This window comes from Oncorhynchus clarkii, chromosome 10, assembly GCF_045791955.1.
Source record: "Oncorhynchus clarkii lewisi isolate Uvic-CL-2024 chromosome 10, UVic_Ocla_1.0, whole genome shotgun sequence".
In the NCBI taxonomy this organism is placed as follows: domain Eukaryota; kingdom Metazoa; phylum Chordata; class Actinopteri; order Salmoniformes; family Salmonidae; genus Oncorhynchus; species Oncorhynchus clarkii.
Genome location: NC_092156.1, coordinates 32244977 through 32315849, shown reverse-complemented (window position 1 = coordinate 32315849; position 70873 = coordinate 32244977). Strand labels below are relative to the sequence as shown.

General features: G+C 40.7%; 1 protein-coding gene across 2 annotated transcripts; it reads left to right on the top strand.

The window, feature by feature from the left end:
- The first annotated feature begins 25266 nt into the window (after positions 1–25266).
- On the top strand, positions 25267–55227 carry LOC139419501 (protein Wnt-11-like). Of its 2 annotated transcripts, XM_071169458.1 has the most exons (6): positions 25267–25473; positions 27756–27951; positions 30438–30682; positions 33441–33718; positions 36643–36935; positions 52017–55227. In XM_071169458.1, the coding sequence occupies exons 2-6, from the start codon at positions 27869–27871 to the stop codon at positions 52189–52191; spliced, it is 1074 nt and encodes a 357-aa protein (XP_071025559.1). In that variant the 5' UTR covers positions 25267–25473; positions 27756–27868; the 3' UTR covers positions 52192–55227. The 2 variants fall into 2 exon arrangements, with proteins under 2 accessions (XP_071025559.1, XP_071025560.1); XM_071169459.1 differs by lacking the exon at positions 27756–27951 and having other exon boundaries at positions 25294–25473.
- Positions 55228–70873: the final 15646 nt, after the last annotated feature.

Sequence of the window (70873 nt, the reverse complement as noted above, 5' to 3'; positions counted from 1 at the left end):
CTGAAGGTACCACGTTCATTTGTACAAACAATAGTACGCAAGTATAAACACCATGGGACCGTGCAGCCGTCATACCGCCCAGGAAGGAGACGCGTTCTGTCTCCTAGAGATGAACGTACTTTGGTGCGATAAGTGCAAATCAATCCCAGAACAACAGCAAAGGACCTTGTGAAGATGCTGGAGGAAACAGCACTAAAGTATCTATATCCATAGTAAAGCGAGTCCTATATCGACATAACCTGAAAGGCTGCTCAGCAAGGAAGAAGCCCCTGCTCCAAAACAGCCATAAAAAGCCAGACTACGGTTTGCAAATGCACATGGGGACAAAGACTGTACTTTTTGGAGAAATGTCCTCTGGTTTGATGAAACAAAAATAGAACTGTTTGTCCATAATGACCATCGTTATGTTTGGAGGAAAAAGGAGGATGCTTGCAAGCCGGAGAACACCATCCCAACCGTGAAGGACAGGGGTGGCAGAATCATGTTGTGGGGGTGCTTTGCTGCAGGAAGGACTGGTGCACTTCACAAAATAGATGGCTTCATGAGGAATGAAAATGATGTGGATATATTGAAGCAACATTTCAAGACATCAGTCAGGAAGTTCAATGGCTTAAGGACAACAAAGTCAAGGTATTGGAGTGGCCATCACAAAGCCCTGACCTCAATCCTATAGAAACTGTGTGTGCAGAACTGAAAAAGCGTGTGCGAGCAAGGAGGCCTACAAACCTGACTCAGTTACACCAGCTCTGTCAGGAGGAATGGGCCAAAATTCACCCAACTTATTGTGGGAAGCTTGTGGTCGGATACCCAAAACAGTTGACCCAGGTTAAACAATTTAAAGGCAATGCTACCAAATATTAATTGAGTGTATGTAAATTTATGACCCACTGGGAATGTGATGAAAGAAATAAAAGCTGAAATAAATCAATCTCTCTACTATTATTCTGACATTTCTTAAAATAAAGTAGTGATCCTAACTGACCTAAAATAGAATTTTTACTAGGATTAAATGTCAGAAATTGTGAAAAACTGAGTTTAAAATACTTGGCTAAGGTGTATGTAAACTTACGACTTCAACTGTATGTCTCAGTTGTTGAATCTTGTTATGTTCATACACATTTTTACACGTTAAGTTTGCTGAAAATAAACGCAGTTGACAGTGAGAGGACATTTCTTTTTTTGCTGAGTTTATGATATGCACTTATGGTTTAGTTACTTTAAGTAAGGAGCTTGGTCGGGGGGGATGGGTGGGAGTATACCGCAACAGTCTCACAATCCAAAGGTTGTGTGTTCACGTAGAAGGTAACTAGTGTTTAGTTAACCCTTCCCCTAACCCTTTTTCTAACCTTAACCTAATTCTCCTTTTACGTACATTTTCCTAACCTTTGTCGTTTTAGTTCGCCTAACCTCTTACATAAAATCAATTTTCCCAAAATGTTTAGGCAATGAGCAAATTTCAGGTCTGCTGAGCACAAACTTGGTTGTGAAAATTCTGTACAACTTCCGGCACGCGTTTACTGTGAACACTGAGGCTTCACCTGTTTTAAGTTGCAGTTTTAACAGTGGCCAAGTAAGCTGCTGTGGCTATGTGATCATAATGTAGGCCTACCAGAGTGCCCTACCAACAATGGAGAAAAATGCATCCCATAACATTTTAACATGGAAATAGCTGTTCTATTATTCAGACTACAGTATCAGCCAATGTGTGGTGTTCAATGCCGACATTCCATCAGACTTTTGAGAAAAGGGCTTTACATTAACCTGTTTATCCACTTGTCCTTCAGACAAGGTGATTGAAAATGTCTGATGCAAGAAACTACTTTACAAAATAAAATTCATTATTATTCCCATACCATTATTACAAAGAATCAGACAAATTATGCTACTCTCTGCCTATTGGCTATTCAAGACAGTCTCAAAATACAACACTGACCCTTTAAGACATAATAAAGCACTTTACCTAACTCGCTTTTCAAATATGGCTAGAAATGCACACATTTTGTACTCTTGTTGGAAGCTCCACCATTGTTGACTAGAAATGAGCTATAACTGGCCTAATAACTCACCAACTAGCAATGACTCGTAACAAAGATGCACACACATGTCTACATGCAGCTCTCACTTTGATCTCAGAACCACATCTACTTTGACTGCTCATACTGTGTAGCCTGAACACAGTCCAGTGGAGCTGTGCTCCCACGCATGCTGCAGCTTAGATGTAAAAATGTACCTACAAATTGCCCTAGTAGTAGTGTACTACAAGCAGGGGCGCAACTTTCACTGGCGACCCCAGTTGTATCGTTGCAATGTGATACAAAAAGTGGCAACGGTGTGCTTAAGGGCCATGCGGATGCCTCCATGTGGTCAGGCAGGATGTTTGGAGTTTTCAGCCTGCTGCATTTACAATCACTGGCTAGACCAGCACCGGAGAGTTGAGCATAGTTCAGTCTGTATGTGTTGCGTTCTTTCACCTAGTTGTAAACGCAAGCAGAGCAGAAACTGGCTACTTTTTAGTTGACTGATGTAATTGTTGTTTAACAGAACAAAAATAAACTAGTGTTTATTCGCGGTGTTGAGAGAGTATTGTAACTGACATGTAACGTTAGCTAATGTTTAATCCCCTGTCGACTGAGGTGAATGAATAAACTACGCTAGATACCACAGCCAGGTCAGCTCTAGCAGCCTGGTCAGCTCTAGCCTCTAGTTATATGTCAGATAAAGATATGAGGTGTCTATTATTACTATCTAATAGCTGTTGTTTGTACGGAAATGTTTTGTAGCCTTTGTTTTGTCAGTTTCAGAAGTAAATTAACTTGGCTAGCTTTTGCCAGTTGATGTACCATTAGAGAGAGCTGGCCAAAAGTTAGCTAATGTTAGCTATTCCTTTCTTGCTTCAACCAGACTAGACCTGAATCAAACGATGAAACCACGGGCCACTGGATTGAATATTGATATTCTGACATTTTATCAGTGCAATGTGAGTTTTAGTCAGTGTGGCAATGTAACGTTATTGATCTGTCAGTTTCCCTAGCTAATTCCTTACTTTTCACACTGGCACAGTATTAAACAGCTCTAACATTACAAGCGCCACTGTCATGGTGCACACCAGAGGTCTGCGCAGGACCTATTTCTTCATGCTGCTCCCACCTTCGTCCGACTCCAACCCGCTACCGCTACTGCAAGAACTGGTCCCAAACCCAACTGCTTTTAGGCTATGTGACGTAGGTCACTTGCCAGCCATGGTCCCAGCAATTGTGCGTCCAATAGGCAATATAAAATGCACAAAAATAACAAATCTGTTCAATAACCACAGATTCTCACATGGTCCCTATATTGTATTACTGGGCTATATCAGCCAATATGCTAGATTTACTGTACCAGTCAAAAGTTTGGGCACACCTACTCATTCCAGGGGTTTTCTTTATTTTTACTATTTTTTACATTGTAGAATAATAGTGAAGACGTCAAAACTATGAAATAACACACATTGAATCATATAGTAACTAAAACAGTGTTAAACAAATCACCCGTTGCCTTGATGACTGCTTTGCACACTCTTGGCATTCTCTCAACCAGTTTCATGAGGTAGTCACCTGGAATGCATTTCAAATAACAGGTGTGCCTTGATAAAAGTGAATTTATGGAATTTCTTTCTTTCCTTAATGCGTTTGAGCCAATCAGTTGTGTTGTTACAAGGTTGGTGTACCGAAGATAGCCCTATTTGGTAAAAGACCAAGTCCATATTATGGCAAGAACAGCTCAAATAAGCAAAGATAAATGACAGTCCATCATTACTTTAAGACATGAAGGTCAGTCAATCTGTAAGATTTCAAGAACTTTGAAAGTTTCTTCAGGTGCAGTCGCAAAAAACATTGAGTGCTATGATGAAACTGGCTCTCATGAGGACCGCCACAGGAATGGAAGACCCAGAGTTACCTCTGCTGCAGAGGATAAGTTCATTAGCGTTAACTGCACCTCAGATTGCAGCCCAAATAAATGCTTCACAGAGTTCAAGTAACAGACACATCTCAACGTCAACTGTTCAGAGGAGACTGCGTGAATCAGGCCTTCATGGTCGAATTGCTGCAAAGAAACCACCACTAAAGGACACCAATAATAATAAGAGACTTGCTTGGGCCAAGAAGCACCGGTGGAAATCTGTCCTTTGGTCTGATAAGTCCAAATTTTTGATTTTTTGTTCCAACCCCTGTGTCTTTGTGAGACGCAGAGTAGGTGAATGGATGATCTCCACGTGTGGTTCCCACCTTCAAGCATGTAGGAGGAGGTGTGATGGTGTGGGGGTGCATTGCTGGTGACACAGTCAATGATTTATTTAGAATTCAAGGCACTCTAAACCAGCATGGCTACCATAGAATTCTGCAGCGATACGCAATCCCATCTGGTTGGCGCTTAATGCGACTGTAATTTGTATTTCAAAGGATCATATCCCCTTCCACCTTACCGGCCACCCTAGACCCACTTCAGTTTGCATACCGCCCCAACAGGTCCACAGATGACGCAATCGCCATCACACTGCACACTGCCCTATCCCATCTGGACAAAAGGTTGCTGTTCATTGACTCCAGGCTGTGTAAGGGCTATTTGACAGTTGCATCAGATGACCTGGCCTCCACAATCACCCGACCTCAACCCAATTAAAAATACATTTAAAAAATGTACCCCCTTTATTTCTCCCCAATTTTGTGGGATCCAATGGAGTGTCCCGGATTTACATACAGAATAATACAAAATGCTCTGAGACCAGGTTGGGCCACCAGGGTTGGGGTAATTTCCATTTCAATTCAGTCAATTCAAGATGTAAACCGAACATTATAATTAGAACATGAGAAAATTAGAATTTAAGTGTACTTCCTGAATTGAAAAAGATTTGACCCCAACCCTGGTGGCCACATCAAGGATAGGATAATGGTCCCGGCTGTAGACTGTAATCCCGGAGTCAAACAATTCTCCTGGCTTGTCGGTGACGACCCACAGCACAGCAGAGACAGAGACGGATCTGTTTAATCAGCAGCTGACTGAGGGCATGGAGATGTTCCTTTCACACTGAGCTGAGCACCAATAACCAACTCTTTGTCGGGGAGGGTTCTGCTGTTACAGCTCACAGGAAGAATACATTTCCCTTGTAGTCAGGAGCACCACTTTGGTTTTAGAAGTGGAGTGGGATATAACCTGTCGGGGGATCTGGGCGTTCTCCCCAGATTTTTTTGGGGCATCTAAAGCAAATTTCCTGCATTTTTACACAAGCCAAAATATGCCGTCTCCATTTAGAACAAAAAGCAAGTAGAAATGCCCAGTCATCAAGCTAGGTAAGAGATTGTTATTAAATATGTTTAAGTGTTTAGTAAGACTGAACTAGATCAAAGGTAATTCAATAATTAAATTCAAAAATTGTGTTGCACCTTTAATCAATAGCCTAACAAATGAACAACTCTTGAAAAAATACAAAGACTTTTGATTGTCTTTATTAAGACCTAAGTGCTCTATGTCAAATTTCAGCCAGACCGACCAGCCAGCCCAAGCCGTCTGCACATTTACACCTTTCATATTTTTAATTCCCAATGGAAAGGTTTGGAAACAAAAAACTAAACCAAAGAAACCCACATACACCTCAAATATACATTAACACAGAAACAGCACATCCTCCATATACAGTTAATATCATAGGACTAATGGTACTGTAGAGCTCTGTTTTACTTTCACACAATACAGCTGGGTCACCCCTTCCTGTCCCTAGGGGTCCACCACCCTGTAGCGCCACAAAACAACACACCCCACTCAGCTTTAGGATCTTAGTGAAACATTCATTACTGGTTTCGGGTGTGTTAGTCCAAGGCCAGAGTGACAACCCACAGGACGGCAGACCTCCAGGGCCAGGACTGATCAGCCCAGCCACTAGAGATTGCCTAAATAGGTCAAACTCAAATCAAATCTCATTTGTCACATACACATGTATGTGTAGCAGATGTTAATGCGACTGTAGCGAATTGCTTGTGCTTCTAGTTCCGACAGTGCAGTAATATCTAACAAGTAATCTAACAATTCCCCAACAACTACCTAATACACACACATCTAAAGGGGGGAATGAGAATATGTACATGCAAGTATATGGATGAGCTATGGCCGAGCGGCATAGGCAAAGTGTAATAGCTGGCATAAAGTACAGTATATACATGTGATATGATTAATGTAAAATATGTAAACATTATTCAAGTGGCATTATTTAGAGTGCATTGTATAAAGTCACTGGTGATCCATTTATTAAAATGGCCAGTAATTGGGTCTCAATGTAGGCAGTAGCCTCTCTGAGTTAGTGATTGCTGTTTAGCAGTTGAATGGCCTTGAGATAGAAGCTGTTTTCCAGTCTCTCGGGTCCCAGCTTTGATGCACCTGTACTTACCTTGCCTTCTGGATTGTAACGGTGTGAACAGGCAGTGGCTCGGGTGGTTGATGTCCTTGATGATCTTTTTGGCCTGCCTGTGACATCGGGTACTGTAGGTGTCATGGAAGGTAGGTGATGCGGTGATGCATTGTGCAGACCGCACCACCCTCTGGAGAGCCTTGCGGTTGAGGGTGGTGCAGTTGCCGTACCAGGCTGTGATACAGCCTCACAGGATGCTCTCGATTGTGCATCTGTAAAAGTTTGTCAGGGTTTTGGGTGTCAAGACAAATTTCTTCAGCCTCCTGAGGTTGAAGAGGCTATGTTGTGCCTTTTTCACCACATTGTCTGTGTGAGTGGACCGTTTCAGTTTGTCTGTGATATGTACACCGAGGAACTTAAAAAGTTCCACCTTCTCCGCTGCTGTCCTTCCGATGTGGATAGGGGGGTGCTCTCTATGCTGTTTCCTGAAGTCCACGATCATCTCCTTTGTTTTGTTGACGTTAAGTGAGAGGTTGTTTTCCTGACATCACACTCCGAGTGTCCTCACCTCCTTCCTGTAGGCTGTCTCGTCATTGTTGGTAATCAAGTCCACTACTGTTGTGTCGTCTGCAAACTTGATGATTGAGTTGAAGGCGTGCATGGCCACGCAGTCGTGGGTGAACAAGTAGTACAGGAGAGGGCTGAGCACGCACCCTTGTGGGGCCCCAGTGTTGAGGGTCAGTGAAGTGGAGTTGTTGTTTCCTACGTTCACCACCTGGGGACGGCCCGTCAGGATGTCCAGGACCCAATTGCACAGGGTGGCGTTGAGACCCAGGGCCTCGAGCTTGATGATGAACTTGGAGGGTACTATGGTGTTGACTGCTGAGCTGTAGTCAATGAACAGCATTCTTACATAGGTATTCCTTTTGTCCAGATGGGATAGGGCAGTGTGCAGTGTGATTGCGATTGGGTCATCTGTGGACCTGTTGGGGCGGTATGCAAACTGAAGTGGGTCTAGGGTGGCCGGTAAGGTGGAGGGGATATGATCCTTGACTAGTCTTTCAAAGCACTTCATGATGACAGAAGGGAGTGCTACGGGGCGGTAGTCATTTAGTTCAGTTATCTTTGCCTTCTTGGGTACAGGAACAATAGCAGCCATCTTGAAGCATGTGGGGACAACAGACTGGGATAGGGATTTATTGAATATGTCCGTAAACACACCAGCCAGCTGGTCTGTGCATGCTTTGAGGACGCGGCTAGGGATGCCGTCTGGGCCAGCAGCCTTGTGAGGGTTAACATGTTTAAATGTTTTTTACTCACGTCAGCCAAGGAGAAGAGGGGGGAGGGGGCAGTCCTTGTTAGCGAGCCGCGACGGTGGCACCGTATTATCCTCAAAGTGGTTAAAGAAGGTGTTTAGTTTGTCTGGAAATGTGACGTCAGTGTCCATGATGTGGCTGGATTTCTTTTTGTAGTCCGTGATTTCCTGTAGACACTGCCACATATGTCTCGTGTCTGAGCCATTGATTTGCGACCACCCTGTACTGGCATTTCGCTTGTTTGATTACCTAGTGGAGGGAATAGCTATACTGTTTATATTCAGACATATTCCCAGATCTCTTTCCATGGTTAAATGCGGTGGATCGCGCTTTCAGTTTTGCGGGAATGCCGCAATCCATCCACGGTTTCTGGTTAGTGTAGGTTTTAATTGTCACAGTGGGTACAACATCTCCAATGCACTTCTTTATAAACACACTCACCGAGTCAGTGTGGCTTCCGATTGGTCGGACCAGCGTTGAATGGTTCTCGTCACTGGTACATCCTGTTTGAGTTTCTGCCTATAAGACGGGTGGTGCAAGATGGCGTCGTGGTCGGATTTGCCGAAGGGAGGGCGGGGGAGGGCTTTGTATGCATCGTGGATGTTAGAGTATAAGTGGTCGAGGGTATTACTCATGCGCATAGCGTAATCAATATACTGGTAGAATTTAGGTAGTCTTGTTCTCAAATGTGCTTTCTTAAAATCCCCAGCTACAATAAATGCAGCCTCAGGATGTATGGTTTCCAGTTAGCATATAGTCCAACGAGGTTCATTGATGGCCATCTTGATGTCTGCTTGAGGGGGAATGTACACAGCTGTGACTATAACTGACGAGAATTCTCTTGGTAGGTAAAATGGCCGGCACTTGATTGTAAGGAATTCTAGATTGGGTGAGCAGAAGGACTTGAGTTCCTGTATGTTGTTATGATTACACCATGAGTCGTTAATCATAATGCATACACCCCCGCCCTTCCTTTTCCCAGAGATGTGTTTATCTCTGTCGGCGCGATGCATGGAGAAGCCCGGGGTCTGAACCGATTCCAACAACATATCCCGAGAGAGCCGTGAAACAGAGAATGTTAAAAGGTACCTACTCTGACGTGGGCATGTTTTCAATACAGACTAATTTTAGTCGTACTGTATTCCATTTAAGGTATCCAGACCTTATGAAAGTTGCCCAGTATACCCTTAATCTTGTAATAAATCAAATCTAGTGATACATAACTTGACATTGTGGGAGGATAACCAACCTTCAATTCATGGCAATGCATTTCTTAGCCGCTATAAATGCTTGGTTACACAGTCTCCAGTATCAACATTTCCAAGAAAACAAAAACAGGGATAAGGGAGAATCTGTAGACATGCTGAGATAAAAGAACATACTCTTTGCCAGAATTAAGCCAGCCTTCACAAGACCATAACATATGCAAATATGTCCCCTTTTGTGTTTTACACCTCCAGCAGAGGAATGACATTTCTGAGTGCATGTTATTCAGTTTCACTGGCATATAGTATTGCAGTAATTTATGTCTGAGATGATATGAACATGACCGGGCATTCAAACATATCTGTATCCATTCATCATCATCAATAGCTTCTACCAGGTCTTCATCACATTTTTATTTGACATATTTTGTGTCATCGGGAAAATAATCTATCAACGCTTGATACAATTTGGAAATCAACTTTGGAGGTTAGTCAGACTGCCTTAAAGTTGCATATGGCTTGTCCAGTGTTTGCTGCACAGAGAGAATAAAGTGTTGTATTTGCAAAAATTCACCTCACCTCCACACAGACTGGTCTTCCCTGGCTGCCTGACCCTGCTGAGATCCATGTCACCAACTGAACCTCCTAAAATGAGGCATGAAAAAAAATGTCCTTGGTTTACATGTATACATGATATTATCCAAGAATATAATCAGTGGTTCAATAATTGAAATGACCATTATTCCCAGATCCCAGACTGTAGCTTGAAGCTTAAGCTGCTGTCCCATAGCTACTGTAGGTCTACCCATCAATTCAAGATGGAACTTTGTATCATTCACTGATATTGTTAATGTAGGTCTACTGCAAAACTCACCTGAGCTCCATAGACTGGTCTTCCCTGGCTGTCTGACCCTGCTGGGACCCCTGTCACCATCTGTTTTAGCTGAGACATGAGCATAGTGTTGTGTACTGACTGCACTAGAGGGCTGCATTCCCTCGGGCATGACTGCGGAGGTTCCGACAGAGATCACTGCTGCATGGTCGGCATTTTACATCTGCGGCTGTCAGTCAGACGACTTTGGGATGAAAATATTTTTCTTGTCCCACAGATTATTTGGAAATGGTCCTCTTTCTGCTTTGTATGCGTTAGCCTACCTATTGTTAGCTAGGCTAGGGGTTAGGATTAAGGTTATGGTTAAGTTTAGGAGTTAGGTAAAAGGGTTAAGTTTAGGGGAAGGGTTAGCTAAAAGGGTTAGGGGAAGGGTTAGCTAACATGCTAAGTAGCTAAAAAGTAGTAAGTAGTTGAAAAGTTGCTAATTATCTAACATGCTGAAGTTGACAATGATGAGATTCAAACTCGCAACCTTTGGGTTGCTAGACATGCATGTTATGCAATCACCCTAATCAACCATGTTACTTTTGTTTTTGCCTTAAGTAACCATCTGTCTCGTGTAACCATACCAAATATGAATCGGATTTCCATTTACTATGTTACATCTAGTCGATGAGACCAGGCTGGAACTTAGCTCTACTCAGTCCCATAACCTCTTGGTATACCTCTCAACCCCTGTCATGCAGAAATAAAGGTGGACCTCATTTCAGGTCTGTTGTACTCCTCTCTTGATCTCTAATGTTGAATCTTTATGGTTGGTTGTTTTTGAGGCCCCTTGCTATACCAAGCGAGAAATGCCTTCCCCAATCAAAACAAGGAATTGCCATAATTGAACTTCTACGCTGGTTTCCTGTTGGAAGTCAAGGTTCTGCACTGATGTAAGACCTGTGGCACTAATCATGTCCATACACTGCTAGTATTTAACCTCACTCTGGAGAGGAATGCAGACGGGCTAAACTAGATTTTATTTCAAGGTTTCTTTTGCAGGGAAGAAATGGCAGCCTGACCAGAATTCAGAACCACCGACAAATAGACCATTTGGTTTGAGTTATTGCAACGCAAAGTCTGCCGATCAAACCCAGAAACACGTTTTTATGCACTCGACAGACATACTGTTGAAATTATATCTCTGTGACATGCATAGGAATACCATTGATTAACCTGTTGCTTCAAAATCTGTGTGCAGTGCTAATATTTCCTAAACCCAAATCTTTCCTAAAGCCAGGGCAGGCATCAGCAATGGGTCACTGATTGCTCTTGTACGGAGGTTGGCCCAGTAAAAATCTGCCCCTTTACCAGCAGAGGGCAAGGAGTATTACCTTGTGATTTGAAGTGATTAGGTTACTGCTTTGGTAACCCCTTTTTCTACTGCTGCTCCACTTTCAGAATGAAGCATTACCCATTTATAAAGAGTGCTCCAGTACACTGATACCACTCCACCCATTCTAAGAAGGAGAATAAGAAACATACAGTGCCTTGCGAAAGTATTCGGCCCCCTTGAACTTTGCGACCTTTTGCCACATTTCAGGCTTCAAACATAAAGATATAAAACTGTGAAGAATCAACAACAAGTGGGACACAATCATGAAGTGGAACGACATTTATTGGATATTTCAAACTTTTTTAACAAATCAAAAACTGAAAAATTGGGCGTGCAAAATTATTCCGCCCCCTTAAGTTAATACTTTGTAGCGCCACCTTTTGCTGCGATTACAGCTGTAAGTCGCTTGGGGTATGTCTCTATCAGTTTTGCACATCGAGAGACTGAAATTTCCCATTCCTCCTTGCAAAACAGCTCGAGCTCAGTGAGGTTGGATGGAGAGCATTTGTGAACAGCAGTTTTCAGTTATTTCCACAGATTCTCGATTGGATTCAGGTCTGGACTTTGACTTGGCCATTCTAACACCTGGATATGTTTATTTTTGAACCATTCCATTGTAGATTTTGCTTTATGTTTTGGATCATTGTCTTGTTGGAAGACAAATCTCAGTCCCAGTCTCAGGTCTTTTGCAGACTCCATCAGGTTTTCTTCCAGAATGGTCCTGTATTTGGCTCCATCCATCTTCCCATCAATTTGAACCATCTTCCCTGTCCCTGCTGAAGAAAAGCAGGCCCAAACCATGATGCTGCCACCACAATGTTTGACAGGGGTGATGGTGTGTTCAGGGTGATGAGCTGTGTTGCTTTTACGCCAAACATAACGTTTTGCATTGTTGCCAAAAAGTTCAATTTTGGTTTCATCTGACCAGAGCACCTTCTTCCACATGTTTGGTGTGTCTCCCAGGTGGCTTGTGGCAAACTTTAAACAACACTTTTTATGGATATCTTTAAGAAATGGCTTTCTTCTTGCCACTCTTCCATAAAGGCCAGATTTGTGCAATATACGACTGATTGTTGTCCTATGGACAGAGTCTCCCACCTCAGCTGTAGATCTCTGCAGTTCATCCAGAGTGATCATGGGCCTCTTGGCTGCATCTCTGATCAGTCTTCTCCTTGTATGAGCTGAAAGTTTAGAGGGACGGCCAGGTCTTGGTAGATTTGCAGTGGTCTGATACTCCTTCCATTTCAATATTATCGCTTGCACAGTGCGCCTTGGGATGTTTAAAGCTTGGGAAATCTTTTTGTATCCAAATCCGGCTTTAAACTTCTTCACAACAGTATCTCGGACCTGCCTGGTGTGTTCCTTGTTCTTCATGATGCTCTCTGCGCTTTTAACGGACCTCTGAGACTATCACAGTGCAGGTGCATTTATACGGAGACTTGATTACACACAGGTGGATTGTATTTATCATCATTAGTCATTTAGGTCAACATTGGATCATTCAGAGATCCTCACTGAACTTCTGGAGAGAGTTTGCTGCACTGAAAGTAAAGGGGCTGAATAATTTTGCACGCCCAATTTTTCCGTTTTTGATTTGTTAAATTTTTTTGAAATATCCAATAAATGTCGTTCCACTTCATGATTGTGTCCCACTTGTTGTTGATTCTTCACAAAAAAATACAGTTTTATATCTTTATGTCTGAAGCCTGAAATGTGGCAAAAGGTTGCAAAGTTTAAGGCGGCCGAATACTTTCGCAAGGCACTGTATGTATCTTTCTGATGCACAATTTATCTATTGTGCTGCCCAGAGGCCTATGGTCCTGTGGTGGCAGCACTTGCCCTTGTTGGCCCCTCCATCTTTCTCTGGGTCAGTGTTCCTGAGAGTTGTTAGCAGAGTGAATTTGATCTGTGAAGGGAAGCACCATGCAAAACCCTGCATAGGTCATCACCTCACCCAGGTGATTTATCTCCATCCTGCCACTGCCCTTATCACCTGCTCTCCCTTTTCCTCCTCTTTCAGTAACACTTTGTCAGACATAATAATATTACGCTCTCATATGATGGTGGGCCTGCAGAAGCCAACACTGCCCTTTCTTTGAGTGTGCATGTGGCGAAAAAAAGGCTTTTGATTTTCCTAACCTTGTGCCATAAAGAAAATGTTGATTTGTTTTGTTCAGTATTTGAATTCTCATTATTCTTTTTTTTAATGATTTATTTGTTTTATAGTCCACCTGAGGTAAATTCAATTAATTGGACATGATTTGGAAAGGCACACACATGTCTATATAAGGTCGCACAGTTGACAGTACATGTCAGAGCAAAAACCAAGCCATGAAGTTGAAGCAATTATAGAGCTCCAAGACAGACTTGTGTTGGGGCACAGATCTGGGGAAGGGTTCAGAAAAATGTTGGCTGCATTGAAGGACCCCAAGAACACAGTAGAATTCATCACTCTTAAATGGAAGAAGTTTGGAACCACCGAGACTCTTCCTAGAGCTGGCCGCTCAGTCAAACTGAGCAATCGGGGTAGAAGGGACTTGGTCAGGGAGGTGACCAAGAACCCCATGGGCACTCTGACAGAGCTCCAGAGTTCCTCTGTGGAGATGGGAGAACCTTCCAGAAGTACAACCATCTCTGCAGCACTCCACCAATCAGGCCTTTATGGTAGAGTGGCCAGACGGAAACCATGACAGCCCACTTAGAGTTTGTCAAAAGGCACCTAAAGGACTAACAGACCACGATAAACAAGATTCTCTGATCTGAGGAAACCAAGATTAAACTATTTGGCCTGTATGCCAAGCATCAAGTCTGGAGGAAACCTGGCGACATCCCTACGGTGAAGCATGTTGGTGGCAGCATCATGCTGTGGGGATGTTTTTCAGCTGCAGGGACTAGGAGACTAGTCAGGGTCAAGTGAATGATGAATGGAGTAAAGTACAGAGAGATCCTTGATGAAAACCTGCTCCAGGGTGCTCAGGACCTCAGACTGGGGCAAAGGTTCATCTTCTATCAGGACAACGACCTTAAGCACACAGCCAAGACAACGCAGGAGTGGCTTCGGGACAAGTCTCCGAATGTCCTTGAGTGGCCCAGTCAGAACCCGGACTTGAATCCGATCAACATCTCTGGGGAGACCTGAAAATAGCTCTGCAGCGATGCTCCCCATCCAACCTGACAGAGATTGAGAGAATCTCCCCAAATACAGGTGTGCCAAGCTTGTAGCAGCATACCCAAGAGGCTATAATCACTGCCAAAGGTGCTTCAACAAAGTACTGAATAAAGGGTGTGAATACTTATGTAAATGTGATATGATGGGAATTATTTTTTTTGGCATTATGGGGTATTGTGTGTAGATTGATGAGGGGGAAAAACTTTCATACATTTTAGAATAAAGCTGTGATGTAATTTTTTGGGGAAAAAGTCAAGGGGTCTGAATACTTTCCGAATGCACTATATGTGCTTTATAAGCGGTTTTTAAACCCTGACAGTCCCAGCAAAGCAAATCGAGAAATCTGTAAATATTGTGTGGCCAGATTGTAGTATGGAACTACAGTGCCTTGCGAAAGTATTCGGCCCCCTTGAACTTTGCGACCTTTTGCCACATTTCAGGCTTCAAACATAAAAATATAAAACTGTATTTTTTTGTGAAGAATCAACAACAAGTGGGACACAATCATGAAGTGGAACGACATTTATTGGATATTTCAAACTTTTTTAACAAATCAAAAACTGAAAAATTGCAAAATTATTCAGCCCCCTTAAGTTAATACTTTGTAGCGTCACCTTTTGCTGCGATTACAGCTGTAAGTCGCTTGGGGTATGTCTCTATCAGTTTTGCACATCGAGAGACTGACATTTTTTCCCATTCCTCCTTGCAAAACAGCTCGAGCTCAGTGAGGTTGGATGGAGAGCATTTGTGAACAGCAGTTTTCAGTTCTTTCCACAGATTCTCGATTGGATTCAGGTCTGGACTTTGACTTGGCCATTCTAACACCTGGATATGTTTATTTTTGAACCATTCCATTGTAGATTTTGCTTTATGTTTTGGATCATTGTCTTGTTGGAAGACAAATCTCCGTCCCAGTCTCAGGTCTTTTGCAGACTCCATCAGGTTTTCTTCCAGAATGGTCCTGTATTTGGCTCCATCCATCTTCCCATCAATTTTAACCATCTTCCCTGTCCCTGCTGAAGAAAATCAGGCCCAAACCATGATGCTGCCACCACCATGTTTGACAGTGGGGATGGTGTGTTCAGCTGTGTTGCTTTTATGCCAAACATAACGTTTTGCATTGTTGCCAAAAAGTTCAATTTTGGTTTCATCTGACCAGAGCACCTTCTTCCACATGTTTGGTGTGTCTCCCAGGTGGCTTGTGGCAAACTTTAAACTACACTTTTTATGGATATCTTTAAGAAATGGCTTTCTTCTTGCCACTCTTCCATAAAGGCCAGATTTGTGGAATATACGACTGATTGTTGTCCTATGGACAGAGTCTCCCACCTCAGCTGTAGATCTCTGCAGTTCATCCAGAGTGATCATGGGCCTCTTGGCTGCATCTCTGATCAGTCTTCTCCTTGTATGAGCTGAAAGTTTAGAGGGACGGCCAGGTCTTGGTAGATTTGCAGTGGCCTGATACTCCTTCCATTTCAATATTATTGCTTGCACAGTGCTCCTTGGGATGTTTAAAGCTTGGGAAATCGTTTTGTATCCAAATCCGGCTTTAAACTTCTTCACAACAGTATCTCGGACCTGCCTGGTGTGTTCCTTGTTCTTCATGATGCTCTCTGCGCTTTTAACGGACCTCTGAGACTATCACAGTGCAGGTGCATTTATACGGAGACTTGATTACACACAGGTGGATTGTATTTATCATCATTAGTCATTTAGGTCAACATTGGATCATTCAGAGATCCTCACTGAACTTCTGGAGAGAGTTTGCTGCACTGAAAGTAAAGGGGCTGATTAATTTTGCACGCCCAATTTTTCAGTTTTTGATTTGTCAAAAAAGTTTGAAATATCCAATAAATGTCGTTCCACTTCATGATTGTGTCCCACTTGTTGTTGATTCTTCACAAAAAAATACAGTTTTATATCTTTATGTTTGAAGCCTGAAATGTGGCAAAAGGTGACAAAGTTCAAGGGGGCCGAATACTTTCGCAAGGCACTGTATATCATATGTATCATCATATGTACTTGTCCATTCCCTTTAGCCCTGGTTATACATTTCATTAACATGTGATTGTCGTCATCTGATCAAGATGATCCGATCACTATCTGATTGAGATTTGTTGGATCTACACATGGTAATAACGTGTCTATTTTCTGCCACAGTGTCCATACTGTGACCAGATTCCCTGGTCCCTCCCTGTATGCAAATTAATCCAACCTGCATTGGACCTTCCTTATGAGACAAGTTTTATAAATTGGCAGAAAACTTTTATAAGCAGTAGTTTTACACTCTCATCATTGCATCCTATATTTGTTATCCAACGATTTAAGACTGGGCATAATAGGCTACTGTCCCAATATCCTCCTCCTGTCCACTGCCATACAAATAAATATATTGTATTTCCTCCTGTTTTAAAAACAGTAAAACAGCTTTGTAGGCCTAAGTGCATTGTGTTTAGGCAGGTCTTAAAAGAATTGACATAGCAACAGTTTGTATTTTGAAGAACCTCTAATATGATAATCTATAGCCAGACGCCTGGTGAAATGATGAAAATGGATAAAAGCAGCAATGGATAAAAAGTGTAAAGGAGCATGCAAATAATGCAAATACTATGCCTTTATAAAGGAATAAAGTCTACATCTAAAAGTAGCATAAAGAGTCCTTCATATTTTACATCAAATTGGACAGTGGCCTCGCTCAGTTTGGACATATTTGGCACTTTATTGCTATCAATAAGTCCAGAAAATTCTCAAAATATTATATAATAGAATAAAGTCCGATTGTTATTTAGTATAGGTCTAAACAGTTTTAACAAAGAAAAAGAATGCAACATACTGGGAGAAAACCATGGTTTGGTTTCCCTTTAAATCATTGATTAGTGATAATTCAGCAACAGTCTCTTTCACTCATGGAGGTTTGATAGACTGGTACTGTATAATAGCATGACATAATTTAAACTAAACTACATATGTATTGGGAAAGCATGGGACGGACTGATGGAGTGCATGACAAGCGTATTGCAAGGGACTGTATAATGTGTAGGCCAAATCTTCCACCTGTACCTTTAAATCTAGCCAGAGGGGATGTTTATAAAATGTCCATAAGAAAGCCAATGTATTATACCACTGTATTATTTTCAGATCTGATATAGCAACTGAATTAGAGTATTCACATTACACAAAAAGTTGATAAAGCGCCCAGCAGCTTTCCTAAATATTGCCACAGTACTGTCCAGAATGAACGGTGGGCAGGTGATGGGATGGTCACCCAATACCATGTCCAGCTATGAATAAAATGTGCATTGGGTTCTCCCATTCCCACTACTGCTATAACAGTCCTTGGCCTTTTGGTATGATGTTTTCAAAATGTTTGATTTTGCGCTGGCGTTGGTGGGAATGGAAACAGGGACCCCTTTTCTCTCATTCTGGATGATACAGTACCTTTTCATGAATGTCTTATTTTCTATATGCGTGATGTAATTTGGATTATAAACTGGGTGGTTTGGGCCCTGAATTATGATTGGCTGAAAGCCATGGTATATCAGACCGTATAACACGAGTATGACAAAACATTTTGTTTTACTGCTCTAATTACTTTGGAAGCCAGTTTATAATAGCAATAACGCTCCTCTGGGGGTTTGTGATATATGGCCAATATACCACATCTCCTCGGGCCTTATTGCTTAACTCGACTGTGGAATCCTACCGCAGTGCCAGTAGGCACTTGGTTTCTAATTCTGGAGGAATTGCAGAGGTATCCTTGTCCAGAATTAATACAACTGGCCAGTGTGATTCAACTGGCCAGTGTGATTTATTTGAGAGGGCGGGAACATCGTGACGTTGGCCAACTTTATAGCATTCGTTGTCAGTGTGCATGTACACTTCAAGGCTATCCATAGATGCCTGCGGAGGTGGTCAGAAATATCTAATCACAATCAGATCGCAATCCATCTTTTGATTGTTCACACCTGTCGCCAAATGTGGCCACAATCAGAATGTGTACAAGACAGGAGGTATAAAGGGGGCTTTTGTGTCATTGTTTTGATGAAGGCCATTGATTGACTAAACATTCATCTTTTAACTTGAATAAAACAAGTTTTCAATGGTCAGCGAGCATTACGGCTTCGTTTTTAATGATTATCAAATGTATTGGTTTTACCTTGACTCACGTTGGTTGAGCACTCTCACGTTGGTTGAGCACTCTTTAATTTTAAATGAATCTGTAACCAATGGTGTTGGATTCTGGATCCAGAGAAGGAGGCCTACATTTTCCATGAATGGATTAACAGTCCTATACACTGTGTAGATGCAGGCCTGAGCACTCCTCCTTGAAGACCACATGAAATGTTTTAAAAAGTGACACCCATCTGTCCGTTGAGAGGACTTAGGCTTCTCAAAGCAGAGGCATAGAATGATTAAGAACAAATCGTACACAAAAGATGTGCTCCAATCTTCTTCTGGGTGTAGAGCATTGGATGATTATCGTTGTTTCTGTGGTGGACCCTGCTGTGAGGTACACTTTGGACTGTTTTCACAAGAAGAGCACCTGAAAATGCATACTTCAAGATACAATTTTCACATTGTTAAACTGCACTCAATAAATCCTCTTTGATGATGCGTTTTTTCTTTGTTGGTGTTTATAGGGCAGAGGTCAGTAACAGGCCAAAACCGTCTGAGTGATTTTTTCGGGTCCCCAAACTTTTTATAAATAAAAAAAACGTTTTTTTTGTAAAATGACCAGGAATTCAGCAAAAAAAAATGTTTAATTAGGAAATCTGTTTCCAAGAAACATATTTGATCGTGTTTCAGTGTAATTCAAGGCATGAAATTATCGTTATTTTCAAATACAATCTCTTTCTAGACTTAGTTAGTTGTGGTCAATTTGCAGTGTGCAAATTATTATAATTATGTTCCACCACCGACCATCAGCTCCAATAAAAATCAGCCCGTGGCTGAATCTAGTTGCCTACCCCGTTATAGGGAAATCTCTTTCATTGGTTATGGTGCTGCGTAGGATGTTGTAGACACAAATGCTTTATATCAGTACAAACTGACAATAGCATCATGTCGTTTTTAGTGTTTGTTGGTTGACATTTGATGAACAATTAAAAACAAAAATAATTGTGGGTATGAAATCTATTGTTTTTAAAGTTTTTGTTCTTCTCGGGCAGATTTTTCAAATGTTGGTTATTGATCTCTTTGCTGTGAATCATAGTTGTTGTTTTAAATAATATCTACTGGTGAAAGATAGCGCAATAGAGTAATAATTTATGAATTGAAGTTGTTGCCTTAATTGTAACAAGCCGAGCTACAGTATGTCAGTATGTGTGAGAAATGTTCTGTGAAAAAGCTAGGACATATGCTTCCAACCTGTAACATCAACAAGAGGACACTTCATTCAATTGCATTGTATATCAACTTTCAGATCCTTCTCATAATAATGCAACGGCATTCACATTAGTGAGTTGATTGAACTAACAACAATCTTGTAAGCCAGTAGATGGGAGTATGTGAGCGTTGAAACGTGTTTATGCAACACCATGATAAAATCTTCCCGTCTGGTGGTTGTGCTTAGAAACACGGGACTAGAGGGATAGAGGGATAAAAGGCAAGTGTTGACTGGATGCCAGACAGGTAAATCTTTTCATGGGGTAGTTGGGTAGCTGTGACTCAGGACCCATTCAGGCCTGGATCCCAGGAGGTGAAAGGTAAGTGGTCTTATCTTCTCTTGGCCAGCCTCCAGCCTCTTGATATATCTGATACTCTTGAGATAGGGGAGACAATGGGACAACATTGTGAGCTGGAAGAGCCATTCCTATCAAACAAATTAAGCATTTTTCCCTCCCAAATGATTAAGCACTGTATTCAGATCACTTTAGGCTCTTTTTCTTAAGTAGAACAAGGCATTGTGAGTTTGTGATACATATACAGAGAATAATTGTACAAAGGCTACTCACTGGTCACAGACGTCAATTCAATGTCTATTCCACGTTGGTTTAAGGTAATTTAATTGAAATTGTGTGGAAACAACATTGATTCAACCAGTGTGTGCACAGTTGGCAAGTTGCTTCAACATTAAATAGCATGATGTTAACTAACTACGAGTAGCTAATTGGTAAAACAAAAGTAATGCTCTCTCACCATTCTGGTTTGCAGGTACTAAATCTAAGCTTTGCTGACTATTATCTGGTAAAAAACGAAGAGTTATTTAATTTGTGTCCAATCAGAACAGCCAAAAGGTTTCATTTCCACTGTGTGTTGGTTAAAAGGTGAGATGGGAGATAAAAGGCCTGTGTGTTGATCCTGGCTTACACAGGAATGGAGAGCCTCTGTGTAAAACAGTCAACCCTGAGATGCTGCTATAGTGCTCCAGGGACAGTATGCTCTGCTGAAGCCCCCTCCTTCCCCACACACAGTACAACCCATGCCCATTCACAGTTGACTACAATAAAACACATTTTGCCCACTCTGCCAGAACAAGAAACATGGCATAGTGCAGTCACACTACATGCTTAAAGGCCCATTGGGATCAACAACATGATTTCCTGTGTTATATATATTTCCACATGATGAGGTTGGAATAATATTATGAAACTGTGAAAATTATGATAATGCCATTTTAGTGTAAAAGCTGTTTGAAAAGACCGCCTGAAATTTCTGCCTGTTTTGGTGGGATGGAGTTTTGGCCTGTCTGGCGACATCAACAGGTAGTATAAGTATATATACAGTAGACAGTGTGCAAAGCAGTCATCAAGGCAAGGGGTGGTTACGTTGAAGAATCTAAAATCTTAAATGTATTTTGATTTGTTTAACACTTTTTTGGTTACTACATGATTCCATATGTGTTATTTCAAAGTTTTGATGTCGTCACTATTATTGAACCATATGATGCTGTAAATTTAGAAAATGAGTTACAGTTCATATAAGGAAATCGGTCTAGTCTATGGATTTCACATGACTGGACAAGAGCGTAGCCATGGGTGGGCTTGGGAGGGCATAGGCCCACCCACTTGGGAGCCTGGCCCACCCACTGGGGAGTGAGACCGAGTCAATCAGAATGAGTTTTTCCCCACAAAAGGGCTTTATTACTGACATAAATACTCCTCAACTTCATCAGCTACCCGGGTAGCTGGTTTCAGATGATCCCGCAGGTGAAGAAGCTGGATGTGTAGGTCCTGTGCTGACGTGGTTATATGTGGTCTGTAGTTGTGAGGCCAGTTGGTTGTACTGCCAAATTCCCTAAAACGACGTTGGAGGAGGCTTATGGTAGAGAAATTAACATTCCGTTCTCTGGCAACAGCTCTGGTGGACATTCCTGCAGTCAGCATGCCAATTGCATGCTCCCACAAAACTTAAGACATCTGTGGCATTGTGTTGTGTGACAAAACGACACATTTTAGAGTCACCTTTTATTGTCCCCAGCATGCTGATGATCATGCTGTTTAATCAGCTTCTTGATATGTCACACCTGTCAGGTGGATGGATTATCTTGGCAAAGGAGAATTTCTCACTAACAGGGATGTAAACAAATTTGTGGACAACATTTGAGAGAAATAAGCTTTTTGTGCATATTGAACATTTCTGGGATATTTTATTTCAGCTCATGAAACATGGGACCAACACTTTACATGTTGAGTTTATATTTCTGTTCAGTATATATATATAGACAGTAAGTTAATAGAACAATATAAATTAGGGGTTCAAACCTCTCTTTCAATAACAGCTATTATTCAGGTTACATATCCCTCCCATTAGGCTTATCCATTTATCATCCTCACTCAGACCACTCCCAGACAATCCTAGCAAAATTCTTGCTTGAAGAATTGCTCTTTGCTATTTTTGTTTCTTTTTGGACCATTTTAACTTTTAAAAAATTGTACAAAGATACTTAATTGTTACCCAGAAATTATTTATTATTGAGATATGAACAGCTGCATTGAGCCTTTAATTCAAACTCCAACTGTTGGCTAGATATATGTGACTGTCAAAGAACAACCTTGGATTGTACCGTTTGCCAAACAGATTTGGGCCAAAGAATCGTCCTGTACAGAGGGGAAGTGAGCATGTTCTGGTTCGTAAATGTGTCTACCCCACTTGATGAAACCGGTGGTAAGAAACCGGGGGTTAATCCTCCCTTCCCTCTGGAGCAGCCAGTAGAGGATCTGCTAGCATGTTTGGCGCGGGCGGGTAGCAAAGTCAGTGGTTTAAAACATGCATGCCCATCTGGAGCCCAGCCCAATCTACACAGGATCTTACTGGTTGTAGAACAGACAGTTTTGTGTAACATCCGCTTTGTGTGTGTGTGTGTGTGTGTGTGTGTGTGTGTGTGTGTGTGTGTGTGTCTGTGTGTGTGTGTGTGTGTGTGTGTGTGTGTGTGTGTGTGTGTGTGTGTGTGTGTGTGTGTGTGTGTGTGTCTGTGTGTGTGTGTGTGTGTGTGTGTGTGTGTGTGTGTGTGTGTGTGTGTGTGTGTGTGTGTGTGTGTGTGAGTGTGCGTGTGTGTGTGTATGTGTGTGTGTGTGTGTGTGTGTGTGTGTGTGGGTGGGGGTCTCTGTGAAGCAATCCATTTATTTTCTTTCATATAGTTGCCTTTTAAACAAGTTTAATGATATCCGACCATAAAAGACAGAATATATCCTTAGAGGACTCCTGTGGAGTAAAAAAACATGGAGTGAGAAAAAGTGGCTGTGATAATGTTGTATGAGGGCTTGCAAATTTGAGCAATCATCGCACTATTATTGAATAGAACTAACCAAACTAACTCACCACAGTACTAAAAAAGGGCTTTCAGTTTCAACCAATCATCACACATTTACAGCATCATAGGGTTCAATCAAGCCACAGGTCAAACTTTTTCCCCTCGTCAGTGCATTTGCATGTACAATTTGACAAAATCATTGCATATTGACATTAAATATTTCGGAATTACCACAGCATAAAATGCTGTGAAATGCTGGAGGGACTGTAAAATGTTCTGATACTTGGTAGAGTTCATGATGCTATTGACCTTCACAAGGGCACCAGGAAGCAAAACAGCCCCATAACATCCATATTTTACAGTAGGTATGAGGTACTTTTCTGCATATGCACCCTTCATTAGTAAAAAAAACTCACCACTGGTGAGCATAGCCAAAGAGCTCTATTTTTGTCTCATCTGACCCTAGCACCGGTTTCAATCCAAGTGACAATGTCGTTAGGCAAGCTCTGTGCATTTACATTTGTCAGTTGCATAAAGGATTTTTTTCAGGCAACTCTTCCAGAGAGCATATTGGCAAGAAGATAGCATCTAACTGTAGATTTTGAGACTTGGTGACCCGAATATTCTGTATTTCCAAGTTCTGTAATTCTCAAACCTTGGCCCTTGGATTTTTATTTTCCTCCTGAACCATCTTCCTCATAGTGTGTGGGGACAAGATAGACCTACCAGGCAAGTGTAACACTGTTCCAATGGTTTTAAACTTTTTAAAGTTTGCCCTAATAGTGGTAAGTGGCATATTTAATTTTTGAGCTATTTGTTGTACCCATTGCCTAATTTATGAAGGTCAACAACCATTTGTCTGTTTCGTTTTTGAACACTTTGCCTTTTCCAATGGTGATGAGTGACACAGGGATTTTTCATGCTTGTTACCTCATTTTTATACCCCAGTGAAACAGAAAGCCCTGCATTGTAAAATCTGAATAACTGTGGTCTTGCTTTAATTAATATTTATCATAAAAATACTTTTCCAGCTTGTCTTTTGTTTTTACAAAGACTGTATCAGGTGTTCAACATTGTTTAAGGCCGAAACACTATTTGGCAAAGTGTCCCATAACATAACTGCTGTCCAGTAATTGAAAGAATAATAACGTTTAATATAAATGTTCAATTATAAATGAATTCATTTAATTATGGGCTGGTTATGCCAGTTTAATAAAATACCATCCCTCTTTTTAATCTGAGTCATTCGGACCAAGCTTTCTGAACTTGAATTGTAGCCTATAGGTAGGTAGTCTACACTTTGTCATCCTCTCCTTTCTCTCATAAAGTTTTTTTCCTCATAAAAGCAAACACCCGCACTAATTACCGGCGGGGGTTCCCGCTCTGTCAGACAACACACTGGAACAGTGTTAACAGTGGAAACATTCTTAATGAATGTGTCTTAAATGCATGGTTATTAAGGATCGTGGGTATGTGGTTGTTTTACTGCGGGGAGAGCACTGAGCGTTACGGAATTCTCTGCAGGTGGCGAAGTGAGCAGAGAGAGCTAGGTATATAAAACGTACATGGCGATGCATGAGAACATGAAGCTGTGAAGAGAAACTATAAAGCAATAGTTACCTGTCTTGCTTGTAAAAAATTACGAGGTGACCATGGTGGAATCATATGTGCGTTACATATTTTCAATATTTTGTTTATTATTATCGAATATATTTAAGAAACGTCAGCATAGTTAAATAATAAATTAAAATCAGTTTTTAATTAGATAGATGATGCTGATAAGAAAACAGCATCAATAGGCCCAATGAAGGTAATGATAGTATAGTATAATGCAATATAATAATAATAGGCTAATTAATAAATACAAATAATGATAATAATAACAATAACAGCAACAATAATAATAATAATAAAACACATAACAATAATCATAATAATCATAATAATTGATAATGATAATTATATTAACCATGATAAAAATAGCCTACATGTTATTATTCCTGATTTATATTATATATTAGCATCATTATTGTGAGCGTTAGGCTATTGTTGGCTATTGCTATTGTTGTGGGCAACCTCGAAAATAATACTGCAAAAATATATATATATAACAAACATCAACAATAACAAAAATGTCTATCATGTGTAGAACAAGATTGGACAATGAGTGTCTTACCCCTTTCCTTGGAATTCCAAATCCAATGCGCTTTGTTATGCTAAGTGTGCCTGACATCACCAGTGAGATCAAAGCCGTGCAGGAGTACTTATGAGTTGAGGCTGCCCAACTGCCAAGAGTCAGACACATTCAGCAGCTCGAGACACACCACACCGAAGAACCTGCGAGAGAAGAGAGCCGCTGCTGCTGGGGAGTAAACGATGCTTTCCTCTTTTTGGGATTCATTCGAATTACGAAATTGTGGATTTATACGTGTTTGTGGAAGATATTGAATTGAAAAGGATATTAGGCTACACGGAATTGATACTTAATCATCATTAAAGGTGAGGAGCAATGACATACTTTTTCATCACATGACTATCATAGTCTAAAGTTATCGATAACATGCTTATTTTTGTTGTTGTTTTAAAGCTTGTTTTAACACAAGGTAGGCTATTTAAAGCTTATATTTTATCAAGTTATACTCTTGTAGTTTGGATAGATTGTATCCAATATATTGTTGGAATAACGACCCGACAGGCCACTTCAAGTTGAACGTGACTCAAAGTATTTGCATTTTAACTTTAACTTCATTTTATTTGCCTCCCAAAAAAAGCTCAGATGAAAAAGCTATGACGAAGGCCTTGAGGCCGATAAGTAGAGCTTAATAAAGAACAGTGATACTAGCAAGAGCAGTGTGCGGGTTTCTCTTTCCTTCCATGTTATTCAATTGTTAACATGCACCTGCAACAAAGATAACTCAGCTGTGCAAGTGCCTTTTTGAATTTTCCTCCCGTCCCCACAGGGACTGAATAGAAGTCTTAGAAACAAGAAGACAGCTTCAAACATGCATTCATGTGGGAAATTGAAAGAGAACGATGTGGAAAAAAGTTCCACCGCTTTAGGTTGAGTGGCTGACATGGCTAATAGAGGGAATTTAATTGGTATTTGTTGAAGATAATCATGGAAAAACAAATAATTTAATTGACAGTTCACCCCACACAAATCCCAATTTAAGCTCTGCATGCATAGAGAAGTTTCCCTCGCATAAACCCAATGCACTTTATGTAAACATTTAATGGGAGCTCGGGATTAATATAACTAGGCTACTAACTAGCTACCACAACTGTAGGGGTCGGGTAGTGAAATGTTAATGTCAATGTTAAAGAAATGTTAACAATGTAGAATCGGATTTTCTTCTCTAGTCTAAATGTATGGTTGATTGCTAGCGCGTATAGGCTACCACATGCGTTTTAGTTTAAATTTCCTACGTGTCTTGTTACGCTCCTGTACAGAATATAGTCCTAACCCAATTTAGATGACAACTCGAAACGGGTCTATAAACTTGGATGGATCATCATTACACACATGGTTAATGATGCTTGTGAATATTTGGCCCTGGTGATAATATTGACATATGTCTTATTGTTTGTGGTTATAAGAATTATTAAGCAACTACTCTTCCCACTGTAAATATCACTACAATCAGTAGTGTTTTGTTTTATGCATAGATGTAAAGCTCTGAGATTCACATCGACAATAAAAGGCCCTATCTGATACAGGTAATGCCATGTAGGCCTAAAAACCGTGTCTGCTGGAGGCTATAGGTCTACTGTGCTGGTTTGTTGTAGCCTTCCACTGATCATCCTAATATCTAATATTCCTTCTGAGATTTCTCCAAAGTTAAGTAGAAATTACAGTCAGTTTGTGGTTATATCCTACCCAGCCTAAGTTACATTGTAATTGCTCATTTGTAAAAACAAACAAAACAAAACATATATATACAGGATATTTAGTGCAGAATTGGTCGTAGTTGGACATTATTTGTGGGAGGGTAACACTTTTGGGAAGGTAACCTTTTATCAATTGTGAGAATTTTTCAGAGAATTTTTGAGATTCTGTCAACTTTCGGGAGAGTTTATGTAATTTACATGATCAGCGTTTCCCAAAAGGATCATTGAAATTTATGAGCAAACTGTGTGCTGCTATAAACTTTGCTATGCTGAATATGTGTCTTGGTGTTGTTGCAGTGGAAAGAGGCTTCCATAATTAATACATTTATTGAAATAGAGTTTTAGATTTCTCTATTACTTTTACACTATATTTAAAAAAAATGTGACAATAAATAAAACCAATATAGTATAGATTATCTTTTGACATTTTGTTTTGAATATTTGCTGTGGAATGTTGCTTTAAAGTAACTGTCCAGTGTTTCCAGATTTGTATAAATATGACCTATAATTAATGACAATATGAGTAAAATAGTTTTCCCTCCGATTTTTTTGTCATTAATTATGTTAAAATGAAGTTTTTCTGTGTGGGAATGGTGTGGGCATATTCTGATCATTCAAAATATTCACGCAAATAGACCGCTGATAGGCCAGCTCATCCTCCTCAGGAGGATGACATAATCCTCAATGAGGAAATAGAACAATAATATGTCTGGTCGAGATATAAGTTTGAGGTGTTTTTTCTTCTTCTCCAATTTATGCTTTGGCCACATATATGAGTATAGGATGAGTCAACAACATTATTTGGATATGAGTTAACAGAATATTAACTTTTAAATGTGAGATTCTCACTGGAGGTGCATTTTAATGGTGCATTTTTCTATTCCACCAAACAGGGGATAGAGGGTGAGACGGTGCCATGACAGTTGACTTGTGATTGCATCTAGAAGAGCCTAGAAGCCAACATTCACCTGCATTACCGTCATCTCTAAGTTGGAACATTATCATCATGAAGAAAATGTCTAACCCCCTCCCGCTCTGTCTGCTTACCATTCTGCTGTTGTCCCAGATCTGCTCCGGTATCAAATGGCTGTAAGGACCTTTTCTTTCCTTATTTTTGTGTCTGCATTTTTCCTTTATTGTGCACAATGTTGTACAGAAGATGGGGCTCTCCTAATCCTTCTCGTTTTTTACTTTATTGCTTCTTAAACTGTTATAGAAAATAACAGAATATAATTTAACTTTATTGTCCATCTGAAGATGAATTTTTTTGCCATATTGTCAATGTGGGTAAAAAGAAAGACAGGTTGTGTGTTTTAGTTTGAGTACTGAGATTAAATGAGGTTCTCAATTTGTTGCCTGGTGAATGTTAATAAGAAGATTTTAACTGGAATTAGAGATTGAAAAATTAATGCTCTACAGCAGGGATGGGCAACTGGCGGATCAATTTCCCCCCAAAATAAAAATAATAATAATATATATACACTACATGACCAAAAGTATGTGGACACCTGCTCGTTGAATTAATATGGAGTTGGTCTGCATAGCCAGGCACTAAAATAGAACTAAGTTCTATTTGTGACGCTTGACGCGCTGCAAGTCCCACCTCTCCCATCTCCTCATTGGTTTTTAGGAGCATATATCCATGTGGGTGATTGAAAGATGAACTGAGGTCCACACTCCAGTCCAGTCAGTGGTGGTAATGCACCTTAAAGTTTCCAACCGTCATATAAAGTCCAAAGAAGAATCCTGAACGAGGATATATTAGAAACAAACTCGGTTTACCCTTTTATCTGTGGATTAATTGTCAGTAGAGTAGAGGACCTTGTGCATTTCAGGTAAAAAAACAACCCAATTTGTATGTGCCAGGACAAATTATCTAGCAACAGCAAGTTAGCTAGCTAAATTGCCTTAAATGTTTAATGCTTTTCGACCTCTCCCCAAATTAATATAGTTGGTTCAGAGTTCGTTTAGATATTTCAACCTGTGTGTCCTGATCACGTCTGGTGTGGGTGGACAAAATTAACATGCACATTGAAGCACGTGCGCGCCCGGTCTAGTCAGAATGTTATGCTGAAACAGGAAAGGGCCTTCCCCAAACTGTTGCCACAAAGCACTCGCCGGTCCCGTTTTGTGAGCTTGTGTGGCGTACCACTTTACAGCTGAGCCATTGTTGCTCCTAGACGTTTCCACTTCATAATAACAGCACTTACAGTTGACCAGGGAAAGGTGGCATCCTATGACTTTTGCCACGTTGAAAGTCACTGAGCTCTTCAGTAAGGCCATTCTAATGCCAATGTTTGTCTGTGAATATTACATGGCTGTGTGCTCGATTTTATACACCTGTCAGCAACGGGTGTGGCTGAAATAACCGAATCCACTAATTTGAAGGGGTGTCGACATACTTTTGTATATATATACTGTACCAGTCAAAAGTTTTGGCACACCTACTCATTCCAGGGTTTTTCTTTATCAAAACTATGAAATAACACATATGGAATCATGTAATAACCGAAAAAGTGTTAAAACAATTCAAAATATATTTATATTTGAGATTCTTCAAACCCTTTGCCTTGATGACAGCTTTGCACACTCTTCTTAAGTGATTTTGGTACATAGTTGTATTCTGTTCATAGATGAATGGCCATTTTAAGCCTGCACATGATTTGGAATGGTTATTTAGCATCTGTAGCATCTGAAACCTATATGAGTAAGTTGTTAATATTTCTCTAGGCTATAACCATTGAGCAGAAAATGTGCCTCAGAGAGAGAGAGAGAGTGAGATTGGGGATTGCATGACATTGTACTAAATCCTATCGTAGAAAGGGTCTCTCCCAGCCTTGATATTGCTACAAGGCCTGGATGTGAACCAGATGGGACCATAAACACTTGTGAGCGCTGGGTTACTAGGAGCACAGGGGTGTCGCAGTTTACCATTAGGCATGGAGTGGCTGCCCCTTCCTCCTAATCCCAAACAGGCCAAGGTGCATGAGGCATTGGCTGGTTCTCACAGAACTCTCTCTCCCTCGCAGTGCTCCTGCAAGACATAGAAAACAAAGATCAGGAAATGACTGACTGACCAGGTTCTCTGGTGGATTTTCTATGAACTAATCTTCTATTCAGTCTAAGTGAAAACAAAGTATGTGTGCCCCCCTTTTAGATTTCCATATTCAGATGACTTATGTCAGAGTAAAGTCTCGGGTGGAATAAAATCCTTTAAACCAATGAAGAATGTAAATGATGATAGATTAATATATGTAGCGCCGTCAGATTTGGCTTTTTGCCTATGATGAATAAATTGTTTGGCATGTTCTGGAACCTCCTCTAGTGAACTGAATCAGGAGAATAACCTGATGCCAAGCTGTGGTCTATTATGTTTTACCTGTTCGTGACTTTTTGAGAGATTTCCATTGGCATTTCCTTTGTATCTCCTAAGTCAAGTGGTTCAAATGCCAAAAATGTTCCCCATTCCAAACAGCTCTCATTGTGTTTGAATGGTTAAAAACATGTGGCTCAGTATATGGCACAAGTAAGAAAATGACCTTGTATTGGCTTCTGCATGTCTGTTTCTGTTCCAGGGCCCTATCACACACACCTGTGTCCTTACACATCAACCAGACCCACCACTGCAAGCTGCTGCCGGGCCTGGTGTCCTCACAAGCCCAGCTGTGTCGGAGCAACCTGGAGCTCATGCAGACCATCATCGCTGCAGCCCGCGAGGTCAAGAAGACCTGCCAGAAGACCTTCGCTGACATGCGCTGGAACTGTTCCTCTATTGATATCCCCAGGGACTCCTCGAGGTATCGACCGGACCTTGACAGAGGTAGGCCTACTAGGCGTAAAATACGGAAATCAACTCCAGAATACTTGAGTAAACTATGTGAAGATCTATTGACTGAAATGGTGGTGTGAGATCCATTGTGCTCGGTGTGCAAACTAACGTTTTTTTCAAACGAACTAGGAGTGATCTTCTCTGACCAAATGATTAGCACAGCAGAAACTCTGTGTCCTTGGTGGGATTCAAAAATCTGACCTAAGTGTCGCTGGAGATTATTTACAAGAGAGAGTTTAAAGCTTTAATTATCGTCCTTGGTGGTCTTTTGTGCTCTGAGGGCAGAGCTCACTGTGACAAGCAAAGGATACCATTCTTCTTTGTATCCCCTTGAAAGAAAGAAAATCATCCGCTATCACCCTACCCACTCACCTCCATAATATCTGTGCTACAAAGTTCTTCTCTTTAAATTCCAAGTACTTGATGTGGTTGTCTTCATAGCTTAGATACAGATAATCTTCAAACGTATCTGTAACTTGTGACACTTTGTCTTTTGTGTGTATTTTGTATTTTTTTGTTATAATATTTTATAATATTTTATGTACACTTTATGTACACACTTTCCCTGTATTTCCCTCTTGCCAGGTCGCCCTCACAAAATAGGCTTTAACCTCAATGGATCTTAACTGGTTAAATAAAGGTTAATTAAAAAAATTAAAATAGTAGTGCCTTTTCTGTTGCACAATAGATTCCACTATGTAAGAGATAGTATTGAGTTGGACAGTGACTATTAGAAGGGATCTAGATATCTTATTTTGTGGCATCTCATCCTTCTTCACATTACCTAAATGCATCTGTTTTTCTATAGTAAAGCATGATGTGAAATATTGCCAGCGATCTCTGCGGAACATACTTCTTATGAATAGGCAGGCTCTTAGTTGCTCCCTTCAGTACAAAGCATTAGTAATGTGCCTACATTTTTTCTATTGATCCTCGTTTCATTAAATGCACACTCCTTGCAGTGTTTTGAGAGTCTTTCCGTGTTCTGGACTTGTACCTTGATGGGTTCATTTCCATTGCCAAAAGGATCTTTGCTGAGCCAGACAGAACCAATGCCAGTTCCAGTTTTACTGAGTTTGGGTGAAGATGTAAAAACCCCACAACAAAGAGCTGGCTTCTAATCAAAGGTTTAGTGAGATAGCTCCACGATGATGCGCCTCAGGAGAAGACAGGCTCCATCTGTCAACTGTTAGACCAGTCTTAAGAAGCCCCTGGCAGACTCTAGACGAATGCTCTTCTTCATACAGGGATGTCTTTGATGGCCTGAATGGTTCTTTCTTCCAGTCTCCTACCTCCATCATCCAGCATTGACATATATGCCATCTGTGTGTACACACTTCATTACCTATACACTGAGTGTATGAAACATTAGGAACACCTTCCTAATATTAAGTTGCACCCCCCCCCTCCCCCCTTTTGGCCTCAGAACAGCCTCAGTTCATCAGGGGGATGGACTCTACAAGGCGTCGAAAGTGTTCCACAGGAATGCTGGCCCATGTTGACTCCAATGCTTCTCACAGTTGTGTCAAGTTGGCTGGATGTGCTTTGGGTGGTGGACCATTCTTGATACACACGGGAAACTGTTGATTTGAAAAACCCAGCAGCGGGTTCAGTTCCTGACACACTCAAACCGGTACTCTGTTAAAAGGCACTCTGAATGACACACATACACAATCTCAATTGTCTAAAGGCTTAAAAATAATTCTTTAACCTGTCTCCTCCCCTTCATCTACATTGATTGTAGTGGATTTTACAAGTGATATCAATAAGGGATTATAGCTTTTACCTGGATTCACCTGGTCAGTCTGTCATGGAAAGAGCATATGTTCCTAATGTTTTACCTGGATTCACCTGGTCAGTCTGTCATGGAAAGAGCATATGTTCCTAATGTTTTACCTGGATTCACCTGGTCAGTCTGTCATGGAAAGAGCATATGTTCCTAATGTTTTACCTGGATTCACCTGGTCAGTCTGTCATGGAAAGAGCATATGTTCCTAATGTTTTACCTGGATTCACCTGGTCAGTCTGTCATGGAAAGAGCATATGTTCCTAATGTTTTACCTGGATTCACCTGGTCAGTCTGTCATGGAAAGAGCATATGTTCCTAATGTTTTACCTGGATTCACCTGGTCAGTCTGTCATGGAAAGAGCATATGTTCCTAATGTTTTACCTAGATTCACCTGGTCAGTCTGTCATGGAAAGAGCATATGTTCCTAATGTTTTACCTGAATTCACCTGGTCAGTCTGTCATGGAAAGAGCATATGTTCCTAATGTTTTACCTGGATTCACCTGGTCAGTCTGTCATGGAAAGAGCATATGTTCCTAATGTTTTACCTGGATTCACCTGGTCAGTCTGTCATGGAAAGAGCATATGTTCCTAATGTTTTACCTGGATTCACCTGGTCAGTCTGTCATGGAAAGAGCATATGTTCCTAATGTTTTACCTGGATTCACCTGGTCAGTCTGTCATGGAAAGAGCATATGTTCCTAATGTTTTACCTGGATTCACCTGGTCAGTCTGTCATGGAAAGAGCATATGTTCCTAATGTTTTGTCCACTCACTTTATAACATCCATATTATTCACTCTGGATGTATAACATTATATGCCTAGTGACTTTGTCATGTTACCCTCACTAAGGGTACAGGTTAGGGTTAAATGAAGGTTACATGAATGAAAAACAATAACAGTTAATCTACAGAAGTCAGTTCCCTCACTTACAAGGATTTGTCTTGTTGTTCTCAACAGGCACGAGGGAGTCAGCGTTCGTGTACGCCCTGTCCGCGGCAGCCATCAGCCACACCATCGCGCGGGCGTGCACATCGGGGGACCTGCGGCTGTGTTCATGTGGCCCCATCCCCGGAGAGATCCCTGAGCCAGGCTACCGCTGGGGTGGCTGTGCAGACAACCTGCACTACGGCCTGGTCATGGGCTCCAAGTTCTCTGACGCCCCCATGAAGATGAAGAAGGCAGGCTCCCACGCCAACAAGCTGATGCACCTGCACAACAGTGAAGTGGGGAGACAGGTAGTTACACACGCAGATCACAGATATACTCACTGTTTATGCTAATCAGATATAGTAGTAGTAGTATTAGTGGTAGTGGTAGTGGTAGTAGTAGTAGTAGTAGTAGTAGAAGTAGGGGTAGTGGTAGTGGTAGTAGTAGTGGTATTAGTAATGGTAGTAGTAGTCTTAGTGGTAGTAGTAGTAGTGGTAGTGGTAGTAGTGGTAGTGGTAGTGGTAGTAATGGTAGTAGCGGTAGAAGTAGTGGTAGTAGTGGTAGTGGTATTAGTGGTAGTGGTAGTAGTGTTAGTGGTAGTGGTGGTGGTGGTGGTAGTTGGAGTAGTGATAGTGGTTTTAGTTGTAGTGGTGGTAGTGGTAGCGGTGGTAGTGGTAGTGGTAATAATAGTAGTAGTAGTAGTAGTAGTAACAGCAGTCTGGATTGAAAGAGGGATATATGAATATACGGGTGGACATATGAGTAGGGCTCTGGCGGTCATGCCATTTTGTCAACAGGTGATGGTAAAGAAAATAACTGCTGTCTCACACTAATTTACCGTTAATGATCATAAACACATTTTCCATCTCCTGGCTTCCACGCATAGCCTACAAGCCACTGATGCAGACCTTGTGAACTTCTACATTTTAAAAAGTCTAATAAATCCATGTAATAAATCCATTATTTATTTTAGACAGGTCTAAAGAAACATTATATGAAGAAAATGTAGTCTATTTCAGAAGAACAGAGTAGCATACGCTGAGTTGTCCTTATGTTAGGCCCTGATCTGGATATGCCATATGGCTATGGGCTACACGCAGGTTCGAATCCCCGAGCTGACAAGGTACAAATCTGTCGTTCTGCCCCTGAACAAGGCAGTTAACCCACTGTTCATAGGCCGTCATTGAAAATAAGAATTTGTTCTTAACTGACTTGCCTAGTTAAATAAAGGTCAAATAAAATAATTTGCAGACACATTTTGCTTAGAATTCCATGGCATTATTTTATTTTAGAGTATGAAGAATACAATTGAACATAGCTGAATAAAATAGAAAGTATATTTTCTCCAAACGATTTGAGGGAATGCACATGTGGCCATTCTGTGTTGAGTGGTTAACAAAGAAACAGGTACTACTATATGCTTCATTTAGAGTTATTTATGTAACTTTAGTTGTGATACAAATGTTGGGCTATATGTTTGGATTTTTAATACATTCTAAGGCTGCATGATGCGACTCTAATGATGATTTGAAAAATATTGCATGAAAGGCATAAGCTCTGCTTTGTTTTTTCCGCAGGCTGTACACACTTTATCAGTCTCTTATTCACAATTTGACAAGCACTTGATAATGCCTCGAATTTCCCGGCTCTATCCATGCCTTTTGCGGACAATGGCCGTTGTGCTCTTGGGCTGAATATAATAATTATAATTCCTTTCTTCCACCTCTCACTCACAAGGCTCTCCATCATGTGGCCGTGATTTCTCACAGGCTACAAGTGAAGACAGACACATACGGGACACAACTGCATGCGTTCTTATACAATTCCCAGGCGCATATCAAAGATATTGGAAGAACTGTCCACATTTATTTTTTGTCAGCCAACAAGATGAGTAGGCCTAATGAACAGCAAAAGCACTAGCCTATGTCAATCTACCATCCCCCATAGTACAAAAGTTGACCTATTCAATTCAGTGTGATAAATAAATATTCCAAATATAGTCTGAGACAGTTGTGGGATGCGATAGATCCCAAATTAATACAACCACTACCGTCAAAAAAACTGTTTTAAGCAATGAGCCTGATGCAACAGATGAGAATGTTTAGCTTAAAATGTTGACCAACTATTAGGCTATTTCTTAACATTATAAGCTCAGCAATGCTCACACTGCAGTAGGCTATAAGCGCAATGTGATAATGTATGTATTTATTTTATTATAAAGGTGCATTTTTATGGTGAAAGTTATCTTCCCCAAACTTGAAACTCACCCGCTGCGTACGTATTCCATTTAGGCTCTACACCCGTTATAAAGCGGATTAATGTGCTTTATTTTAAGAAGTTATTTGGCCTCTTTAGTTGTGATACAAACCATATCAAAATATATAGGCATATGGGCTAGGCTACATGTAGTGTGCGACTATGATTTGAAAAAGTCGCAAAAAAATGTATGCGCTGCTTTAAGATGGGATTCATTCACACGTGATAATATATAATTCATAGGTGATAGGCTAACATTGTCACCTATCACACTATTCTTGATTTAATCTTGTCTTTACATATACTAAATAATATATGTGTGAAATGTGTTTTGATTTAGAATGGACCATTATCATGCACCTGTCTCGAAACAGGGGCTGCAGAAAAAAATACATGTCATCTTTGCACTTAAATAGAGAATGGAGGACGCTTTTCACGTGGTTCATTTTCATGCCAGCCAGGTAGGCTATACTCCTGTTGTAAAGATAAGCAATGTGCTTAATACTAGGAAAGTAGAGAAATAAATATAGTATGCCATACCTATAGAAAGCTGATAGGATCCTCCTCTTTTTAATAGAAATGTTGCTCAACATGAGCTAATGGGCTCTAATGAAGTGTTTGATTAGATTTTCGATGACATTTGCATTGATGTCAGAGGAATTAGAGGGACAATAGAGTGCGGAGTACCAGGCAGTTAGCAAGTTTGGTAGGCTACTAATGACCATCAGCAGCATCAGAGCTTGGAAAAGCCAAATTACCCTGACTAAACGGTCAGGTGGAATTTGACTGCAGTCATGACTCCTGACCAGCGGTGTGGTGGTAATACGGTCACCGTAACAGCCCTACATATGAGCATGTACATTTATAACTCTTGTAATTTATAATGCCTTTGTAGAATATTTTACGTATTTTCTGCCATAGCATCAGCCTCAGTAGTAACAGTGTTTGACATTCACATCCTCTATTTCTCCCCCAGGCCCTGAGGGATGCGCTGGTGATGAAATGTAAGTGTCATGGTGTGTCTGGCTCTTGCTCCATACGGACCTGCTGGAGAGGCCTGCAGGATCTGAAGGATATCGCCATGGACCTGAAGACCAAGTACCTGTCAGCCACCAAGGTGGTGCACAGACCCATGGGTACGCGCAAGCAGCTGGTTCCCAAGGACATCGACATCAGGCCCGTTAGGGAGAACGAGCTGGTTTACTTGCAGAGCTCCCCAGACTTCTGCGCCAAGAACGACAAGCTCGGCTCCATTGGCACCCAGGACAGGTGAGACTGTTACAGTGTGTGTGTGTGTGTGTGTGTGTGTGTGTGTGTGTGTGTGTGTGTGTGTGTGTGTGTGTGTGTGTGTGTGTGTGTGTGTGTGTGTGTGTGTGTGTGTGTGTGTGTGTGTGTGTGTGTGTGTGTGTGTGTGTGCCTTATGTTCATAAAAGCAGGGTGTAGTGGGTGGCACATTGTGGAAGTATATACCGTATAAAATCAGAGGTCCTCTTTTGCAAAACTCTAGATACTCAGTTTACTGGCCTGGCTCTGTCTGGACCAATCCTGTTTGTTTTCTCAAGCAGGTAGTTTGTCCAGGATGTTGATTTAATTAGCTACCACCCACTCTGGTGGCAGACACCATTTTGTTTTAAGAATCTCTGACAAAGAAAGTGGTCCCGGAGATTAGCCTGTCTGTGGTATGTCTGAGCACGTGTCCCTGACATGACCGTTGTGACTTGGGCCCTTGTGTTGCAATCAGACAGGGGTGAGTAATGCGGTTATTCTTAGGGCCTGAGTGCATTCAGCTGATATCGATATGAGAGGTAATGGTCCCCAAAGATAGAATAAGACTCTCTATTCATCTGAAGTGTTTTATTAGGAATTAGAAACTGGTTGGTCCGAGCCCTGAATGCTGATTGGCTGACAGCCGTGATATATCAGACCATATTCCACAGGTATGACAAAACATTTATTTATACTACTCTAATTACGTTGGTAACCAGTTTATAATAGCAATAAGGCACCTCGGGGGTTTGTGGTAAGTGGCCAATATACCACGGCTAAGGCCTGTATCCAGGCACTCCGCGTTGAGTCATGCATAAGAACAGCCTTGGCCATATACCACACCCCCTCAGACTTTATTGCTTAAATATATGTTGCATGTTGTTGGTCTGACAACTGTGAGAACTTAACGGAAAGTAACGGACGTTTTCTTTGTCTGAGGTAAGGGCCAGATATAGAGAGAGGTCTGGCCACCCCCTTCTACAAAAATGTGCTAGCCATCTTTGGCAGCCTAGTGGATTTTCTGCCTTTCGCATTTTCTGCCTTTCGCATGGGTATCCATTTTAGCAGCATATTCCTGAATCTCTGCTATTTGGTTTTGGACTGCAGAAGACGTATTACAAATGTAAAAAAGGAGTAGGGTTTTGTGGTCTGCAGCTCTTGGAGCTGGAAATGCAGACTAACATATGTGGACCATTGAAAATAGTTAATGCAAATGTGTCTTTACTGTTCCTGGAGCCAGCTATAGTCCAAATGTCAAGTGTCATGTGCCTAGCCCTGAGCTACTGAGCAGCAGGCCACTTAACAGATACTGTAACCTGAAGACATATTGCGCGTCAGGTACACTCACTGTGCTCCATGCATTTGCTGCCCCCAACCTGATAAGGGTCTCACCACACGTGGTCTATAGCATGTACACTATTTAGTCCTTTATGCCGAGTCTTAAGGCACCATCAGCCAAATCAAATCAAATCAAATTTATTTATATAGCCCTTCGTACATCAGCTGATATCTCAAAGTGCTGTACAGAAACCCAGCCTGAAACCCCAAACAGCAAGCAATGCAGGTGTAGAAGCACGGTGGCAATGAAAAACTCCCTAGAAAGGCCAAAACCTAGGAAGAAACCTAGAGAGGAACCAGGCTATGTGGGGTGGCCAGTCCTCTTCTGGCTGTGCCAGGTGGAGATTATAACAGAACATGGCCAAGATGTTCAAATGTTCATAAATGACCAGCATGGTCAAATAATAATAATCACAGGCAGAACAGTTGAAACTGGAGCAGCAGCACGGCCAGGTGGACTGGGGACAGCAAGGAGTCATCATGTCAGGTAGTCCTGAGACATGGTCCTAGGGCTCAGGACCTCCGAGAGAGAAAAAGAAAGAGAGAAAGAGAGAATTAGAGAGAGCATACTTAAATTCACACAGGATACCGGATAGGACAAGGAGAAGTACTCCAGATATAACAAACTGACCCTAGCCCCCCGACACATAAACTACTGCAGCATAGATACTGGAGGATGAGACAGGAGGGGTCAGGAGACACTGTGGCCCCATCCGATGACACCCCCGGACAGGGCCAAACAGGAAGGATATAACCCCACCCACTTTGCCAAAGTACAGCCCCCACACCACTAGAGGGATATCTTCAACCACCATCTTACCATCCTGAGACAAGGCCGAGTATAGCCCACAAAGATCTCCGCCACGGCAAAACCCAAGGGGGGGCGCCAACCCAGACAGGAAGATCACATCAGTGACTCAACCCACTCAAGTGACGCACCCCTCCTAGGGACGGTATGAAAGAGCCTTAGTAAGCCAGTGACTCAGCCCCTGTAATAGGGTTAGAGGCAGAGAATCCCAGTGGAAAGAGGGGAACTGGCCAGGCAGAGACAGCAAGGGCGGTTCGTTGCTCCAGAGCCTTTCCGTTCACCTTCACACTTCTGTGCCAGACTACACTCAATCATAGGACCCACTGAAGAGATGAGTCTTCAGTAAAGACTTAAAGGTTGAGTTTGCGTCTCTCACATGGGTAGGCAGACCATTCCATAAAAATGAAGCTCTATAGGAGAAAGCCCTGCCTCCAGCTGTTTGCTTAGAAATTCTAGGGACAAATAGGAGGCCTGCGTCTTGTGACCGTAGCGTACATGTAGGTATGTACAGCAGGACCAAATCAGAGAGATAGGTAGTAGCAAGCCCATGTAATGCTTTGTAGGTTAGCAGTAAAACCTTGAAATCAGCCCTTGCCTTGACAGGAAGCCAGTGTAGGGAGGCTAGCACTGGAGTAATATGATCCAATTTTTTTGGTTCTAGTCAGGATTCTAGCAGCCGTATTTAGCACTAACTGACGTTTATTTAGTGCTTTATCCGGGTAGTCGGAAGTAGAGCATTGCAGTAGTCTAACCTAGAAGTGACAAAAGCATGGATGAATTTTTCTGCATCATTTTTGGACAGAAAGTTTCTGATTTTTGCAATGTTACGTAGATGGAAAAAAGCTGTCCTTGAAACAGTCTTGATATGTTCTTCAAAAGAGAGATCAGGGTCCAGAGTAACGCCGAGGTCCTTCACAGTTTTATTTGAGACGACTGTACAACCATTAAGATTAATTGTCAGATTCAACAGAAGATATCTTTGTTTCTTGGGACCTAGAACAAGCATCTCTGTTTTGTCCGAGTTTAAAAGTAGAAAGTTTGCAGCCATCCACTTCCTTATGTCTGAAACCCATGCTTCTAGCGAGGGCAATTTTGGGGCTTCACCATGTTTCATTGAAATGTACAGCTGTGTGTCATCCGCATAGCAGTGAAAGTTAACATTACATTTTCGAATGACATCCCCAAGAGGTAAAATATATAGTGAAAACAATAGTGGTCCTAAAACGGAACCTTGAGGAACACCGAAATTTACAGTTGATTTGTCAGAGGACAAACCATTCACAGAGACAAACGGTTATCTTTCCGACAGATAAGATCTAAACCAGGCCAGAACTTGTCCATGTAGACCAATTTGGGTTTCCAATTTCTCCAAAAGAATGTGGTGATCGATGGTATCAAAAGCAGCACTAAGGTCTAGGAGCACAAGGCCAGATGCAGAGCCTCGGTCTCATGCCATTAAAAGGTCATTTACCACCTTCACAAGTGCAGGCTCAGTGCTATGATGGGGTCTAAAACCAGACTGAAGCATTTCGTATACAACAGCCTTTTCTAAAATGTTTGAGAGGAATGGAAGATTCGATATAGGCTGATAGTTTTTTTGACATTTTCTGGGTCAAGGTTTGGCTTTTTCAAGAGAGGCTTTATTACTGCCACTTTTAGGGAGTTTGGTACACATCCGGTGGATAGAGAGCTGTTTATTATGTTCAACATAGGAGGGCCAAGCTGGAATAGGGTCCAGTATGCAGCTTGAAGGTTTAGAGGCCATGATTATTTTCATCATTGTGTCAAGAGATATAGTACTAAAACACTTGAGTGTCTCACTTGATCCTAGATCCTGGCAGGGTTGTGCAGACTCAGGACAACTGAGCTTTGAAGGAATACGCAGATTTAAAGAGGAGTCCGTAATTTGTTTTCTAATAATCATGATCTTTTCCTCAAAGAAGTTCATGAATTTATTACTGCTGAAGTGAAAGCCATCCTCTATTGGGGAATGCTGCTTTTTAGTTAGCTTTGTGACAGAATCAAAAATACATTTAGGATTGTTCTTATTTTCTTCAATTAAGTTGGATAAATAGGATGATCGAGCAGCAGTAAGGGCTCTTTGATACTGTACGGTACTGTCTTTCCAAGCTAGTCGGAAGACTTCCAGTTTTGTGTGACGCCATTTCCGTTCCAATTTTCTGGAAGCTTGCTTCAGAGCTCGGGTATTTTCTGTATACAAGGGAGCTAGTTTCTTATGAGAAATGTTTTTAGTTTTTAGGGGTGCAACTGCATCTAGGGTATTGCGCAAGGTTAAATTGAGTTCCTCAGTTAGGTGGTTAACTGATTTTTGTCCTCTGGCGTCCTTGGGTAGACAGAGGGAGTCTGGAAGGACATCAAGGAATCTTTGTGTTGTCTGTGAATTTATAGCACGACTTTTGATATTCCTTGGTTGGGGTCTGAGCAGATTATTTGTTGCAATTGCAAACGTAATAAAATGGTGATCCGATAGTCCAGGATTATGAGGAAAAACATTAAGATCCACAACATTTATTCCATGGGACAAAACTAGGTCCAGAGTATGACTGTGACAGTGAGTAGGTCCGGAGACATGTTGGACAAAACCCACTGAGTCGATGATGGCTCCGAAAGCCTTTTGGAGTGGGTCTGTGGACTTTTCCATGTGAATATTAAAGTCACCAAAGATTAGAATATTATCTGCTATGACTACAAGGTCCGATAGGAATTCAGGAAACTCAATGAGGAACACCGTATATGGCCCAGGAGGCCTGTAAACAGTAGCTATAAAAAGTGATTGAGTAGGCTGCATAGATTTCATGACTAGAAGCTCAAAAGACGATGCACGGGGGATATGGTCACTAGTGTAGCCAGGAGGTGAGGCCTCATTTAACACAGTAAATTAATCAGGCTTAAGCCATGTTTCAGTCAGGCCAATCACATCAAGATTATGATCAGTGATTAGTTCATTGACTATAATTGCCTTTGAAGTAAGGGATCTAACATTAAGTAGCCCCATTTTGAGATGTGAGGTATCATGATCTATTTCAATAATGACAGGAATGGAGGAGGTCTTTATCCTAGTGAGATTGCTAAGGCAAACACCGCCATGTTTAATTTTGCCCAACCTAGGTCGAGGCACAGACACGGTCTAAATGGGGATAGCTGAGCTGACTACACTGACTGTGCTAGTGGCAGACTCCACTATGCTGGCAGGCTGGCTAACAGCCTGCTGCCTGGCCTGCACCCTATTTCATTGTGGCGCTAGAGGAGTTAGAGCCCTGTCTATGTTGGTAGATAAGATGAGAGCACCCCTCCAGCTAGGATGGAGTCCGTCACTCCTCAGCAGGTCAGGCTAGGTCCTGTTTGTGGGTGAGTCCCAGAAAGAGGGCCAATTATCTACAAATTCTATCTTTTGGGAGGGGCAGAAAACAGTTTTCAACCAGCGATTGAGTTGTGAGACTCTGCTGTGGAGGTCATCACTCCCCCTAACTGGGAGGGGGCCAGAGACAATTACTCGACGCCGACACATCTTTCTTGCTGATTTACACGCTGAAGCTATGTTGCGCTTGGTGATCTCTGACTGTTTCATCCTAACATCGTTGGTGCCGACGTGGATAACAATATCTCTATACTCTCTACACTCGCCAGTTTTAGCTTTAGCCAGCACCATCTTCAGATTAGCCTTAACGTCGGTAGCCCTGCCCCCTGGTAAACAGTGTATGATCGCTGGATGATTTGTTTTAAGTCTAATACTGCGGGTAATGGAGTCGCCAATGACTAGAGTTTTCAATTTGTCAGAGCTAATGGTGGGAAGCTTTGGCGTCTCAGACCCCGTAACGGGAGGAGTAGAGACAAGAGAAGGCTCGGCCTCTGACTCCTGCAATCGTTGGTGGCAGTCTGCAAGGGGACGTGTGACACTGATGGTGTGGTGTGTGCTTCCAAGAGGGTCCCAGAGGTCTAGGGATGTTTTAACCGCCCTACCCCACACCTCCTCCTCGCCATCACATGGCCTCATCACAGCACCATACTCCTCACCCACACGATCCCTAGACACTCCACAAGAGCTAGTGGGATACCCTGACGGAGCCATGTTCAGTGGTGCACACTTCAAGATGGCCTTATCTGTGTTTACTCTTCAAGTGAATTCTAATCTCACTACTCCTCGCCATGGATAGCTTTGACCCCATTGACAGTTGTGTAAAGTACTTAAGTATAAATACTTTAAAGTACTATTTAAGTAGTGTACTATTTATATTTTTTACTACTTTTACTTCGCTTAAGAAAATATTGTACTTTTTTCTCCATACATTGTCCTTGACACCAAAAAGTACTCGTTACATTTTGAACGCTTAGCAGGACAAATAGTAAAAATAGTCAAATTCACGCACTTCTCAACCGGACATCCCTGGTCATCCCTACTGCCTTTGATCTGGTGGACTCACTAAACACACATGCTTCATTTGTAAATGATGTCTGAATGTTGGAGTGTGCCCGTGGCTTTCCGTAAAGAAAAAAGAAAAAAGAAAATGTGCCGTCTGTTTTGCTTAATATTAGGAATTTGAAATTATTTATACTTTTACCTTTGATACTTAAATATATTTTAAACCAAATACTTAGACTTTTATTCAAGTAGAATTTTACTGGGTGACTTTTACTTTTACTTGAGTCATTTTCTATTAAGGTATCTCTTAAGTATGACCGTTGGGTACTTTTTCCACCACTGCCCTTTGATAATACCTGGAGTGGAGTAGCAGCAAACTTGAAGCCTACTCAGTTAGGGACAGAAATGTTGGACGCCTCTTCTGTAGAAAGCTGTCTTTTACAAGTGTCCTATAGTGATGTTGTTTGTGGGATTATAATGTGTTCTGTAATAATAGGAAATGCATAACAAATTACATTTCAATAATATCCCCGGAGCTGAGGGATGATCAGTGTCTCAAATGCAACAAGCACTGTGGGTCTTGCGTGTGACGGCACCATCGAAGGATGTGTTTTAATTCAGAATGAGATTAGTAGCCCTGACTGTGAGTGACAGCTGTGTGAGAGTGATGTGGAGTTAACAGACTGTGCTGTCCTTTTGATCCATTAACTTGCACCAGATAGGGCAGATTTTCCCTGACAAAACAAATCTGTGTAGAGCTATTGTTAATTGTTCCATCCCAAAGGCCATTATTGTAAGGATGGGAGAGCATAATATACAAGGAAATTCTCAAAGCTGCTAATGAGAACCTTGACGACCTTGAACCTAGCCGGGGAGGATTCCAGTGGGGTGCCCCCACCCAGGCAGTGGCAGTGCTGGCAACAGTAGCTGCAGTAACACATGGGGAGGGGGTCACACTCGGACATTCAGAGAGGGGGCATATTATTGTGGCCATGGTGGCACAAAATCAAAGGTCTGACTGCACGGAGAGATGCTTAGAATATGATCACTACGGGGGAACATGTTGTGGGTGTGTCAGGGGAAGGGAGTATATCTGACCTCCATCACCTAGGACCTGACAATGGTTAATCAAATCTCCCCATTTCTTTGCTCAGTTTTGCAGGCCTTCTCATACAACTGCAACTGTATATGCATTCATAAATCAATATCTTTCTTGAGTTGGGCTCTAGGATAGTGCAACTGTTGAGTCTATGGTTGTTGTGGGAGAAAGGGGTTGAGTGTGTATGAGTGTGTATGAGTGTGTATGAGTGTGTGTGTGTGTATCCCAACTGTTGCGAGGGAGTAAAAGATGTTAGGGACAATATAGGATGAATCACAATAATTGTTTGCTAAAATTATAATTGCTTGCGATAATGTAATTTTGGTGATGGCGAGGCTGGTGAGAGGTAAAAATCCTTTGCATAAATTACCTACATTACTCCAAATAGCTAATTATGGAAAATAAGATAAACATGATTTTTTAAATATATATACAGTATATACATTTTTTTAATGGCTATATATAATACAAATCAAGGTGAGGGCGATGGAAATGCATTTGGCGGTTGATTTGCTCTATTCTGTGGGTGGCACTGTGTGTTCTTTTCGAAGGATGGGTCCCTGTGTCTTCGGGGCCATGGGATCCGGAGGGGCGGGGGTGGTCTGCCAGGCATTGGGATGACAACCCAACTCGGGATGAGGAGGGGTTTTAGTGGGTGGAATAGTGGGGACCAATTGGAGGTTTACTTAGTAGCAATGCAAATATCCTGGTACAGCTATATTGACACCCAATCATCATGTTCGTTTTTAATGGTACGTTTACAGACATATATTTTGATAAATAGAATTGAAACTTGTGTCTCATTATGGTAAGTGGTGAAATAAGTATAGCCAGTTATAATTGTAATGGCTTAGCAGATAATAAGAAAAGACGATCAGTATTTACCTGGCTAAAAGAGAGGGAATATAATATATATTGTTTACAGGAAAGTCATTCAACAATTTTAGATGAAGTTTTGGGGAAAAAGGACTGGGGGGATATATATTTCTCCCATGGGAAAGAAACTCAAAAGGGGTGATGATATTAATTAACAGTCATTTTGATCTAAATGTGCAAATTGTCCAAACAGATTATCAAGGTAGATGGATTATTTTAAATATGTTATTGGACAATAAACAGATATGGCTTATTAACCTATACGGTCCGAATAATGATTATCCAAGCTTCTTTGAAAATATATATAAGAATTTATCAACTCTACAAGCAACACTAGACTATATTATTATGGTGGGAGATTACGGTTTTAAATACTTCTATGGACCGTAAAGGAAATCACACTACAAACTATCACCCTCAGGCACTTAAGGAAATCATGAATGTCATGGATATATTGGAATTTGTGAATATATGGAGGCTTAAATACCCTGACCTAGTGAGATATACATGGCAGAGGCTTTATCAAGCTAGTCGTCTTGATTACTTTCTTATGTCATTCTCTCTGGCACCAAAAGTTTAAAAAGTGTCGATAGGGGACAGAATGCGGTCGGATCATCACATAATTAGCATATATATGTTACTCTTACAGAATTTCCACATGGGCGAGGATATTGGAAATTTAATCAAAGCCTACTGGATGATAACTTGTTTATAACTAGCACAGAAGAATTTATAACGGACTTTTCCCGACATAACATAGGTACAGCAGATCCCTTTATTGTATGGGACACTTTTAAATGTGCCTTTAGAGGCCATGCAATTCAGTACTCATCTATAAAACAAATGCAATTTAGAGATAAAGAGTCCATATTAACAAAGGAAATTGAAGGACTAACAGTACAGTTAGACAGCAATAAAAACGGTCCCATAGAGGCATAGAATAAGTTTAGAGGAAAAATACAAATAAATGGAGGAACTTTTTCAAGAAAGATCCAGTGTAATATATTATCAAATAAAGCAAACTGGATGGAATATGGGGATAAATGCACCAAATTCTTTTTCAATCTTCAATATAGAAATGCTACCCCCCAAAATGTATTGAAACTTGTTACAGATGATGGAGTCACGCATGATTCACCGAACAATATTTTGAAAGAGGAAGTAAAGTACTTTAAGAATATGTTTTCGTTTCAGTCTCTTCCATCTCCACCAATCAAAGCTAATTGTATGGATTTGTTTCCTATTAATAATGTACAATGAACATCTGTACAGAAAGACTCATGTGAAGGCCAAATTACAGAGGAGGAACTTCATGATGCAATTAAAGCCTTTAAGTCTGGGAAAACTCCAGGTCTGGATGGCATAGAAGTGGAAGAATACCAAACTTTTTTTATATACTCAGAGGACCATTATTAGCATGTTTTAACCACTCCTATATAAATGGTAGATTATCGGACACGCAACAAGAAGGTCTGATTTCATTATTACTGAAACAGGATTCAAGTGGTATATACTGTATAAAGATCCAGTCCATTAAAAAAATTGGAGGCCTCTTACACTTCAGTGTTGTGATGCAAAAATGTATAGCTAAATGATTGCCGCATGGAATTAATAAGGTATTGTCAGATATTATTAATCCTAATCAGACGTTTTTTTTTTACATGGTTGATACATTGGAGATAATATAAGACAAATACTGGGAACAATAGAATACTATGAAATATCGGGGAAACCAGTCCTGGTTTTCATAGCTGATTTTGAAAAGTCTTTTGATAAAGTACAACTGGAGTTTATATATAAAGGCCTAGAATATTTCAATTTTGTAGAATCTCTTATAAAATTGGTTAAAGTTATGTGTATGATAGTAAATAATGACTACATGTCAGAAAGTTTAAAACTGTCAAGAGGAGTAAAACAAGGTTGTCCACTATCGGCATATCTATTTATTATTGCCATCGAAATGTTAGCTGTTAAAATTAGATCTAACAATAATATTAAGGGCGTAGAAATCTGTGGCTTAAAAACAAAGGTGTCATGGTACGCTGATTATTTATGTTTTCTTTTATAATCACAGTTAGAATCCCTCCACAGCCTCATAGAGGATCTAGATACTTTTGCTAACCTCTCTGGATTAGAACCAAATTATGATATTATGTATTGGATCACAAAAAATGCAACTTTTACATTACCGTGCAGTTTACCAATAAAATGGTCTGACAGGGATGTGGACATACTCGGTGTACATATCTCAAAAGAAAGAAATAATCTCACTCCACTATATTTTAATAGAAAGTTAGCAAAAATAGATAAGATCTTGCTACCATGGAAAGGAAAAGACCTGTCTATTTGTGGAAAAATCACCCTGATTAACTCTTTAGTCATATCACAGTTCATCTATTTGCTTATGGTTTTGCCTACACCTAGTGACCTGCTTTTAAAATTATATGAACAAAAAATATTCAATTTTTATTTGGAATGGCAAGCCAGACAAAATTAAACTGGTCTATTTATGTAACGAATATGAATTTGGAGGGCAGAAATGATTAAATATTAAAGCATTAGACCTCTCATTAAAGGCATCAGTCATACAAAATGAATACTTAAATATGAAATGGTTCTCAAGTAAATTAGTAAGAATGTCTTACCCCATGTTCAAGAATGGCCTTTTTTCCCTTTATTCAGATTACAACTGCTCACATTTGATTATTTGAAAATGAAATCCTCTCTACAAAATATTGTTCTTTTTTAAGCAAGCCTTAGAAAGTTGGTTGCAATTTCAGTTTAATCCACCTGAAAGGACAGAACAAATAATACAACAAATATTGTGGTTAAACTCAAATATACTAATTGATAGAAAGAATGTATTTTTTGATAAAAAAAGTTATACTTTTTGTAAATTATATCATTGACAGGACTGGTGGAGTTATGTCACACATGCAGCTAACACAGACATATGGAAATGTCTGCTCTACCCAAAATTACAACCAACTAATTGCAGCATTACCACAAAAATGGAAGAGGCAAGTAGAAGGGGGAATGAGTAAGGAACTTGTCTGTCGACCCTGCATTAAAGACCATAAATGGTTAAAGAAAATTGTGATAAATAAAAATATATACCAATTTCATATAAGGACCAAGAAATTGACAGCTTTGCCATATAAATTGCAAAATAGTTTGGGAGAGATATTCGACGTACCGATTCCATGGCACATGGTTCATGAATTCACATGGTTCATGAAAACAACGCCGGATTCAAAACTTCAAATTTAAATTATTATTCAAAATTCTTGCAACCAATATAATGTTATATACATGGGGGATACAATCTTCCCAGTTCTGCAGATTTTGCTGCGAGGAGGCAGTCATTAGATAATTTATTTTGGTACTGTCCATATGTAGCTCGTTTTTGGTCACAGGTCCAGGAATGGCTGAAGAATTGCAACATTTACCTAGAACTAACGCTGCAGATAGCAATACTGGGTGATTTGAAAAGTCATAGTCAATCAATCAATAATACAATAATTATTTTAGCAAAAATGTTTATCTTTAATTTACAGTCTGTAGAAGCTATGAGATTAGAAAGGTTCAGTACTTTTCTGAAGAATCACAGCACAGTTGAAAAATATATGGCAAATAGAAATCCAAAATGGATGGTGTTAAGAGAAAGATGGGAGGGGTTGAATGAAGCTGAAGGTTGGGACTAATAACAACAAGATAACCAATGTAAAACATACAGGGTCTGTAAAATGTGTATAGGTTCAGAAATTTTAAAATAGCACAGTAACAAATAGAAATCAAACTGGATGGACATCAGAAATAGAGGAAGGACAAAAAAAAAATATATATAACTATTGTAAAATAGATTGTGTCTGTAAATCTGTATGATACGTATAAACTGAAGGTAGAAGCCTAAGTGCTATTGTTTATTAGTTTACTTCAATTGTGGGAGGGGTGGTAGGGTTTGCGGGGAATAATAAAGGTATATTCTAAAAAAAGTGTGCATATGTATGTATGTATATATGAATGTGTATGTATGTACAGTTGAAGTCAGAAGTTTACATACACCTTAGCCAAAAACATGTTAACTCAGTTTTTCACAATTCCTGACATTTAATCCTCATAAAAATTACCTGTTTTAGGCCAATTAGGTATCACCACTTTATTTTAAGAATGTGAAATGTCAGAATAATAGTAGAGAGAATGGTTCATTTCAGCTTTTATTTCTTTCATCACATTCCCAGTGAGTCAGAAGTTTAAATGCACTCAATTAGTATTTGGTAGCATTGCCTTTAAATGGTTTAACTTTGGTCAAACGGTTTGGGTGTTCTTCCACAAGCTTCCCACAATAAGTTGGGTGAATTTTGGTCCATTCCTCCTGACAGAGCTGGTGTAACTGAGTCAGGTTTGTAGGCCTCCTTGCTCGCACACGTTTTTTCAGTTCTGCCCACACATTTTCTATGGGATTGAGGTCAGGGCTTTGTGATGGACACTCCAATATCTTGACTTTGTTGTATTTAAGCCATTTTGCCACAACTTTGGAGGTATGCTTGGGGTCATTGTTCATTTGGAAGACCAATTTGCGACCAAGCTTTAACTTCCTGACTGATGTCTTGAGATGTTGCTTCAATATATCCACATAATTGTCTTTGCTCATGTTGCCATCTATTTTGTGAAGTGCACCAGTCCCTCTTGCAGCAATGCACCCCCACAACATGATGCTGCCACCCTTGTGCTTCACGGTTGGGATGGTGTTCTTCGGCTTGCAAGCCTCCACCTTTTTTCCTCCAAACATAATGATGGTCATTATGGCCAAACAGTTCCATTTTTGTTTCATCAGAGGACCAGAGGACATTTCTCCAAAAAGTACGATCTTTGCCCCCATGTGCAGTTGCAAACCGTAGTCTGGCTTTTTTATGCTGGTTTTGGAGCAGTGGCTTCTTCCTTGCTGAACGGCCTTTGAGGTTATGTCGATATAAGACTCGTTTTACTGTGGATATAGATACTTTTTTTACCTGTTTCCTCCAGCATCTTCACAAGGTCCTTTGCTGTTGTTCTACGATTGATTTGCACTTTTTGCACCAAAGTATGTTCATCTCTAGGAGACAGAACGCGTCTCCTTCCTGAGTGGTATGATGGCTGTGTGTTCCCATGGTGTTTATACTTGCGTGCTATTGTTTGTACAGATGAAAGTTGTACCTCCAGGCGTTTGGAAATTGCTCCCAAGGATGAACCAGACTTGTGGAGGTCTACAATTTATTTTTCTGAGGTCTTGGTTGATTTCTTTTGATTTTCCCATGATGTCAAGCAGAGTCACTGAGTTTGAAGGTAGGCCTTGAAATACATCCACAGGTACACCTCCAATTGACTGAAATGATGTCAAGTAGCCTATCAGAAGCATCTAAAGCCATGACATCATTTTCTGGAATTTTCCAAGTTATTTAAAGGCACAGTTCATTTATTGTATGTTAACTTCTGACCCACTGGAATTGTGATAAATAAATAATCTGTCTGCAAACAATTGTTGGAAAAATTACTTGTGTCATGCACAAAGTAGATGTCCTAACCGACTTGCCAAACTATAGTTTGTTAACAAGAATTTTGTGGAGTGGTTGAAAAACTAGATTTAATGACTCCAAGCTAAGTGCATGTAAACTTCCGACTTCAACTGTATGTGTATATCTATGAATGTTTACATATATATATATTTGGGTATGTATGTGTATGTACTGTATGTACTGTATATGTACATGGATATATATATTTACCCCAAAATGATATGGGGGATTGGAAATGATTTAGACAATTACATTGATGGAAGCAACAATCTATCCTCAATATTAAAGCTGATCCACCCCCTAAAAATAAACAAAAAAGAAAAAGGTAAAAAGAAAATAAATAAAGGAGTCTGTCCTACGTATTCCAATGACCCTCCCTCCCTCCCTCCTTCCCTACCCCCTCCCTACCCACCACCCCTTCCCTCCTTTTCCCTCTGTGTCAGCAGCCTTCAGCCATCCTCTTAGTGTCTCTGTCTCCCACCACGCTGGCCATTAACACTCTGCTATTATAAATCAATGCAATTATGTGGAGAGGGTTAAATAGAGGGAGGGCTCCCCTGTGTATTCACTCTGATTTATGATAGAGCTATTCTCTGCTCACTTAAGATGCCCCTGGGCTTAAGAAATTAAAGGGTCCCAAGCAAAGCATCTGCTGCCCTCAGACAAAACACGTGGGAGAATGTTTGGGTGAATGCACAATTAGCATTTGTCAAGCTCTCCCTTTTAAATACATTTGTGAGGCTTGGGTTGGACTTTTTGGGGTTGATATTTGAGAGAGGAACTATTCTAAGATCAATGGGTTTTTTTGAGCGGGGAATTCATTGGAGAGACTGTGTGTATCTGTGTGTGTGTGCGTGCGTGTGTGTAAACATGTTAGGGACCTTGACGGCTTTCCATTGGCCAAAATGTATTACCAGCATATAGAATGGTTTGTTTCTCTGTCATTTGTTTTGGGGCAGACAGTGTCATTTATGGATGCAAAAAAGGATTAAACATCATTTTAACTTGCTTTCTCTGTCCATTCCAGGCAGTGCAACAAGACGTCCATCGGCAGCGACAGCTGCGACCTGATGTGCTGTGGGCGAGGCTACAACCCCTACACAGAGAAGCTGGTGGAACGCTGCCACTGCAAGTACCACTGGTGCTGCTATGTCACATGTAAGAAGTGTGAGAGGATTGTGGAGAGATACGTCTGCAAATGAGTCCATGTTGTCTACATCATCCATCCAGTCTCTGGGCTGGGGCCACAGATAACCAAAGCACTACGTTTCCAAGATGGCTTACTTTTGTCTTAAGCTTTAGCATGTATATTTTGACAAGAAACAGTTTATTTTTGTTCATAATTCTTTATTAAACTCTGACCCACAAGCTGGACTAAAAAGTTAAACATTTTTACGAACGTGGACAAATGGGTGTTGTGACAATGCCTATCGGTTTACGTGAAGACCACCGTCCTCAAGGGTTTTTTCTTTCCTTACACTTTCCTTACACTTGCTATACTTGGATATCAAAAGTCTATTTTCATATACCTTTATTAAAATAAATGATATTGGATGTTTGTTTTTTTGTACTTCTGGTCACGCTCTGATGTTGACGTTCACCGTTTCCATGGAGTTCAAAGGGTTCTGAAGGATCCATATTTTTTATTGCTCAAATGATACTTGTTTTTTCAAGAGAGAAAGACACGCAAAGAAAGAGAGGAAAAGGTACAAAACACACAAAGGGAACTTCAAGTACTTTCAGTAACTGATGTTGAACTGTGGACACTTGAACTCGAATGGGGACTCGCCTGCAGACAGAAAGTTCTGTGTGCATCCTCAGAAAAATGAAAAAGAACTCCCAGTGTTAGAAACAGCACATCATCCCTATAATGTCTGACATGCAGGTAGTCCAAAGCCTAACGCTCAGAGCATGTGAACAGAACACATCGGTCTCATATAATCCTGTGTTATTATGAACCACTCTTGAGTGGATGTACATACTGTCTTTTTGTATGCTGAATTAAATAATTTATAAACTAATTAAAGAATCTTTACCAAGCTCGTTAAAAATTTCCCAAGACCGCACATTATCAGCATCATCATCATCATCATGATGAAAAACTTGTTGGTCATTTAGAAAAAAACTTGTCACGAGAACTACATAATCTCACAAGTTGATGTTTTTGGAATAGACTAGCTATATTTCTTCCCCTCGAAGCATTACTGTTTTAATCTCCAAGTGTTAAGAAAATAAACATTTCACACAATCATCTGTGAACCTATGATAAATGAACACACTTGTGATGTGTTGTAGTGTTTCATCTCAAGGCCAATTGTGATCAACCTCTCAATTACAAAATACCTGGGATACTGTTTGTTTGGACATTCCTCATTGTCACAAAGACCATTGTAAGAAAGCTTTAATTCTATCACAGGTTTAGCCTAACGCTCATATGAATTAGGTAAGATCTTGGAAGTGGTTAAACCTCCAATTAAAAAACAAAATAAATCTAATTTATTTGAATACAAAGGTTTAGGTTGTTACTAAAAGGAGGTATTACCCTCTGACCAAACGTTGTGTTGCCTTGTGGTTCTCATAATTCTTAACAGACACAAATAGCTAGTGAGGGCTTGAAGCTAAGCATCTTGGCCAATGCTGTGCTCTGACACATTGAGGCTCCAACCTGCACAAGCCGAACACATGTACCACTATTGACCTAGCCTGCCCATGGGGGCACAGATGCTGCCAACACAGCTACAGCAATATAGAACAGCAGGGGAAGTATGTTTAATAGAACGCAATCATTGTTACATGAGCTTTTTGGAGGCCTTTTATGAGCTCGGTTTGTGTTTGCAGCGGTCAATAGCTGCTAACAAATTGGTTGATAGGCATGTTTTAACTGATTAAAGTCTTTCTATTTTAGGAATTATGAGAAATGTACAGCGGAGTGGATTCCAGATACACTGGCGTGTTTGAGTGGTAAGGCGAAAGTAGCCGACTGTAAACGGAAGTTGACAGTAAAGTCAGGGGAGGTTCAAATGCACCGACAGCAAGTTGGACAACTTCTGTTGTTTCTAGGAAACGTTACAATGGGAGACATGGCAGGGTAGCCTAGTGGTTGGACTAGCAGCTGGAAGGTTGCAAGTTCAAACCCCCCAGCTGACAAGGTACAAATCTGTCGTTCTGCCCCTGAACAGGCAGTTAACCCACTGTTCCTAGGCTGTCATTGAAAATAAGAATTTGTTCTTAACTGACTTGCCTAGTAAAATAAAAATTGCCTTTGTTATTGTCGATAAAGGTAATGTTATCAAAATTACACTTCTACACAAAGCTAAACATGATCAACATGTTCTAAAGAATTTATATTTTGATAAGGAAATAAGATACCAAGTTCACAGGACTTGTTTTGTTTTTTTGTGATGGTTTTCTCAAAATATTAGCAGGTAGTGAGTGCACAGGCTGCTAGAATGAGAACATACAGAGCCCTCTGTAATTATTGGCAAAGTGAAGCATTTAGTCTTCTTTTGGCTCTGTACTACAGCACTTTAGATTTGAAATTATACGGCGATGAGGTTAAAGTGCAGACTGTCAGCTTTAATTTCAGGTTATTTTCATCCACATCGGGTCAACCGTTTAGGAATTACAGCAAAGCTATCAACAAGGCAAGGGGTGAATACATTGAAGTGTCTGAAATATAAAATATTTGTTTAAGACTTTTTTGGTTACTACATGATTCCAAATGTGTTATTTCATAGTTTTGACGTCTTCACTACTATTCTACAATGTAGAAAATAGTAAAAAATAAAGAAAAACCCTTGAATGACTAGGTGTGTCCAACCTTTTGACTAACACGCAATGATTGCATCAAGCTTGTGACACTACAAATTTGTTGGATGCATTTGCTGTTTGTTTTGGTTGTTTCAGATTATTTTGTGCCCAATAGAAATTAATAGTAAATAATGTATTGTGTCACTTTGGAATAATTTACATTGTAAATAAGAATAGCATATGTTTATAAACACTTCTAAACATGTACATTAATGTGGATGCTAGCATGATTACGGATAGTCCTGAAATGAATCGTCAATAATGATGAGTGAGAAAGTTACAGATGCACAAATATCATACCCACAAAAAAATGCTAGCCTCCCCTGTTACTTGCCATTACTTCATGCCTTGTACCTTCCTCATTATTAATTGTGATTGTGCAACATGGAATTATAACAGATGTGATTAAATGGAGTCCACAAAGATTATTCCTGTATGGTAATTGATTGCATGTCATCATCACTATTGACTGCAGTGAATTTCTTTAATTCTGTGACAGATAATGAACAGTAGCAGCAGCGTATGTGATGAGTCAAAAAAGTTTGTGCAAAAAAAGTCAATGCAGATAGTCCGGTTAGCTATTGGGTTAATTTAGCAGTCTTATGCCTTGGGGGTAGAAGCTGTTCAGGGTTTGGTTAATTTAGCAGTCTTATGCCTTGGGGGTAGAAGCTGTTCAGGGCCCTGTTGGTTCCAAACTTGGTGCATCGGTACCGCTTGCCATGTGGTAGCAGAGAGAATAGTCTAGGTGGCTGGAGTCTTTCACAATTTTTAGGGCCTTCCTATGACACTGCCTAGTATAGATGTTCTGGATGGCAGGGAGCTCATCCCCAGTGATGTACTGGGCTGTACGCAATACTCTCTATAGCGCCTTGTGGTCAGATGCCAAGCAGTTGCCATACCAAGCGGTGATGCACCCAGTCAAGATACTCTCATTGAGGACCTGAGGACCCATGCCAAATCTTTTCAGCGTCTTGAGGGGGAGATGTGTTTTCGTGCCCTCTCCACGACTGTGTTGGTGTGTTTGGACCGTGATAGATCCTTAGTGATGTGGACTACCGCCCTGTCGATGATGAGTGCTTGGCCTTCTGTTTCCTGTAGTCCACGATCAGCTCCATTGTCTTACTGACGTTGAGGGAGAAGTTGATGTCCTGGCACCACACTACCTGGTCTCTAACTTCCTCCCTATAGGCTGTCTCATCGTCGTTGGAGTTGTGCACTGCCACACAGTCATGGGTGAACAGGGAGTAGAGGAGAGGACTAAGCACACACCCCTGAGGGGCACCCGTGTTGAGGGTCAGTGTGGCAAATGTGTTGTTGCCTACCCTCACCACCTGGGGATGTCCCATCAGGAAGTCCAGGATCCAGTTGCAGGGGGATGTGTTCAGTCCCATGGTCCTTAGCTTAGTTATGAGCTTGGAGGGCACTATAGTGTTGAACGCTGAGCTATAGTCAATAAACAGCATTTTCACATACTGTAGGTGCCTTTTGTCCAAGTGGGAAAGGGCAGTGTGGAGTGCAATAAAGACCGAGTCATCTGCAGATTTGTTAGGGCGGTATGCGAATTGGAGTGGGTCCACGGTGTCTGGGATGACGGTGTTGATGTGAGCCATGACCAGCCTTTCAAAGCATTTCATGGCTACAGATGTGAGTGCTACGGGGGGATAGCCCTTTAGGCAGGTTACCTTGGTGTTATTGAGCACAGGGACTATGGTGGTCTGCTTGAAACATGTAAGTCGTACAGACTGGGTCAGAGAGAGGTTGAAAATGTCACTGAAAACACTTGCCAGCAGGTCAGCGCATGTTCTGAGTACACATCCTGGTAATTTGTCTGCTCATTAAGGGTCCATTTCCCGGACACAGATTAAGCCTCTAAGATTGCCAGTGTAGAAATCCCCTAAAATAACTCACATGTAGCTTACAATACGCATTCCATTTTATTCACACTTAATAGACAATCAACAATTTTGCATTTGTTTGGTGACAGCAATATTACATACAAGACAAATTGTAGACTATAACATGGGACACAACAATACATCTAGATAGGTACAGTAGGATATTTCATTTATTTATGTATGTAGTCCTATGTAATTAGATGTAGGGATGTAAGAATAAAGTAAACATTGCATTGATAATAACCAATGATAGTTGGCGACATCAACCATTTATGAGCATGTAGTGCCTTTTGCTTCCAAAAAAACAGAAGGTTGTCTAGAACAATGCTTTGGTTCCGACTTCAAGTTGCAGTTGGTGAGGAGCAAACGGTTGAAATGTCCAGTCAACTGCAGTCGAAAAATCATGACCTTTGATCACGTGGTTGTTGTAAAGGTCATGCAGTTGACATGTTGTTGCAAGTCGGACAATTTTTATACCATAATGCAACACTTTGAAAGGCGGTGACCAACGTTGGTCAACATTTTGACAAAAGCGATCCGCTCGAACACACCCACAATGTTTCCTGTAATCCAGACAAGCCAGTGTCATGGATACATAACCCTCTTTTCATGCTGTGTTAGAACAGTACATACTGTATATAGAAACACAGTGTAGAAGGAGTGAACAATGGACACTATCTACTTAGAATCTTCAAAGGGCATCCTGTGAACCTATCTGTCAGCATTCTAAAAGCAGTGCCAGCAAGTAAGGATGGACACAATCTGTCGTGATGGGGAATGGGCGAGGGGGGTAAATGGGTGTTGGAGGAGGGTAGCGCGTGGAGAGCTAGAGTAGAATAGTGAACAGTGAGTCCACTAAAGCCATGCTGTCATAGACTGTGTGCATTCTGGTCTCATAGACTAGATGTAACATAGAGAATGGAAACCCGGACACTCAAATTAGTATGATATGTTACGTTTGGTATGGTTACATATGACAGAAGGGTTACTTAGGGCAAAAACTAAAGGAGGGTGGTTGGACCGGGTGGATGGGTAGGCGTATAACACAAATGTCTAGCAACACAAAGGTTGCATGTTTGAATCTCATCTCGGACAACTTCAGCATTTTAGCAACTTTGCAACTACTTACTACTCTTTAGCTATTTTGCAACTACTTAGCATGTACGATAACCCTTCCCCTAACCTAACTCCTAACTCCTAACCCTACCTTTAACCCTTAACCCTAAGCCTAGCTAACGTTAGCCACCTAGCTAACATTCATGTTAGCCACCTAGCTAAAGTTAGCTAGAATTCATAACATATCATACGTATTGCAAATTCATAACATCTTGTAAGAATTGCAATTCTTAACATATCATACATATTGTACTTCGTAACATATCATACGAACTGTAATTCGTGACATATCATATGAATTGTAATTCGTAACATATCATGCGAACTGTAATTCGTAACATATCATATGAATTGTAATTCGGAACATATCATCCGAAATGGATGAAGGACATTCGCAAATTAATACAACGTAACATATCATACTAATTTGAATGTCCTGGATTTTCGTTTACCATGTTACATCTACCCCTGAGTCCATGTTGGTGTGTGTGGGTGTGATGTGAATGGACAGTATATGGCTGTATGTTGACTCTTGACTTGGAGTGCAATAGTAAACACCATCCTTTCACAAGGCCTCCACTTGACCCTTTGAACACAAAGCTAAAGACAGTGCCCTTTTACTAATGGTAACATGAAGGATTTTCCACAGCCTGGCCTTAGAGCCATACGAAGTAGACTATACGTATTTTTGAGCACCTCCAAGACATATTTGATTTGTAATGTACTAATGGTCTAATGGTGTAGACCAGGTATTCCAAACTGGGGTATGCCAAATAAAAATCTGATTCACATTTGAAAAAATAAAGAAAATAATAATTAATTCAAAAAATAAATACAAATTCTTCACATTTTCAAACAGTACATTTATATTTTCCAACGGGGCTATAAATTTGGGTGAGTTTTTTTAATCACCTGAGTAGCCTTTTCTCTGCCAAAAATTAAAAAAAATAAAAAGTGTTCAGCAAAATAACAACACAATGTCAGATACAGGTAGCCTAGTCAAATAATTAACATCCAATCACATTAACCGTTACTCTCTTGTGGGAAACCATCTCTCTTGCGCAGACATTTAGAAACAAAACGTGACAATTTAAAAAATAAGCGAGAATTAAGATGACTTTCAAATAGTAAGATGTATTAAAGCAACATATACCATTAATAAGAAGGGGCTAGAAGCATCTTATATGGTGAGCTACCGGGTGGCTAGGAGAGGCAAGCCCCATACTATTGTGGAGGACTTCATTATTCCTGCTGCTGTGGGTATGGCTGAGACAATGCTGTGGGAAAAGGCCCAAAAAACTATACAGACAATTCCTCCATCAAACAACACTGTTTCAAGACGCATCAGTGACATGGCAGGAGATGTTTTGAAACAATTACTGCTTCGCATACAAGCCAGTGAATTATATGCGTTACAGCTGGATGAGTCAACAGACTCTGGAGCCTGGCACAGCTCCTGGTATATGTAATTTAGGTTTATTAAGGAAGACATCCTCTTCTGCAAACCACTGGAAACCAGGACAACATGAGAGGATATTTTTTAAAGTACTGGACAGCTTTGTGACATCAAATGGATTTGGTGGTCAAGATGTGTTGGTATCTGTACTGATGGCGCAAAAGCCATGACAGGGAGACATAGTGGAGTGGTAACGCGCGTGCAAGCAGTTGCTTCCGACACCACTTGGGTACACTGCAGCATCCACCGAGAGACTCTTGCTGCCAAGGGAATGCCTGACAGCTTGAAAGATGTTTTGGACACTACAGTGAAAATGGTTAACTTTGTTACAGGAAGGCCGCTGAAGTCTCACATATTTTCTGCATTATGCAATGATATGGGCAGCGAACATGTAACACTTTTACAACATACAGAAGTGCGCTGGTTATCAAGGGGTAAAGTATTGACTTTTGAGCACAAAGTTTTCTAAACCGACCATAATTTTCACTTGTCTGACAGCTTGCATGATGACGAGTTTCTCACACGACAGGACTATCTAGGTGATGTTTTTTCTCACCTGAATTATCTGAATCTAGATTTCAGGGACTCTCTGCAACTATGTGTATTCAATGTGCGGTACAAAATTGAGGCTATGATTAAGAAGTTGGAGCTCTTTTCTGTCTGCATTAACAAGGACAACACACAGGTCTTTCCGTCATTGCATGTTTTTTTGTGTGCAAATGAACTAAAGCTTTTCGGACAATGTCAAATGTGATATAGCAAAGCACCTGAGCGAGCTGGGTGCGCAATTACGCAGGTACTTTCCCGAAACGGACGACACAAACAATTGGATTCGTTACCCCTGTGGAAAATGATTTAAGACTGAGACTCTCTCCAATACAACCCAACATTACAGAGTTATGTGCATCCTTTCAAGCACATCCTTCAACATTATACCAGTTTAATATGCTGCCTGAATGTATTCACTCCCATATCAGCAAAAAATAAAATGTCATAATCTTTGCTCCTGGATAAAATCCACACGGCTAGCAGCTCTTTTTACAGTTTCAAAATATCCTACAGTGCCTTGCGAAAGTATTCGGCCCCCTTGAACTTTGCGACCTTTTGCCACATTTCAGGCTTCAAACATAAAGATATAAAACTGTATTTTTTTGTGAAGAATCAACAACAAGTGGGACACAATAATGAAGTGGAACGACATTTATTGGATATTTCAAAAAATTTTAACAAATCAAAAACTGAAAAATTGGGTGTGCAAAATTATTCAGCCCCTTTACTTTCAGTGCAGCAAACTCTCTCCAGAAGTTCAGTGAGGATCTCTGAATGATCCAATGTTGACCTAAATGACTAATGATGATAAATACAATCCACCTGTGTGTAATCAAGTCTCCGTATAAATGCACCTGCACTGTGATAGTCACAGAGGTCCGTTAAAAGCGCAGAGAGCATCATGAAGAACAAGGAACACACCAGGCAGGTCCGAGATACTGTTGTGAAGAAGTTTAAAGCCGGATTTGGATACAAAAAGATTTCCCAAGCTTTAAACATCCCAAGGAGCACTGTGCAAGCGATAATATTGAAATGGAAGGAGTATCAGACCACTGCAAATCTACCAAGATCTGGCCGTCCCTCTAAACCTTCAGCTCATACAAGGAGAAGACTGATCAGAGATGCAGCCAAGAGGCCCATGATCACTCTGGATGAACTGCAGAGATCTACAGCTGAGGTGGGAGACTCTGTCCATAGGACAACAATCAGTCGTATATTGCACAAATCTAGCCTTTATGGAAGAGTGGCAAGAAGAAAGCCATTTCTTAAAGATATCCATAAAAAGTGTTGTTTAAAGTTTGCCACAAGCCACATGGGAGACACACCAAACATGTGGAAGAAGGTGCTCTGGTCAGATGAAACCAAAATTGAACTTTTTGGCAACAATGCAAGACGTTATGTTTGGCGTAAAAGCAACACAGCTCATCACCCTGAACACACCATCCCCACTGTCAAACATGGTGGTGGCAGCATCATGGTTTGGGCCTGCTTTTCTTCAGCAGGGACAGGGAAGATGGTTAAAATTGATGGGAAGATGGATGGAGCCAAATACAGGACCATTCTGGAAGAAAACCTGATGGAGTCTGCAAAAGACCTGAGACTGGGACGGAGATTTGTCTTCCAACAAGACTATGATCCAAAACATAAAGCAAAATCTACAATGGAATGGTTCAAAAATAAACATATCCAGGTGTTAGAAAGTCCAGACCTGAATCCAATCGAGAATCTGATGAAAGAACTGAAAACTGCTGTTCACAAATGCTCTCCATCCAACCTCACTGAGCCCGAGCTGTTTTGCAAGGAGGAATGGGAAAAAATGTCAGTCTCTCGATGTGCAAAACTGATAGATACATACCCCAAGCGACTATTAAACTAGCAAAGTATTAACTTAAGGGGGCTGAATAATTTTGCACGCCCAATTTTTCAGTTTTTGATTTGTTAAAAAAGTTATATCCAATAAATAAATATCCAATAAATGTCGTTCCACTTCATGATTGTGTCCCACTTGTTGTTGATTCTTCACAAAAAAATACAGTTTTATATCTTTATGTTTGAAGCCTGAAATGTGGCAAAAGGTCGCAAAGTTCAAGGGGGCCGAATACTTTCGCAAGGCACTGTAAAATAGGGTAGTTATTATTTCTAAACAAAATACCTTTGGTGGGGATTCTAAGAAGGCTACAATGTTGTTTGGTTTATTCTCTGAACAGTTGTTAGGTTTATATTTGGGTATCAACACAAAATATGCTACTTTGATGCATAGCCTATAGATCAAGGAACGGCGTTTACATTTTCATCACTTTTGTTTTCATGGATGTCATCACTTTCATCACTTTTGTTTTCACTGGTGATTATTTTTTAGAGCAGTTTAAATTGATAGAATAGACCTAAAGAGAAAGAGGAATAAAATACATTTTTCTGGTTCCATTTCAACCAAGAGAATTTGGTGGTAAAATACAGCCTCGTTGAGAAAGGGTGCGTTCCACAGCTAAGGCATGGTGAAGCAACAACCAATGGTTGTGTGCCATGTCATCAAATGTGTCATCGACTGACAAATAGCTATGACATATGATTAGGTTAGCTGATACTTAAATACCTATCCAGGCATTGTAGGAGCTGTCAGGCATCAGCAACGTATAAGCATAGGAATGCGCTCAAAGGGCGATATTTGTTACCAATGCAAAATAGACTGTTCTATGATAAATAGCCTAAAGATCAGATAAATGAACCAAGCGAGTTTGGTGGTAAAATACAGATTCATTGCCTACACACACACAACACAACCCACACGGCTGTGCAAGGAACTCTCCATCCCCTTACAGTATTTGAATGGAACAAAACTGTGTTGTGAGCAGCATGAGCAGGACTACATAAGAAGCCGCCCGTTTTTGTGAGAATTAAAAAAATATAGATATACTGCGTTACGCTCCGAATCATTGCATTGTGTAAGATCTGCAGAGTCTCTAAGACGGATGATACTATACGTCCTCTAATTCGTATGAAATTATACAACCACTGTTAATGTAGCCAAATGTAACGTAATATATTGTACTAAATGGAGGGAACAGATATAAATCCTACGAATTTGTCATGACTTCTGCCGAAGTCGGCTCCTCTCCTTGTTCGGGCGGCGTTCGGTGGTCGACGTCACCGGTTTTCTAGCCATCGCCGCTCCATTTTTTATTGATCCATTTGTTTTGTCTTGTTCCCTGCACACCTGGTTTTCATTCCCCAATCACACTGCATGTATTTATTCCTCCGTTCTCCCTCATGTCTTTGTGTGAAATTGTTTGTGTTACATGTTAACCTTTTTGGGATAGGGGGCATCATTTTCACTTTTGGATGAATAGCGTGCCCAGAGTGAACTGCCTCCTACTCTGTCCCAGATGCTAATATATGCATATTATTATTAGTATTGGATAGAAAACACTCTGAAGTTTCTAAAACTGTTTGAATGATGCCTGTGAGTATAACAGTACTCATATGGCAGGCAAAAACCTGAGAAAAATCCAACCAGGAAGTGGGACATCTGAGGTTTGTAGTTTTTCAAAGCTTGGCCTACCGAATACACAGTGAGATATGGATAAAGTTGCACTTCCTACGGCTTCCACTAGATGTCAACCGTCTTTAGAAACTTGAATGAGGATTCTACTATAAAGGAGGGGCTCATGAGACCTCATTGAGTCAGTGGTCTGGCAGAGTGCCTTGGTCTCATGACGCGCACTCCCGACAGAGTTACCTATCGTTCCAGTGCTATTCTGAAGACAAAGGAATTCTCCTGTTGGAACATTATTGAGGTTTTATGTTAAAAACATCCTAAAGATTGATTCCATACATCGTTTGACATGTTTCTAAAGGACTGTAACCAAACTTTTCGAGTTTTTGTCTGGATGAAGTGCCTGCGCCTCATGAAGATGGATTACTGGGCTGAACACGCTAACAACAAGTGGCTATTTGGACATAAATGATGGACTTTATGGAACAAATCAGTCATTTATTGTCGAACTGGGATTCCTGGGAGTGCCTTCTGATGAAGATCATCAAAGGTAAGTGAATATTTATGGTGTTGTTTCTAACTTTGTTGACTCCAAAATGGCGGATATTCCTCTGGCTGTTTTGGGTATTGAGCGCCGTTCTCAGAGTATGCTTTTTCCGTAAAGTTTTTTTGAAATCTGACACTGCCTTTGCATTAAGGAGAAGTCTATCTTTAATTCTGTGAATAACACTTGTATCTTTTATCAATGTTTATTATGAGTATTTCTGCAAAACACAGGATGTTTTGGAATCAAAACATTACTGCACGTAAGGTGCCAATGTAAACTGAGATTTTTGGATATAAATATGCACATTATCAAACAAAACATACATGTATTGTGTAACATGATGTCCTATGAGTGTCATCTGATGAAAATCATCAAAGGTTAGTGATTCATTTGATCTATAATTCAGCTTTTTGTGACACCTATCTTTAGCTGGAAAAATGGCTGTGTTTTTTCGACTTGGCTATGACCTAATATGTTGTGCTTTCGCTGTAAAGCATTTTTGAAATCGTACACGATGGGTAGATTAACAAGATATTTATCTTTCATATGCTGTATTGGACTTGTTAATGTGTGAAAGTTACATATTTCCCAAAAATATTTTTGAATTTCGCGCACTGCATGTTCAGCGGAATGTTGAGGGTTTCCGTGCTCTAGAAAGGTTAATTGTTGACGCGCCAGACTGGTTTGCTTATACCGTGTTGTTCACAAAGTTGTTTATTGTTAAACATATATTATTGTGATTGTTTTGTGCATTTTGCACTTTTGCCTATGGGCTGGAGGTTTTGACGCAGTTGGGTCCGTCTGTTGGTTTCTCCTGCCTCAATAAAGCGTGCGCCTATTCACAACTCTCTGCTCTCCTGCACCTGACTTCGCTACCAGTACGCACACACCTGACAGAATTACCCTGAGACTAGGTTGTTTCCATTGTAACAAAATATTTACTCTAATAAGTCTATAAATCCCCTAAATGTATACCCAATATAAAAAACAACAATATGTGAACACAATAATGAATTCAGTCTAATAATAGTCTTGCTGAAAATCATTCTCTGAAATTTTTTACCAGAGATTTACAATGCCTTAGAATCACTTGTGAGTTCTGTCAGCATGCTTCAATTCCACTGACCTCTATCTGACCTTTCTTGTTTCTATTTTTTTTTACCTCTTTTTTTCTCCCAAATTGCGTGGTATCCAATTGGTAGTTACAGTCTTGTCTCATCGCTGCAACTCCCGTATGGACTCGGGAGAGGCGAAGGCCGAGAGCCGTGCGTCCCACGAAACACAACCCAGCCAAGCCGCTTTGCTTCTTGACACAATGCCCACTTAACCCGGAAGCCATCCGCATCAATGTGTCGGAGGAAACACCATACACCTGGCGAATGTGTCAGCGTGCACTGCGCCCGCCCCGCCATAGGAGTCGCTAGTGCGAGATGGGACAAGGATATCCCTGCCAGCCAAACCCTCCCCTAACCCGGATGACGCTGGGCCAATTGTGCGCCACATCATGGGTCTCCTGGTCACGGCCAGCTGCGACAGCGCCTGGACCCAGAATCTCTAGTGGCACAGCTAGCACCCCGATGCAGTGCCTTAGACCAATGCTCTACTCAGGAGGCCCTATCTGACCTTACTACAGTGCCTTGCGAAAGTATTCGGCCCCCTTGAACTTTGCGAACTTTTGCCACATTTCAGGCTTCAAACATAAAGATATAAAACTGTATTTTTTTGTGAAGAATCAACAACAAGTGGGACACAATCATGAAGTGGAACGACATTTATTGGATATTTCAAACTTTTTTAACAAATCAAAAACTGAAAAATTGGGCGTGCAAAATTATTCAGCCCCCTTAAGTTAATACTTTGTAGCGGCACCTTTTGCTGCGATTACAGCTGTAAGTCGCTTGGGGTATGTCTCTATCAGTTTTGCACATCGAGAGACTGAAATTTTTTCCCATTCCTCCTTGCAAAACAGCTCGAGCTCAGTGAGGTTGGATGGAGAGCATTTGTGAACAGCAGTTTTCAGTTCTTTCCACAGATTCTCGATTGGATTCAGGTCTGGACTTTGACTTGGCCATTCTAACACCTGGATATGTTTATTTTTGAACCATTCCATTGTAGATTTTGCTTTATGTTTTGGATCATTGTCTTGTTGGAAGACAAATCTCCGTCCCAGTCTCAGGTCTTTTGCAGACTCCATCAGGTTTTCTTCCAGAATGGTCCTGTATTTGGCTCCATCCATCTTCCCATCAATTTTAACCATCTTTAAACTTCTTCACAACAGTATCTCGGACCTGCCTGGTGTGTTCCTTGTTCTTCATGATGCTCTCTGCGCTTTTTACGGACCTCTGAGACTATCACAGTGCAGGTGCATTTATACGGAGACTTGATTACACACAGGTGGATTGTATTTATCATCATTAGTCATTTAGGTCAACATTGGATCATTCAGAGATCCTCACTGAACTTCTGGAGAGAGTTTGCTGCACTGAAAGTAAAGGGGCTGAATAATTTTGCACGCCCAATTTTTGGGCACTGTACGTCTAATTGAACAATATGGTTGAAATATCTCACAGAATAACAGAAATTAAGAAGACTTGACAAATACTTTGACTCTGTGAAACAATTCAGATAATCCATGAAAGTGTGGTTGATTCTACCCACATGAATAAATACTATAGTTTATTACTATAGTTAAACGGTAGTGTTTAAGCACACTCTAGTGTTTTTACGGACTGTAGTATAATGTAGTATTTACTATGGTATTCTAAATTATACTACAAAATTCTATAGTAAGTACTACACATATCGAGGGATACTGTTAGTAAGTACTATAGTATTCTCTAGTAAACTGTAGTATTTATTCATGTGGGTGTCCATTTTAGAGAGGACCACTAGTGGCTAAAAGAAAATAAACTTGTTGCACATTCTGTCTGTTCTCTTTCTTTCTACACAAAGTCCAGAGAGAAGCGGACGAGGAGCTGTGAGCTTATGTGAACAGAACGGCCAGGCGGTTTTGTTGCTCAGCCTTTCACCACCACAGCAGCTTTAGAACACCCATAGTCCCAAGACATTAAAAATCAACACAAACTGATTGTCGCTAAAGTTAACGTTTCTATGTATTTTCCAGAGATATATGTTTAGCCAGAGAGATGGTAGTGGAGTTGGTATGACCCTGGCTCTGCGTAAATTGGCCTGTAATCGACAGGGGAAAGGAGAGTTTAATGGGCAGCAGTGAAAATCTCTAGGGGTTGATGTCAGCCAAGACCATAATAATGACCATCACCTTTGTGTACCCTATGGTCTAGATACTTGCTGTGAACGAAGGAGACAAAGAATTTGACTGGAGTAGTAAAGGCTTTGAGATGTACTGACCCATACTGTAAATTGACTTTTGTGAGCCACTCCCCACCCACCCTCCAGCCCTTTGTAAATAGGGCACAGCAGTATGTGCTGTTAAATGCTGCTTTTGTTGTTTTCTGAGATCAGACAGCTGGCTGGTGCTCCAGGGCAGTTAGGATGTGTCCTGAGGCATCTTGCCTGGGAGATAGCACAGGAACATCCCAGATAAAGACTAACTGGTAAGATGGGTGAGATGGGGGATCAGGGGAACTGGTGAAGGAAGGTTATGGAGGTCGGTTTAGCGGAGAAATATGTAGATATAATGGGTACTTTCCAGAGAGATAGAATTACAGGTTATTCTATTTCTATGGTGCTTTCCCCCCAAAATCAAGTCAGTCAACGATCATCATAGATACAATACAGATGCTCTCATAATATTGAAGATCAAGATTCTTGACATAGCGAGCAGTCATTATTGACAGTGTCTCAGCACTAAAATAAGGAGTTACGAAGGAGTTACGAAACATGCCATGTGATTTAGATAAAAGGACACCATTCATGTTAATTGATGTCTTTAGATACTTGTTCCAATTGCATTAACCTCTAAATACCCTAACAAAAAAACATTTATTTCATCCATTTTAGAATAAGTCTGTAACGTAACAAAATGTGAAACAAGGGAAGGGGTCTTAATACTTTCCGAATGCTCTGTAAGATCACTTACATCACATGAAAGCATGTGTTTTTGGAACACTTCACGTGTTCACGTATTATTCATGTGATTTTTCAGTAAGGGTGTTTCTATAATGGAAAAATATTTTCATTACACAAAACTAACTTAAGCTGACAACCATGTATTGCCTCGTTTTATGATACTGCTTTTTGACACTGTTACGATTAAACTTAAAAAGTGAACATAAATCTCCATGCATTGAGAACATCCGTGTCTTTTTAAAGGTGTGAGTCAATGGTGTATTACCAAAACAGAGTGAAGAGAAAGAAAGATAGCAAGACGAAAAGAGAGGGAGCGAGGACGAAAGAGGCACAGAGAGCTAAGTGCTTTGGGAAAGGTTAACAGCGAGCCGTGTAATCACAGTGGATCTGAACAGAGGGCCTACAGAGAAGTCTGCACCCTGAGGAGTCAATAAACCCAGTGGGAAAATGGCTAACTAATTGACATTACTGAGCAGGGTTGAGGACACGCACACATAAACACATAAACACACACACGCAGGCACGGAGGCACGCACGCACACACACACACACATACACAGACACACACAGTTATATAGCCCCTGTGAGTTTGCTGTGTGTCTTTTGACTCACCGTATTGTTATCCTGAAGGGCCACCGTAGTTTGGCTAAGTATTGTTGTTATGCTATTTCTGTAACGTGAGCATGTTAGAGTGATAGCTAAGAAACCCGAGCCGTTTATTAAGAACAAAATCTCATTCTTCCAACACAACACTGTCATTTCAGCACCATGTGTGATGTATTTATCCTGATGGTATTATAATGTGATATACAGATGGAAGGGGTCTTTAATGTTAAGACTGGCACAAGCCTACTGCTCTCAGGAATTCTTGGGCTGAAACACAGACGTAAAAATGTTCCATTACTCGTTTCGATGTTCATACGTTGCTATGTTCGTCAGGCTAATACCTTCATATTGCATGATAGGAATTTTACTGTCTGGAGTAGCTAATTGGATAGGGAAGGAACCATACTCCAACTGCCACTGCCTTGGTACAAATCCTTTACACTGCTGAACAATAAGGGTGCTTTCCAGTTCTAACAATCTTTTGGAAGACTATATATGACTTAAAGTGGGTTACCCTCATGAGCTCACTATATGACCCAGTCAGTCGCATTCCTCTTCGATCAGGTTATATCTGGCCACTTTCTCTGGTTCCCAAATGAATGGCTGAGGTATAGAATTAAGATGTCCCCCCTCCTAACTGCAAATCAAGTGCATCACGGTAATTTAATCAACCTGCCCTCCAAATCTTTCAACCTGTGCTCTGTTTTCATAATCTTTTGTAGAGTAATAAAAATAAAGGATTTTAAGTGATTAGGGGGAAATTAATATATAAACACACACACACACACACACATTTATTTAAATATATCTTCCCATCCAATGTATGGGTAAGTTTGAGTAGCCAGATTCCCCGCTACTTTAATTGCTTCCATGTTTATTTCAGTGGATGAGGTAATGCCATCTATTTAGTGAAGATTGAGCAGAAATTGCAGTCTGTGAAGCCATTATGTGTGATTATGAGTGTTTGCAGTAGTGATTTCTACTGAGGATCTTGTGAATTGTCTGATTAGAGACATGCACTGGGAATAGGTGGCAATTCCTATTTTTTTCCACACTAAAAATACAAATCTCTCAGTATAGATTTTGATGATTTGGTAACCAAATATGAACATCAATCATCTGATAATCCACTAAAGAAAATTGTAGTACACTGAACAAAAATATAAACAACGTGTAAAGTGTTTGTCCCATGTTTCATGAGCTGAAATAAAAGTTTCCATACGCACAAAAAGGTTATTTCTATCAAGTTTTGTGGACAAATTTGTTTACATGTCTGTTATTGAGCATTTCTCCTTTGCCAAGATAACCCATCCACCTGACAGGTGTGGCATATCAAAAAGCTGATTAAACAGCATGATCATTACACAGGTGCACCTTGTGCTGGGGGACAATAAAAGGCCACTAAAATGTGCATTTTTGTCACACAACACAATGCCACAGATGTCTCAAGTTTTGAGGGAGCATGCAATTGGCATTTCTGACTGCAGGAACGTCCACCAGAGCTGTTTCCAGAGTGAATGTTCATTTCTCTACCATAAACCGCCTTCAACGTCGTTCTAGAGAATTTGGCTGTACGTCCAACCGGCCTCACAACCGCAGACCACATGTAACCACTTCAGCCCAGGACCTCCACATCCGGCTTCTTCACCTGCAGGATTGTCTGAGGGGGGAGGCAGGTACTGAGGAGTATTTCAATCTGTAATAAAGCCCTTTTGTGGGGAAAAACTTATTCTGATTGGCTGGACCTCACTCCCCAGTGGGTGGGCCTATACCCTCCCAGACCCACCCATGGCTACACCCTTGCTCTGTCATGTGAAATCCATAGACTAGGGCCTAATGAATGATTTCCTTATATGAACTGTAACTCAGTAAAATCTTTGAAATGGTTGTGTAACGACGTTCGTCTGTAGGAGGAGAAGCGGACCAAAAAGCAGCGTGGTGGTTATTCATGTTCTTTAATGGAAAACTGAACGATACATGAAATAACTCAAATCTACAAAACAACAAACGGAACGTGAAAACCTATACAGCCTATCCTGTGACAACAAGCACAGTGACAGGAACAATCACCCACCAACACACAGTGAAACCCAGGCTACCTAAGTATGATTCTCAATCAGAGACAACTAATGACACCTGCCTCTGATTGAGAACCATACTAGGCCGAAAACATAGAAATGCCCCAAAACATAGAAAAACAAACATAGACTGCCCACCCAACTCACGCCCTGACCATACTAAATAAATACACAACAACGGAAATAGAGGTCAGAACGTGACAGTACCCCCCCCCCCCCAAAGGTGCGGACTCCGGCCGCAAAACCTTGACCTATAGGGGAGGGTCTGGGTGGGCGTCTGTCCG

What these genes read in the sequence shown, in the direction of transcription:
- LOC139419501 (XM_071169458.1), top strand. Translation starts at nt 27,869, where the DNA reads ATGAAGAAAATGTCTAACCCCCTCCCGCTCTGTCTGCTTACCATTCTG. An exon ending in TCGACCGGACCTTGACAGAG is followed by an intron (nt 30,683 to 33,440) that starts GTAGGCCTACTA and finishes TGTTCTCAACAG; the next exon opens with GCACGAGGGAGTCAGCGTTC. An exon ending in TCCATTGGCACCCAGGACAG is followed by an intron (nt 36,936 to 52,016) that starts GTGAGACTGTTA and finishes TGTCCATTCCAG; the next exon opens with GCAGTGCAACAAGACGTCCA.